We start from the raw sequence: 72,089 nt of genomic DNA on the forward strand, positions 1-72,089 counted from the left end.
GCTGTGCTGTCAGTGACATATACAGAGAATGACAGCCGGTATACAGGGTTACAGAAGCTGTGCTGTGCAGCTGTCGGTGACATATACTGAGAATGACAGCCGGTATACAGGGTTACAGAAGCGATGCTGTGCAGCTGTCGGTGACATATACTGAGAATGACAGCCGGTATACAGGGTTACAGAAGCGGTGCTGTGCAGCTGTCGGTGACATATACTGAGAATGACAGCCGGTATACAGGGTTACAGAAGCGGTGCTGTGCAGCTGTCAGTGACCTATACTGAGAATGACAGCCGGTATACAGAGATACAGAAGCGGTGCTGTGCAGCTGTCAGTGACATATACAGAGAATGACAGCCGGTATACAGAGTTACAGAAGCAGAGCTGTGCAGCTGTCGGTGACATATACTGAGAATGACAGCCGGTATACAGGGTTACAGAAGTGGTGCTGTTCAGCTGTCGGTGACATATACTGAGAATGACAGCCGGTATACAGGGTTACAGAAGCTGTGCTGCGCAGCTGTCGGTGACATATACTGAGAATGACAGCCGGTATACAGGGTTACAGAAGCGATGCTGTGCTGTCAGTGACATATACAGAGAATGACAGCCGGTATACAGGGTTACAGAAGCTGTGCTGTGCAGCTGTCGGTGACATATACTGAGAATGACAGCCGGTATACAGGGTTACAGAAGCGATGCTGTGCAGCTGTCGGTGACATATACTGAGAATGACAGCCGGTATACAGGGTTACAGAAGCGGTGCTGTGCAGCTGTCGGTGACATATACTGAGAATGACAGCCGGTATACAGGGTTACAGAAGCGGTGCTGTGCAGCTGTCGGTGACATATACTGAGAATGACAGCCGGTATACAGGGTTACAGAAGCGGTGCTGTGCAGCTGTCAGTGACCTATACTGAGAATGACAGCCGGTATACAGAGTTACAGAAGCGGTGCTGTGCAGCTGTCAGTGACATATACAGAGAATGACAGCCGGTATACAGAGTTACAGAAGCAGAGCTGTGCAGCTGTCGGTGACATATACTGAGAATGACAGCCGGTATACAGGGTTACAGAAGTGGTGCTGTTCAGCTGTCGGTGACATATACTGAGAATGACAGCCGGTATACAGGGTTACAGAAGCTGTGCTGCGCAGCTGTCGGTGACATATACTGAGAATGACAGCCGGTATACAGGGTTACAGAAGCGATGCTGTGCTGTCAGTGACATATACTGAGAATGACAGCCGGTATACAGGGTTACAGAAGCGGTGCTGTTCAGCTGTCGGTGACATATACTGAGAATGACAGCCGGTATACAGGGTTACAGAAGCGGTGCTGTGCAGCTGTCAGTGACATATACTGAGAATGACAGCCGGTATACAGGGTTACAGAAGCGGTGCTGTGCAGCTGTCAGTGACATATACTGAGAATGACAGCCGGTATACAGGGTTACAGAAGCGGTGCTGTGCAGCTGTCAGTGACATATACTGAGAATGACAGCCGGTATACAGGGTTACAGAAGCGGTGCTGTGCAGCTGTCAGTGACATATACAGAGAATGACAGCCGGTATACAGGGTTACAGAAGCGGTGCTGTGCAGCTGTCAGTGACCTATACTGAGAATGACAGCCGGTATACAGGGTTACAGAAGCGATGCTGTGCAGCTGTCGGTGACATATACTGAGAATGACAGCCGGTATATAGGGTTACAGAAGCGGTGCTGTGCAGCTGTCAGTGACATATACTGAGAATGACAGCCGGTATACAGGGTTACAGAAGCGGTGCTGTGCAGCTGTCGGTGACATATACTGAGAATGACAGCCGGTATACAGGGTTACAGAAGCGGTGCTGTGCAGCTGTCGGTGACATATACTGAGAATGACAGCCGGTATACAGGGTTACAGAAGCGGTGCTGTGCAGCTGTCAGTGACATATACTGAGAATGACAGCCGGTATACAGGGTTACAGAAGCGGTGCTGTGCAGCTGTCGGTGACATATACTGAGAATGACAGCCGGTATACAGGGTTACAGAAGCGGTGCTGTGCAGCTGTCAGTGACATATACTGAGAATGACAGCCGGTATACAGGGTTACAGAAGCGGTGCTGTTCAGCTGTCAGTGACATATACTGAGAATGACAGCCGGTATACAGGGTTACAGAAGCGGTGCTGTTCAGCTGTCAGTGACATATACTGAGAATGACAGCCGGTATACAGGGTTACAGAAGCGGTGCTGTGCAGCTGTCGGTGACATATACTGAGAATGACAGCCGGTATACAGGGTTACAGAAGCGATGCTGTGCAGCTGTCAGTGACATATACTGAGAATGACAGCCGGTATACAGGGTTACAGAAGCGATGCTGTGCTGTCAGTGACATATACTGAGAATGACAGCCGGTATACAGGGTTACAGAAGCGGTGCTGTGCAGCTGTCAGTGACATATACTGAGAATGACAGCCGGTATACAGGGTTACAGAAGCGGTGCTGCGCAGCTGTCGGTGACATATGCTGAGAATGACAGCCGGTATACAGAGTTACAGAAGCGGTGCTGTGCAGCTGTCAGTGACATATACTGAGAATGACAGCCGGTATACACGGTTACAGAAGCGATGCTGTGCTGTCAGTGACATATACTGAGAATGACAGCCGGTATACAGGGTTACAGAAGCGGTGCTGTGCAGCTGTCAGTGACATATACTGAGAATGACAGCCGGTATACAGGGTTACAGAAGTGGTGCTGTGCAGCTGTCAGTGATATATACTGAGAATGACAGCCGGTATACAGGGTTACAGAAGCGGTGCTGTGCAGCTGTCAGTGACATATACTGAGAATGACAGCCGGTATACAGGGTTACAGAAGCGGTGCTGTGCAGCTGTCAGTGACATATACTGAGAATGACAGCCGGTATACAGGGTTACAGAAGTGGTGCTGTGCAGCTGTCAGTGACATATACTGAGAATGACAGCCGGTATACAGGGTTACAGAAGCGGTGCTGTGCAGCTGTCAGTGACATATACTGAGAATGACAGCCGGTATACAGGGTTACAGAAGCGGTGCTGCGCAGCTGTCAGTGACATATACTGAGAATGACAGCCGGTATACAGGGTTACAGAAGCGGTGCTGCGCAGCTGTCGGTGACATATGCTGAGAATGACAGCCGGTATACAGAGTTACAGAAGCGGTGCTGTGCAGCTGTCAGTGACATATACTGAGAATGACAGCCGGTATACAGGGTTACAGAAGCGATGCTGTGCTGTCAGTGACATATACTGAGAATGACAGCCGGTATACAGGGTTACAGAAGCGGTGCTGTGCAGCTGTCAGTGACATATACTGAGAATGACAGCCGGTATACAGGGTTACAGAAGTGGTGCTGTGCAGCTGTCAGTGACATATACTGAGAATGACAGCCGGTATACAGGGTTACAGAAGCGGTGCTGTGCAGCTGTCAGTGACATATACTGAGAATGACAGCCGGTATACAGGGTTACAGAAGCGGTGCTGTGCAGCTGTCAGTGACATATACTGAGAATGACAGCCGGTATACAGGGTTACAGAAGCGGTGCTGTGCAGCTGTCAGTGACATATACTGAGAATGACAGCCAGTATACAGGGTTACAGAAGCGGTGCTGTGCAGCTGTCAGTGACATATACTGAGAATGACAGCCGGTATACAGGGTTACAGAAGCGGTGCTGTGCAGCTGTCAGTGACATATACTGAGAATGACAGCCGGTATACAGGGTTACAGAAGCGGTGCTGTGCAGCTGTCAGTGACATATACTGAGAATGACAGCCGGTATACAGGGTTACAGAAGCGGTGCTGTGCAGCTGTCAGTGACATATACTGAGAATGACAGCCGGTATACAGGGTTACAGAAGCGATGCTGTGCAGCTGTCAGTGACATATACTGAGAATGACAGCCGGTATACAGGGTTACAGAAGCGGTGCTGTGCAGCTGTCAGTGACATATACTGAGAATGACAGCCGGTATACAGGGTTACAGAAGCGGTGCTGTGCAGCTGTCAGTGACATATACTGAGAATGACAGCCGGTATACAGGGTTACAGAAGTGGTGCTGTGCAGCTGTCAGTGACATATACTGAGAATGACAGCCGGTATACAGGGTTACAGAAGCGATGCTGTGCAGCTGTCAGTGACATATACTGAGAATGACAGCCGGTATACAGGGTTACAGAAGCGGTGCTGTGCAGCTGTCAGTGACATATACTGAGAATGACAGCCGGTATACAGGGTTACAGAAGCGGTGCTGTGCAGCTGTCAGTGACCTATACTGAGAATGACAGCCGGTATACAGAGTTACAGAAGCAGAGCTGTGCAGCTGTCGGTGACATATACTGAGAATGACAGCCGGTATACAGGGTTACAGAAGCGATGCTGTGCTGTCAGTGACATATACTGAGAATGACAGCCGGTATACAGGGTTACAGAAGCGATGCTGTGCAGCTGTCGGTGACATATACTGAGAATGACAGCCAGTATACAGGATTACAGAAGCGGTGCTGTTCAGCTGTCGGTGACATATACTGAGAATGACAGCCGGTATACAGGGTTACAGAACCGGTGCTGTGCAGCTGTCAGTGACATATACTGAGAATGACAGCCGGTATACAGGGTTACAGAAGCGGTGCTGTGCAGCTGTCAGTGACATATACTGAGAATGACAGCCGGTATACAGGGTTACAGAAGCGGTGCTGTGCAGCTGTCAGTGACCTATACTGAGAATGACAGCCGGTATACAGGGTTACAGAAGCGGTGCTGTGCAGCTGTCAGTGACATATACAGAGAATGACAGCCGGTATACAGAGTTACAGAAGCAGAGCTGTGCAGCTGTCGGTGACATATACTGAGAATGACAGCCGGTATACAGGGTTACAGAAGCGATGCTGTGCAGCTGTCGGTGACATATACTGAGAATGACAGCCGGTATACAGGGTTACAGAAGCGGTGCTGTGCAGCTGTCAGTGACATATACTGAGAATGACAGCCGGTATACAGGGTTACAGAAGCGGTGCTGTGCAGCTGTCAGTGACCTATTCTGAGAATGACAGCCGGTATACAGGGTTACAGAAGCGGTGCTGTGCAGCTGTCAGTGACATATACAGAGAATGACAGCCGGTATACAGAGTTACAGAAGCAGAGCTGTGCAGCTGTCGGTGACATATACTGAGAATGACAGCCGGTATACAGGGTTACAGAAGCGATGCTGTGCAGCTGTCGGTGACATATACTGAGAATGACAGCCAGTATACAGGATTACAGAAGCGGTGCTGTTCAGCTGTCGGTGACATATACTGAGAATGACAGCCGGTATACAGGGTTACAGAAGCGGTGCTGTTCAGCTGTCGGTGACATATACTGAGAATGACAGCCAGTATACAGGGTTACAGAAGCGGTGCTGTGCAGCTGTCAGTGACATATACTGAGAATGACAGCCGGTATACAGGGTTACAGAAGCGGTGCTGTGCAGCTGTCAGTGACATATACTGAGAATGACAGCCGGTATACAGGGTTACAGAAGTGGTGCTGTGCAGCTGTCAGTGACATATACTGAGAATGACAGCCGGTATACAGGGTTACAGAAGCGGTGCTGTGCAGCTGTCAGTGACATATACTGAGAATGACAGCCGGTATACAGGGTTACAGAAGCGGTGCTGTGCAGCTGTCAGTGACATATACTGAGAATGACAGCCGGTATACAGTGTTACAGAAGCGATGCTGTGCTGTCAGTGACATATACTGAGAATGACAGCCGGTATACAGGGTTACAGAAGCGATGCTGCGCAGCTGTCAGTGACATATACAGAGAATGACAGCCGGTATACAGGGTTAAAGAAGCAGAGCTGTGCAGCTGTCAGTGACCTATACTGAGAATGACAGCCGGTATACAGGGTTACAGAAGCGGTGCTGCGCAGCTGTCGGTGACATATGCTGAGAATGACAGCCGGTATACAGGGTTAAAGAAGCAGAGCTGTGCAGCTGTCAGTGACCTATACTGAGAATGACAGCCGGTATACAGGGTTACAGAAGCGGTGCTGCGCAGCTGTCGGTGACATATGCTGAGAATGACAGCCGGTATACAGGGTTAAAGAAGCGGTGCTGCGCAGCTGTCGGTGACATATGCTGAGAATGACAGCCGGTATACAGGGTTACAGAAGCGGTGCTGCGCAGCTGTCGGTGACATATTCTGAGAATGACAGCCGGTATACAGGGTTACAGAAGCGGTGCTGTGCAGCTGTCGGTGACATATACTGAGAATGACAGCCGGTATACAGGGTTACAGAAGCGATGCTGTGCAGCTGTCAGTGACATATACTGAGAATGACAGCCGGTATACAGGGTTACAGAAGCGGTGCTGTGCAGCTGTCAGTGACATATACTGAGAATGACAGCCGGTATACAGGGTTACAGAAGCGGTGCTGTGCAGCTGTCAGTGACCTATACTGAGAATGACAGCCGGTATACAGAGTTACAGAAGCAGAGCTGTGCAGCTGTCGGTGACATATACTGAGAATGACAGCCGGTATACAGGGTTACAGAAGCGATGCTGTGCTGTCAGTGACATATACTGAGAATGACAGCCGGTATACAGGGTTACAGAAGCGATGCTGTGCAGCTGTCGGTGACATATACTGAGAATGACAGCCAGTATACAGGATTACAGAAGCGGTGCTGTTCAGCTGTCGGTGACATATACTGAGAATGACAGCCGGTATACAGGGTTACAGAACCGGTGCTGTGCAGCTGTCAGTGACATATACTGAGAATGACAGCCGGTATACAGGGTTACAGAAGCGGTGCTGTGCAGCTGTCAGTGACATATACTGAGAATGACAGCCGGTATACAGGGTTACAGAAGCGGTGCTGTGCAGCTGTCAGTGACCTATACTGAGAATGACAGCCGGTATACAGGGTTACAGAAGCGGTGCTGTGCAGCTGTCAGTGACATATACAGAGAATGACAGCCGGTATACAGAGTTACAGAAGCAGAGCTGTGCAGCTGTCGGTGACATATACTGAGAATGACAGCCGGTATACAGGGTTACAGAAGCGATGCTGTGCAGCTGTCGGTGACATATACTGAGAATGACAGCCGGTATACAGGGTTACAGAAGCGGTGCTGTGCAGCTGTCAGTGACATATACTGAGAATGACAGCCGGTATACAGGGTTACAGAAGCGGTGCTGTGCAGCTGTCAGTGACCTATTCTGAGAATGACAGCCGGTATACAGGGTTACAGAAGCGGTGCTGTGCAGCTGTCAGTGACATATACAGAGAATGACAGCCGGTATACAGAGTTACAGAAGCAGAGCTGTGCAGCTGTCGGTGACATATACTGAGAATGACAGCCGGTATACAGGGTTACAGAAGCGATGCTGTGCAGCTGTCGGTGACATATACTGAGAATGACAGCCAGTATACAGGATTACAGAAGCGGTGCTGTTCAGCTGTCGGTGACATATACTGAGAATGACAGCCGGTATACAGGGTTACAGAAGCGGTGCTGTTCAGCAGTCGGTGACATATACTGAGAATGACAGCCAGTATACAGGGTTACAGAAGCGGTGCTGTGCAGCTGTCAGTGACATATACTGAGAATGACAGCCGGTATACAGGGTTACAGAAGCGGTGCTGTGCAGCTGTCAGTGACATATACTGAGAATGACAGCCGGTATACAGGGTTACAGAAGTGGTGCTGTGCAGCTGTCAGTGACATATACTGAGAATGACAGCCGGTATACAGGGTTACAGAAGCGGTGCTGTGCAGCTGTCAGTGACATATACTGAGAATGACAGCCGGTATACAGGGTTACAGAAGCGGTGCTGTGCAGCTGTCAGTGACATATACTGAGAATGACAGCCGGTATACAGTGTTACAGAAGCGATGCTGTGCTGTCAGTGACATATACTGAGAATGACAGCCGGTATACAGGGTTACAGAAGCGATGCTGCGCAGCTGTCAGTGACATATACAGAGAATGACAGCCGGTATACAGGGTTAAAGAAGCAGAGCTGTGCAGCTGTCAGTGACCTATACTGAGAATGACAGCCGGTATACAGGGTTACAGAAGCGGTGCTGCGCAGCTGTCGGTGACATATGCTGAGAATGACAGCCGGTATACAGGGTTAAAGAAGCAGAGCTGTGCAGCTGTCAGTGACCTATACTGAGAATGACAGCCGGTATACAGGGTTACAGAAGCGGTGCTGCGCAGCTGTCGGTGACATATGCTGAGAATGACAGCCGGTATACAGGGTTAAAGAAGCGGTGCTGCGCAGCTGTCGGTGACATATGCTGAGAATGACAGCCGGTATACAGGGTTACAGAAGCGGTGCTGCGCAGCTGTCGGTGACATATGCTGAGAATGACAGCCGGTATACAGGGTTACAGAAGCGGTGCTGTGCAGCTGTCGGTGACATATACTGAGAATGACAGCCGGTATACAGGGTTGCAGCTGTCGGTGACATATACTGAGAATGACAGCCGGTATACAGGGTTACAGAAGCGGTGCTGTGCAGCTGTCAGTGACACATACTGAGAATGACAGCCGCTATACAGGGTTACAGAAGTGGTGCTGTGCAGCTGTCGGTGACATATACAGAGAATGACAGCCGGTATACAGGGTTACAGAAGCGGTGCTGCGCAGCTGTCGGTGACATATACTGGGAATGACAGCCGGTATACAGGGTTACAGAAGCGGTGCTGCGCAGCTGTCGGTGACATATGCTGAGAATGACAGCCGGTATACAGGGTTAAAGAAGCAGAGCTGTGCAGCTGTCAGTGACCTATACTGAGAATGACAGCCGGTATACAGGGTTACAGAAGCGGTGCTGCGCAGCTGTCAGTGACATATGCTGAGAATGACAGCCGGTATACAGGGTTAAAGAAGCGGTGCTGCGCAGCTGTCAGTGACCTATACAGAGAATGACAGCCGGTATACAGGGTTACAGAAACGGTGCTGTGCAGCTGTCAGTGACCTATACAGAGAATGACAGCCGGTATACAGGGTTACAGAAGCGGTGCTGCGCAGCTGTCAGTGACATATACTGAGAATGACAGCTGGTATACAGGGTTACAGAAGCGGTGCTGCGCGGCTGTCAGTGTCATATACTGAGAATGACAGCCGTATACAGGGTTACAGAAGCGGTGCTGCGCGGCTGTCAGTGACATATACTGAGAATGACAGCCGGTATACAGGGTTACAGAAGCGGTGCTGCGCGGCTGTCGGTGACATATACTGGGAATGACAGCCGGTATACAGGGTTACAGAAGCGGTGCTGCGCAGCTGTCGGTGACATATGCTGAGAATGACAGCCGGTATACAGGGTTACAGAAGCGGTGCTGCGCAGCTGTCGGTGACATATGCTGAGAATGACAGCCGGTATACAGGGTTACAGAAGCGGTGCTGTGCAGCTGTCGGTGACATATACTGAGAATGACAGCCGGTATACAGGGTTACAGAAGCGGTGCTGTGCAGCTGTCAGTGACCTATACTGAGAATGACAGCCGGTATACAGAGTTACAGAAGCAGAGCTGTGCAGCTGTCGGTGACATATACTGAGAATGACAGCCGGTATACAGGGTTACAGAAGCGATGCTGTGCTGTCAGTGACATATACTGAGAATGACAGCCGGTATACAGGGTTACAGAAGCGATGCTGTGCAGCTGTCGGTGACATATACTGAGAATGACAGCCAGTATACAGGATTACAGAAGCGGTGCTGTTCAGCTGTCGGTGACATATACTGAGAATGACAGCCGGTATACAGGGTTACAGAAGCGGTGCTGTGCAGCTGTCAGTGACATATACTGAGAATGACAGCCGGTATACAGGGTTACAGAAGCGCTGCTGTGCAGCTGTCAGTGACATATACTGAGAATGACAGCCGGTATACAGGGTTACAGAAGCGGTGCTGTGCAGCTGTCAGTGACCTATACTGAGAATGACAGCCGGTATACAGGGTTAAAGAAGCGGTGCTGTGCAGCTGTCAGTGACATATACAGAGAATGACAGCCGGTATACAGAGTTACAGAAGCAGAGCTGTGCAGCTGTCGGTGACATATACTGAGAATGACAGCCGGTATACAGGGTTACAGAAGCGGTGCTGTGCAGCTGTCAGTGACATATACAGAGAATGACAGCCGGTATACAGAGTTACAGAAGCAGAGCTGTGCAGCTGTCGGTGACATATACTGAGAATGACAGCCGGTATACAGGGTTACAGAAGCGATGCTGTGCAGCTGTCGGTGACATATACTGAGAATGACAGCCAGTATACAGGATTACAGAAGCGGTGCTGTTCAGCTGTCGGTGACATATACTGAGAATGACAGCCGGTATACAGGGTTACAGAAGCGGTGCTGTTCAGCTGTCGGTGACATATACTGAGAATGACAGCCAGTATACAGGGTTACAGAAGCGGTGCTGTGCAGCTGTCAGTGACATATACTGAGAATGACAGCCGGTATACAGGGTTACAGAAGCGGTGCTGTTCAGCTGTCGGTGACATATACTGAGAATGACAGCCGGTATACAGGGTTACAGAAGCGGTGCTGTGCAGCTGTCGGTGACATATACTGAGAATGACAGCCGGTATACAGGGTTACAGAAGCGGTGCTGTGCAGCTGTCGGTGACATATACTGAGAATGACAGCCGGTATACAGGGTTACAGAAGCGGTGCTGTGCAGCTGTCGGTGACATATACTGAGAATGACAGCCGGTATACAGGGTTACAGAAGCGGTTCTGAGCAGCTGTCAGTGACATATACTGAGAATGACAGCCGGTATACAGGGTTACAGAAACGGTGCTGCACAGCTGTCAGTGTCATATACTGAGAATGACAGCCGGTATACAGGGTTACAGAAGCTGTGCTGTGCAGCTGTCGGTGACATATACTGAGAATGGCAGCCAGTATACAGGGTTACAGAAGCTGTGCTGCGCAGCTGTCGGTGACATATACTGAGAATGACAGCCGGTATACAGGGTTACAGAAGCGATGCTGTGCTGTCAGTGACATATACTGAGAATGACAGCCGGTATACAGGGTTACAGAAGCGATGCTGCGCAGCTGTCAGTGACATATACAGAGAATGACAGCCGGTATACAGGGTTAAAGAAGCAGAGCTGTGCAGCTGTCAGTGACCTATACTGAGAATGACAGCCGGTATACAGTGTTACAGAAGCGGTGCTGCGCAGCTGTCGGTGACATATGCTGAGAATGACAGCCGGTATACAGGGTTAAAGAAGCAGAGCTGTGCAGCTGTCAGTGACCTATACTGAGAATGACAGCCGGTATACAGGGTTACAGAAGCGGTGCTGCGCAGCTGTCGGTGACATATGCTGAGAATGACAGCCGGTATACAGGGTTAAAGAAGCGGTGCTGCGCAGCTGTCGGTGACATATGCTGAGAATGACAGCCGGTATACAGGGTTACAGAAGCGGTGCTGTGCAGCTGTCGGTGACATATACTGAGAATGACAGCCGGTATACAGGGTTGCAGCTGTCGGTGACATATACTGAGAATGACAGCCGGTATACAGGGTTACAGAAGCGGTGCTGTGCAGCTGTCAGTGACACATACTGAGAATGACAGCCGCTATACAGGGTTACAGAAGTGGTGCTGTGCAGCTGTCGGTGACATATACAGAGAATGACAGCCGGTATACAGGGTTACAGAAGCGGTGCTGCGCAGCTGTCGGTGACATATACTGGGAATGACAGCCGGTATACAGGGTTACAGAAGCGGTGCTGCGCAGCTGTCGGTGACATATGCTGAGAATGACAGCCGGTATACAGGGTTAAAGAAGCAGAGCTGTGCAGCTGTCAGTGACCTATACTGAGAATGACAGCCGGTATACAGGGTTACAGAAGCGGTGCTGCGCAGCTGTCAGTGACATATGCTGAGAATGACAGCCGGTATACAGGGTTAAAGAAGCGGTGCTGCGCAGCTGTCAGTGACATATACAGAGAATGACAGCCGGTATACAGGGTTACAGAAACGGTGCTGTGCAGCTGTCAGTGACCTATACAGAGAATGACAGCCGGTATACAGGGTTACAGAAGCGGTGCTGCGCAGCTGTCAGTGACATATACTGAGAATGACAGCTGGTATACAGGGTTACAGAAGCGGTGCTGCGCGGCTGTCAGTGTCATATACTGAGAATGACAGCCGTATACAGGGTTACAGAAGTGGTGCTGCGCGGCTGTCAGTGACATATACTGAGAATGACAGCCGGTATACAGGGTTACAGAAGCGGTGCTGCGCGGCTGTCGGTGACATATACTGGGAATGACAGCCGGTATACAGGGTTACAGAAGCGGTGCTGCGCAGCTGTCGGTGACATATGCTGAGAATGACAGCCGGTATACAGGGTTACAGAAGCGGTGCTGCGCAGCTGTCAGTGACATATGCTGAGAATGACAGCCGGTATACAGGGTTACAGAAGCGGTGCTGTGCAGCTGTCGGTGACATATACTGAGAATGACAGCCGGTATACAGGGTTGCAGCTGTCGGTGACATATACTGAGAATGACAGCCGGTATACAGGGTTACAGAAGCGGTGCTGTGCAGCTGTCAGTGACACATACTGAGAATGACAGCCGCTATACAGGGTTACAGAAGTGGTGCTGTGCAGCTGTCGGTGACATATACAGAGAATGACAGCCGGTATACAGGGTTACAGAAGCGGTGCTGCGCAGCTGTCGGTGACATATACTGGGAATGACAGCCGGTATACAGGGTTACAGAAGCGGTGCTGCGCAGCTGTCGGTGACATATGCTGAGAATGACAGCCGGTATAAAGGGTTACAGAAGCGGTGCTGTGCAGCTGTCGGTGACATATACTGAGAATGACAGCCGGTATACAGGGTTACAGAAGCGGTGCTGTGCAGCTGTCAGTGACATATACTGAGAATGACAGCCGCTATACAGGGTTACAGAAGTGGTGCTGTGCAGCTGTCGGTGACATATACTGAGAATGACAGCCGGTATACAGGGTTACAGAAGCGGCTGTCAGTGACATATACTGAGAATGACAGCCGGTATACAGGGTTACAGAAGCGGTGCTGTGCGGCTATCAGTGACATATACTGAGAATGACAGCCGGTATACAGGGTTACAGAAGCGGTGCTGCGCGGCTGTCAGTGACATATACTGAGAATGACAGCTGGTATACAGGGTTACAGAAGCGGTGCTGTGCAGCTGTTCGTGACATATACTGAGAATGACAGCCGGTATACAGGGTTACAGAAGCGGCGCTGTGCAGCTATCAGTGACATATACTTAGAATGACAGCCGGTATACAGAGTTACAGAAGCGGTGCTGTGCAGCTGTCAGTGACATATACTGAGAATGACAGCCGGTATACAGGGTCACAGAAGCAGAGCTGTGCAGCTGTCAGTGACATATACAGAGAATGACAGCCGGTATACAGGTTTACATCCATATCAATCTATAGCAAGGGACTATGGGCTCGAGTCAGACCCGCTCGCTAGATGCGTACACTCACTCCCAGCGTATGCAAATTCGGCTAAGTGACGGCATGGCAGGCGATCGCACGGCAAAGCATAAGCATGCCCACTATGTCTTGGCGTGTGATCGCTGTGTGTATGCAGACATCCACCAATCTGTCTTAAGAACCCCACTTGCACACGTCATCTCTAGGAAGTGTATGCATGTACCCAGGTCCGGTGCAAGGTTTCCGGGCACCCGAGGCAACATTTCACCAACCGCCCCTGCTCCCTACAATTCATAATATGCCACGCATCAGTCTCCCCAGTTCAATAACATGCCACACAGCAGTGTCCCAAATTCATCATATACTATATAGAATATTACACACAGCAGAGCGCCAAAATCATAATGTACCTCATAATACTGCTGCAAATTCATTATATGCTACTCTGCCATGAATTGAGACATCCTTTTTTTTTTTTTTGTGGACTCAGCGGCACCCTCCAGTGACCGGCGCCCTTAGGCGGTTGTCTAATGGTAGCACCAGCCCTGATGCAACAATTGGTACATCGGGTACCATCAGAAGCGAATGCAGCGCTTGTGGTTGACTATACTTTGTCGCGAGCACTTCAGTGTAAAATTCAGCCAGGTGACGTGTACTATGACGCTGCCTAATTATGCGCACCTCTGAAATGGCGGTAAGATGCTCAGGCACGCCTGCGTCCGCACCTCCACTCCCCCGTTTATAATGGCCAGCCCCTGTCACCACCCACAAACGGCTTCTCCTGTCTCTCACTCTGCTGGGCTGTCTATGCGCAGTGAGCGTACGCTTCCCGATCTCTCGCACTGTGTGCGCGATGCATACGCCATACATGTCTACTCTCCAGGGAATCGTGGGAGGATTTTTTGGGTAACCCCCCGCAACCCGGAAGAGTAGGCATATCTCCCGCATCCCACCCATTTCCTAGTGAAGTGGGCAGGATGGGGAGATTTTACCTAGGGAAGGGGCGGGGCTAAATGGTGCAAATCGCATCATTTAGCCCCTCCCCCTCCTCACGGACTCGTGATTCGCGGGTGTTTTCTGTAAAGGGGTGGGGCCTAATGACATCTATCGTCTGCCCCCCCTGAAGATTTCCCCTCCTGTTGCTCCGGGAAAGCTGCCCAGGAATGTCGGTAAGTATGGCGTACGCATGCACGGAATACGAAAATCGGCCAGCTATGAGCGAACGCTTCCTAGTGAGCGCGTCTGAATCCAGCCCGAAGCGCAGTGTATGTCCTTTCTGCTTTTACAATCCATTGTTGTTGAAGTTTTGCACTTAGCTTTGTACATTAGCTGCTCGTTCTCTCTGCTATTAATTACCTACATGAGCGCCAGGAGTTTCTGATAGACATTCTGCCACCTGTGGTGTTATTACAGTATAATGAGCTCAGTATACAATAATGTGTATACAGTATACAACAGTGAGTATATCGTATAATAGTGTGTATACAGTATACAATGTAGAGTATACAGTATACAATAGTGAGTATATAGTATAATAGTGAGTATACAGTATATAATGGAGAGAATACAGTATACAATAGTGAGTATATAGTATAATAGTGTGTATACAGTATACAATGTAGAGTATACAGTATACAATAGTGAGTATATAGTATAATAGTGAGTATACAGTATATAATGGAGAGAATACAGTATATAATAGTGAGAATACAGTATACAATAGTGAGTATATAGTATAATAGTGAGTATACAGTATATAATGAAGAGTATACAGTATATAATGGAGAGAATACAGTATATAATAGTGAGTATATAGTATAATAGTGAGTATACAGTATATAATAGTGTATGTATAGTGAGTATATAGTATAATAGTGAGTATACAGTATATAATAGTGAGTATATAGTATCATAGTGAGTATACAGTATATAATGGAGAGAATACAGTATACAATAGTGAGTATATAGTATAATAGTGTGTATACAGTATACAATGTAGAGTATACAGTATACAATAGTGAGTATATAGTATAATAGTGAGTATACAGTATATAATGGAGAGAATACAGTATATAATAGTGAGAATACAGTATACAATAGTGAGTATATAGTATAATAGTGAGTATACAGTATATAATGAAGAGTATACAGTATATAATGGAGAGAATACAGTATATAATAGTGAGTATATAGTATAATAGTGAGTATACAGTATATAATAGTGTATGTATAGTGAGTATATAGTATAATAGTGAGTATACAGTATATAATAGTGTATGTATAGTGAGTATATAGTATAATAGTGAGTATACAGTATATAATAGTGTATGTATAGTGAGTATATAGTATATACAATATGTCATGGTACAGTATTAATGTGTGCGCTGTGTGGATGTAGTAGCGCTGTGTAGCGGGCAGGTGGCGCTGCTGTGAGTCACACTCCCGGCTGTGCTGTGATTGGCTGCCTGTGAGGGGGCGTGTCGGCAGAGGGAGCAGGGCGGCCGCCGTGTGTCTCCCGGTCAGTGCTCCCGGTGTTTCCCGTCATGCTGTGCGGGTGCTCCCGGGCCGTGAAGGCCGCAGCTCTTATCGCCGTGGCCGCAGTTCTGGTGCAGGTGCTCCGGGCATGGCTCAGCTCCAAGTCCTACGTCTTCAACCGGGAGGAGATCGCCGGCCTGGCCAAGGGCCACTCCGGTAACCGTGCCTGGGAGAGGGAGGAGGGGGCAGGATAGTAGGAGGGGAGCACCAGGTGGGACACATTTACCTGGGGGAGCTGCACATGGGGAGTGACTGGTCAGCCAGGGGATGGGGGTGATGACACTGACATTGCTGTATGGGAGGGGGTGACACCTGGGGAGAGGGGGGGAGGCCTGTGGGGTCATTGTAGGGGGGTGGGTGGGGTCAGTGTAGTAAGGGGGGAGGGTGAGGCCTATGGGGTCATTGTGGGAGGGGTGAGGCCTGTGGGGTCATTGTAGGGGGGTGGGTGGGGTCAGTGTAGTAAGGGGGGAGGGTGAGGCCTATGGGGTCATTGTGGGAGGGGTGAGGCCTGTGGGGTCATTGTAGTGGGGGGGGTGAGGCTTGTGGGGTCAGTAGTGGGGGGGTGAGGCCTATGGGGTCAGTGAAGTGGGGGAGATGAGGTCTGCAGGGTCAGCGGAGTGGGGGGATCCCGCCATCTCTCTGCGTTACATGTCCCGCCATCTCTCTGCGTTACATGTCCCGCCATCTCTCTGCGTTACATGTCCCGCCATCTCTCTGCGTTACATGTCCCGCCATCTCTCTGCGTTACATGTCCCGCCATCTCTCTGCGTTACATGTCCCGCCATCTCTCTGCGTTACATGTCCCGCCATCTCTCTGCGTTACATGTCCCGCCATCTCTCTGCGTTACATGTCCCGCCATCTCTCTGCGTTACATGTCCCGCCATCTCTCTGCGTTACATGTCCCGCCATCTCTCTGCGTTACATGTCCCGCCATCTCTCTGCGTTACATGTCCCGCCATCTCTCTGCGTTACATGTCCCGCCATCTCTCTGCGTTACATGTCCCGCCATCTCTCTGCGTTACATGTCCCGCCATCTCTCTGCGTTACATGTCCCGCCATCTCTCTGCGTTACATGTCCCGCCATCTCTCTGCGTTACATGTCCCGCCATCTCTCTGCGTTACATGTCCCGCCATCTCTCTGCGTTACATGTCCCGCCATCTCTCTGCGTTACATGTCCCGCCATCTCTCTGCGTTACATGTCCCGCCATCTCTCTGCGTTACATGTCCCGCCATCTCTCTGCGTTACATGTCCCGCCATCTCTCTGCGTTACATGTCCCGCCATCTCTCTGCGTTACATGTCCCGCCATCTCTCTGCGTTACATGTCCCGCCATCTCTCTGCGTTACATGTCCCGCCATCTCTCTGCGTTACATGTCCCGCCATCTCTCTGCGTTACATGTCCCGCCATCTCTCTGCGTTACATGTCCCGCCATCTCTCTGCGTTACATGTCCCGCCATCTCTCTGCGTTACATGTCCCGCCATCTCTCTGCGTTACATGTCCCGCCATCTCTCTGCGTTACATGTCCCGCCATCTCTCTGCGTTACATGTCCCGCCATCTCTCTGCGTTACATGTCCCGCCATCTCTCTGCGTTACATGTCCCGCCATCTCTCTGCGTTACATGTCCCGCCATCTCTCTGCGTTACATGTCCCGCCATCTCTCTGCGTTACATGTCCCGCCATCTCTCTGCGTTACATGTCCCGCCATCTCTCTGCGTTACATGTCCCGCCATCTCTCTGCGTTACATGTCCCGCCATCTCTCTGCGTTACATGTCCCGCCATCTCTCTGCGTTACATGTCCCGCCATCTCTCTGCGTTACATGTCCCGCCATCTCTCTGCGTTACATGTCCCGCCATCTCTCTGCGTTACATGTCCCGCCATCTCTCTGCGTTACATGTCCCGCCATCTCTCTGCGTTACATGTCCCGCCATCTCTCTGCGTTACATGTCCCGCCATCTCTCTGCGTTACATGTCCCGCCATCTCTCTGCGTTACATGTCCCGCCATCTCTCTGCGTTACATGTCCCGCCATCTCTCTGCGTTACATGTCCCGCCATCTCTCTGCGTTACATGTCCCGCCATCTCTCTGCGTTACATGTCCCGCCATCTCTCTGCGTTACATGTCCCGCCATCTCTCTGCGTTACATGTCCCGCCATCTCTCTGCGTTACATGTCCCGCCATCTCTCCGCGTTACATGTCCCGCCATCTCTCCGCGTTACATGTCCCGCCATCTCTTCTCAGGTGGAGATTATGAGGTCGCTTTCACCAAAATAATCCTGGAGCTCCGAAAGAAGCATCCGGGACACATCTTGCCGGATGAGGACCTGCAGTGGGTGTTTGTTAATGCGGGGGGCTGGATGGGGTCCATGTGTCTCTTACATGCCTCGCTCACTGAGTACATTCTCTTTTTTGGGACAGCGGTGGACACCAGCGGACATTCAGGTGAGGCGGTGACCACATTCATATATGGCCGACTTTCTAACCGCTGAAAAGTAGGGATATGTGTTTCTGTGAGCGTCGGGGTTCTCAGTCCTGTGATGTTGGTGTCGCTAGGCTACAGATCGTGTTTGCAGGCCTGGGCACCCTGTGGCTCGCCAGCTGTTGTGGAGCTACAAGTCCCAGCATGCTTTACCAGCTGATTTGTGGGAGGGTATGCTCGGACTTTGCATGAGGCCAGGATATGGGGTGTTGCACGTGACCACACTGTGGGTCCTGTAATGGGGGTGTCACACATAGCTGGGATGGGGGTGTCACACATAGCTGGGTTGTCTGGGGATGGGGGTGTTGCACTGTGGGTCATGTAATGGGGGTGTCGCATATAACTGGGCTGTGTGGGGATGGGGGTGTCGCACATAGCTGGGTTTTTGCATGTGGCTTGGTTGAGGTTCCTGTGATGGGGAGGTCGCACTCGGGCAGGATTTGGGGGTGACGGAGAGTTGTCTATGATGATAGCAGTGCTGGGCTATGTAGTGACTCCTCCATATGTTACTAGTGATGGTATAGGGACCTTGCCCCTGTGTGTGCACTTTGAGTTAATAGCCGGGTCCCTGTATCTGATGAAGATAACAGGTCAGGCCCCGCGCAGGGAACACATCACACGGAGCTTTCATGGTGGCTGATAAGAAATTGACTTTATTCCTCGGGAGTGATCAGCGATCGCTTTATTCCGATGATTTATACCCCGGATCTTTAATCTCTTGTAGACGTGAGCAGAACATGGCGGAAAACACGCCGGCACTATATGTAACACTTTTCTATGGAATAAAGTTCAGCTTGGTCTGACAGTGGTGTCGCTCTGTAGTTTGTTACACAGATGGTGATTCCATGCGACAGGACCGGTTACTGATCAGAATATTGCGGCACTATACAGCGATCGCGCTGAGCAAAAAAAAAAAAAATGGGTCCCTGGGACCCCTCACTTTATAAAATGGGGGTCCTACTCCACTGTTTATGGGTCCCTTCACATATTCTGGGGGGATAAGGGCAGGCAGCAGCTGGGACAGTGATGGGGGCAGATAGCAGTTGGGGTACAGGGGAGTAAGGGCAGGCAGTGCTGGGGTAGGGAGGGGGTAAGTGCAGACAGCAGCTGGGACAGTGCTGGGGGCAGTCAGTGTTGGGGTAGGGAGGGGTTAAGGGTAGATAGCAGCTGGCACAGTGTTGGGAAGTAAGGAGGGGATTAGGGGCAGGTAGTGCTGGGGGTAGGGAGGGGATAAGGGTAGATAGCAGCTGAGGCAATACTAGGGGCAAGGAGGTGGGGCAGGCAGTACTGGGTGTAAGGAGGGGGGAAGGGATGATAGAAGCTGGGGCAGTACTGGGGGCAAGGAGGAAGTTAGGGTCAGTAGGGAGGATGTAAGGGTAGATAGCTGGGGCAAGGAGAAGATTAGGGATAGGCAGTGCTGGGGGTCAGGGTAGGTAGTAGGAGTAGGAAACGCTATCCCGGTTTGCACTGACGTGCTGCACGACCCTGGAACTTGCGGGGAGCCGGGTGCATGATTTTGTTGCAGTTCAATCAGCCAGCCAGGTCCCCCTGACACCCTCTATGGGCGTCCCGAGTCAGACTCAATGGTCACGTCCAGCCGCGGGCTCCCCAAGCACCGCACCTGGGACCGGGCACACGTGCAGAATAAATTGCACCGGAACCAGATTACTGCTGACCGTCCAGCAGGGGGACCTCTCCCCCAGTACCCGTCCCGGCCATGCCTATGCCGCGAGGTGTTGGAGGGAGGGCGTCTGTAACTGTAGATGCCCCTTCTGCCCCCAACTCTCTCCCATGCTCCTGGCTGCAGCACAGTAAGTCCCTGCTCGCAGGACTTCAACCGGCGCTGGGGTCATCAGCTGCGACACCCCCCCCTTACCAGGCTGAAGCTCCACAGCGTGTGACGGAACCAAGGGGGCTGTCCTGCTGATTGGGAGCCGGCCAAAAGAGAGCGGTTTCTCTCTGTCACTGCCGCACATAGAGAGAGATGTATTATAGCGGCAATTACCGTGTATGAACATCTCATTAGCCGGAGAGGGGGAGCGATAACTCCCCCCTCCGGCGCTCCCTGCCTAGTGCTGATGCGCTGTGTCTCAGTCCCAGCCGGCTCCACTGAGCATGCGCGGGATCTCGCAAGTATCGCGAGTTCCCGTGTGCACTCCTGGAGCCGGCAGCCCCAGCAGTAAGGACAGCGCTGCCCCTGCTGTGGGGAGAGGGCAGCGATAGGCTGTAGCTATCGATAGTGCATACATTGCCCAGGCTTGTAGATAGCGCCGATAATGACGGGCGCAGAGCGCCCCTGTCATTTACCGCCAAATCCCCCGATCATACATCGGGGAGAAGCAGTATCAGCGCACATAACATGCGCTGATGCATATTCGACGCTTCATACATCTCCCCTGTAGCGGTCTGCGGCCGCATCACCGGTTCATTACAGGGGGATCCAGCCCAGGAAGCGTAGTCTCCTCCTGGCCCAGCCCGTCGCTGTCATACACGTAATTGGTTGCCAAGGATTGGCTGCAGCAGAGCGTGTCCCCCGGGGACCCGGCCATTTTTTGAAAAGTGAGTCCCCGGTCCTCAAAAGTGGGTAAAATATGCGCTATGATGTGTATTTGCGATTACTGGCTAAAACTACGCCCGATCGCCTGTTATTTCGCTAAGGGAACTAGGAATTATTCTATTTATTTTATGTTTGCCCAAAGATGAGAACAGTGTGAGAATGAAGTGATATAAAAGCAGGTTTCATCGCCGGAGAGTTCTGTGAGTATTTAGTATAAATTTGCAATGAAATGCGTCAGCCACACGACGCGCGTTTTACCATTGAGCCGTCCTTATTCCCTGGATGAGCTTTTCTGTTGTTGGTTTTTCCTAAATAGAAATTGTTGCTGCAAATATGGAGAAAGCCGCAAGTAAACCACGCCCACTTTGGTGTAGTTCAATGCGACGTGCATCCATCCACATGGCGCCCCATAGGCGTGCGCAGGAGCCGTAACTGACTGATATGTGCACAGCCGGGCATCGCAAGTACTCATATTCTCCCCTTGAATCCCTAGTGCTGTAGCTGTACTGTCTTGTTCTGTATCCGATAAGCCGATCGTCCTCTCTGTGACGTTGGTGATAACATTATCTGTACCCCGGCCGCTGTGCGCCGTGAAGGTCAGAGTGTTAGGTTATAACGCTGCATCATTTGGAGGTGATCTAATCTGTGACTGGTTTATAAATGCACAGCTAGGACTAGTATTGTACAGTATTGTTATTGTGTTGGGCGGTTCATGAAGTTACAATATATACCTTATCTGTGACTTATCTCTGTGCCTCTCAGGAAGGCGTTTATATGATCATTGCATGGCTATTTCCTGGGCTCTATAGAGCGGCTCCACCGGGCAACAGAGCAGAATGACTATGGTGTCTGACATACAGAGTAAGCACAAGGCAAGGTGCTTTGTGGATGCTGTGGGGTGGGGGGGGGGTATGCGTGCAAGCAAGTAAAGTTGTATGAAGGTATAAAGTCTCTTAAGCACCCAACAGGTAAATAAATCTTATTCTGTTTTTGGTTATGTTAAAGCTTTAGACTGTGTTACCCCTTTTGTCTTTGGTTATGTTAAAGCTTTAGACTGTGTTACCCCTTTTGTCTTTGGTTATGTTAAAGCTTTAGACTGTGTTACCCCTTTTGTCTTTGGTTATGTTAAAGCTTTAGACTGTGTTACCCCTTTTGTCTTTGGTTATGTTAAAGCTTTAGACTGTGTTACCCCTTTTGTCTTTGGTTATGTTAAAACTTTAGACTGTGTTACCCCTTTTGTCTTTGGTTATGTTAAAGCTTTAGACTGTGTTACCCCTTTTGTGTTGCAGGTCGGTACTGGGCGGAAATCTCAGACACGATACTTTCAGGAAATTTTCGACAGTGGAAAGAAGGGACGACTAAGAGTGAGATGTTTTATCCCGGTAAGAGCGCCCCCTAGTGTCAGGGTAGAGCTAGAGAGTGTCGGCAGTTGTATTATAACAAATAAATAAAGGCGTCTGCAGCAAAGTACACCCACAGACGTCGCTGCGTCCCACTCAGAATCGTGCCCTCTGTGTCTCATATTATCCTCGCCCTATGCACACGCGGGTAATGCTCCCCCCAATGTGACCTCCAGCAAGTCACCTGGGCAGTGTGTGTCCCTCAGTAACTGTGACCACAGCTGTAATAGTGTGGCCACTAGATGGAGCTGATGTACCGGAACGTTGGCAAGCCAAATTGTTTTTATTTTATTATGCTGTGACTACAGGTGCGGCTCCACGAAAAAGCCTATTATAAGGGAAACCCCCCTAGTAGTTGTCCACATTCTTGCTGTTTGTTGTCTTCATTTGAGTGAGCTGAACCAATACAGTAAATTCACACACAAAACAGAAATAGGGAGGGTGTACCAGATCGGAGCGGTACTAAATCTGCTTAGCGTCAGCTAATACTCCATGTTTATTTCAGTTCCAAAACTTCAGTCCTAAGTGTAAGGAAGAGAGACTTAGGGCCGTATCCAGTTAGACGCGATAATTCGAGAACTTGACGTTTGTGAAGTTTTTGTGCATTTCGGAGATTTTTGGTGCAATCGTTTTGCGTCTTTTTTTCCTATGCGCGCTCCCGGTTTTCGCACTATCCTATTACAAAAGATGCGATGCGGCATTCGCCCGAAAACTATCCGTGGTGTAACCTGCAAAAAGTACAGCAGAAATTGGGGGAATCTGTCTGTACCTCATATAAAGGCAAACTGACAGGAAAACCATATAGAGGTGTATCACTGGCCCTAATAAAAGTATTTGAGGTTCTTAAATTGTGTCAAACGGCTGCTATGTGACTTCTATGCATTTTGCTATAAGTGTAAAAATGATATAAAGCAAGTTTTTGTTTTTTTTTGGCCAAAATAAATGATGCATTTAAATTGTGGGTACATTAAAACGGGTGCTGGTATATTTTTGTCATTTTAGGGCACTTTTAAAAAGTGTTAAAAATACACCTGGTGCAGCCTCCTGCAATGTTTAAAACCCCTGTCCCCATCCATACAGCCCCCCAATATACCCCAATACATTAAACCCATTTTCCAACACTTTTCAAATTTTCACCCCAAAACTGACGTCCTTATTGGCCAAATTTAGCTCATTAAAATAATCTTTGCCTATTTTTGTCCAAGGGGCTCTGAACCAAGTCCCGACATCTGTAGCCACAAATGGGGGTTTTGCACAATGTTTCTCCTGCTCTGAGATGGTGAATTCGTTTTTGCCTGTTTCTGTCTATGGAGAATTCGCACCTGCGCAAACCGCGGATTATGGCAGCTAATTGTGTGCGGCCCTTAGTCTGGCTCTTTTGATGAGAGAGAAGATCCTAATACCTTTTGGAGTGTTAATGTTAGAAGGTATTACAATATGGTCAATCAATCTTTCTAATACATAGCGATGTGTCACAGTAATAATATAATAAGCTGGATTCAATTTTTTTTCATTAAAACATTAATGCAAAAAAGAAACAAAAAAAAAAAATTTTTTTTCCAACCCTGATAATATGTAAGAAAATGCTGCATATAATGTTATTTATATCAGAACGGTGACTCTTTGGGGTCTCTCCCTACTGTGAGCCTGTAGAAAGGACTGAGGGCCTGATTCAGAGCCGGACGCTCTGAAAGAGCACTCGTTCTGAATCAGGGCCTTTTTTGGGTTATTTTTGGAGCGGCCTCCAGGCCGCTCGCATAGCTGTGGGTGGTCACCCACAGCTATAGTGAGCGGCCAGGGTTTATAGTCGCGAAGGTCGTCACAAACGGCAGCTGTTCGCTTGGGAACGCCTCTGTTTGTGAAGCCACCCCGGCCACTCCTACCAAGCAGGGCGAGCTGTCGCTAGCTGGCTCTGTCGTGCGCGTGCGCGTGCCCAGTGGGCAAACATCGACCCGGTTGCGAGCGCTCAGCGCTTGCAACCGGGTCTGAATCAGGCCCTGAGAGCCCATCTACTCTGGGGGAGTAATACAGATCTCCTGTCCTAAAGGAACATGCTGCTATGAATCCTCCCTTCCCTTATTGGCAGAGCCCCTTCAGTGTATTCCCCAGAATGCCGATTGGTCCAACCAAGGCAGGATGTGGCTTATCCAATCCGCTTGGAGCTGGACTTTGGAGGCCGTCCAGGCGCAGCCCCCTATAAAACGCGGAGCGGAGGTAGTCCTTACTGTCTGTACTCACCATCCCTGTTCTCTCTCTGTACAGGAGATACCATTGTGCACGAAATGGGGGAGGCCACGTCTGTGCAGTGGAGCGCTGGGACGTGGATGGTGGAGTATGGCCGCGGTTTCATCCCCTCCACCTTGGGCTTCGCTCTGGCTGACACCATCTTTAGCACCCAGGACTTTCTCACCATCTACTACACTGTGAGAGTGTACACCAAGGGACTCCTGCTAGAGACCAGCACGTACCTGTCCGAGCTGGGGGTCTTCTAACAGCTCACCCAGCGCCCCCCTGTTTCCCACATACCGCCTTTGGCTATGAGCTGGTAATCCCCCGGTATTCTGTCATCATGTGTTGCCAAATCTTTATTCGGTTCCCCAGTGGCTCACGTACTGTAATCCGGCTGCACCTCTTATGGGCACAGGAATGGGGGGTACGATTCATGTAGGTGGTAACCTCGCCTCCTACATGTGTGTCCTGTGCCTGTATCTGTGAGTAACACGGGGTCCTGGATAATCACAGATTTTACCAATGATATTTTAGCCTGTACTCGGTATGAGGTGGGAGCTTGTCCGGGTCACTCCGCGCTGCCCCGAAGTCCGTTCCCTTTGCGTCTATAAATAAGTATACGGTAAAGCATCCGGCACTGGCTGTGGGGGGGGGGGAGCATTTTCTATATGTAACTATGTAACTGCAATAATTAGTTTTCCTGCTAGGCTGCTTCAATGGGTTGCCGCCCCTGCCCGATTTGAAATGGCTGTAATGCGTCCTGCCCTTACGGCGGCGCCCACGTGAAACAACGTCCCCACCCGTGTCCTGGGGGGGGGGGGGGGGGTGAAGTTCCAGTGAAACAATCACCAGCGAGTGCATATATGTCATGCACAATGCGGGGAGAGCTTGGGGCAGGCCAGCATCTCCGTGAGTGCTGCGTACGCCTCCTACAGTGATGAAAAGGGGCCGCGTCTCAAGGACATGCCCCCTTTTCCTGTAACCACACCCCTTTTTCGGGTTCACGCGCTTTTAAGGGCACCCTTCAGTGACAGCCACCTTGGCCTCCCTAGAAGGAACACAAATATATAGTATACAGATGGGTCCTCATACATGTAGCCTCCTAGCCCGTTACACAGCCCCTCTAGTTGCGCCATGTGGTGGAGCGACTCTGTAGGACCGAGCATCTTTTCATGCAACTTTTTGCCTTTAAAATATGTCTTATTAGCACAGCGCTGCGAATAGGGTGCACAGGCAGCTTCTGCTGAGCAAAATGCTGTGCGGCGTGTCTTTATTCTGTGAGCGGCTGTGTCTGTATGCGAAACGCTACGTTACAGAGTCACTGGCTGATGCTGCGGCTGTGTCAGTATGCGAAGCGCTACGTTACAGAGTCACCGGCAGAGGCTGCGAGTGTCTGCATGCGAAGCGCTACGTTACAGAGTCACCGGCTGAGACTGCGGCTGTGTCTGTATGCGAAGCGCTACGTTACAGAGTCACCGGCTGAGGCTGCGAGTGTGTCAGTATACGAAACGCTACGTTACAGAGTCACCGGCTGAGACTGCGGCTGTGTCTGTATGCTAAGCGCTACGTTACAGAGTCACCGGCTGAGGTTGCGAGTGTGTCAGTATACGAAACGCTACGTTACAGAGTCACCGGCTGAGACTGCGGCTGTGTCTGTATGCTAAGCGCTACGTTACAGAGTCACCGGCTGAGGCTGCGAGTGTCTGCATGCGAAGCGCTACGTTACAGAGTCACCAGCTGAGGCTGCGAGTGTGTCAGTATGCGAAGCGCTACGTTAGTGTCACCGGCTGAGGCTGCGAGTGTGTCAGTATGCGAAGCGCTACGTTACAGAGTCACCGGCAGAGGCTGCGAGTGTCTGCATGCGAAGCGCTACGTTACAGAGTCACCGGCTGAGACTGCGGCTGTGTCTGTATGCGAAGCGCTACGTTACAGAGTCACCGGCTGAGACTGCGGCTGTGTCTGTATGCGAAGCGCTACATTACAGAGTCACCGGCTGAGGCTGCGAGTGTGTCAGTATGCGAAGCGCTACGTTACAGAGTCTCCGGCTGAGGCTGCGAGTGTCTGCATGCGAAGCGCTACGTTACAGAGTCACCGGCTGAGGCTGCGAGTGTGTCAGTATGCGAAGCGCTACGTTACAGAGTCACCGGCTGAGGCTGCGAGTGTGTCAGTATGCGAAGCGCTACGTTACAGAGTCACCGGCTGAGGCTGCGAGTGTGTCAGTATGCGAAGCGCTACGTTGGTGTCACCGGCTGAGGCTGCGAGTGTGTCAGTATACGAGACGCTACGTTACAGAGTCACTGGCTGAGACTGCGGCTGTGTCTGTATGCGAAGTGCTACGTTACAGAGTCACCGGCTGAGGCTGCGAGTGTGTCAGCACGCAAAGCGCTACGTTACAGTGTCACCGGCTGTGTCTGCACGCAAAGCGCTACGTTACAGTGTCACCGGCTGTGTCTGCATGCAAAGCGCTACGTTAGTCACCGGCTGAGACTGCGGCTGTGTCTGCATGTGAAGCGCTACGTTACAGAGTCACCGGCTGAGACTGCGGCTGAGTCTGCATGTGAAGCGCTACGTTACAGTGTCACCGGCTGAGACTGCGGCTGAGTCTGCATGTGAAGCGCTACGTTAGTCAGCGCCTGTGACACTGTAGCGTAGCATTTAGCCTGCAGTCGCACACAGAACATTGGCACGCCGCACAGCATTTTAATCAGCAGAAGCGGCTTGTGCGCGTCTTATTTGCATTGCTTTGCGAATAAAATGCACTTTAAGGGAAAAAGTCTTAGCGAAAATCCTCGTCTCTCCCGTATAGCGGCTAGATGTATGTGGACACATCTGTGCATATCATTAATGTCAGTAATTAGAGACACGGCTGGCGTCATACACTCTTCTCTGTTCAGTAACTTTGCAATTACTGTTTTGTAACTATCTGGGCTTCTAATTTAGATATGTGACGTATAATCCATGCAATGCTATAAACTGTCAGAGAATAGGAGTATGGGGCAAGGACGTGTGGGGTCTCCATCACCCTCTGGGCGGTATGACGGCAAAGAGTCTGCGGACGGCCGCTGCGCGACCGATGTCCCTATGGGGGCGATTCAATTCAGCTAATGATGTTTCTCCCACCCTCCTGAGCGTGCGAGGAGAAATCCGGCTAAAGTGCCGGCCGGTAGGCTGTTCTCCAGCTTAGCGCGGCACTGACAGCCTCATGGTTGGCACTTTATTCGGCGAATGCCGGTTCTCACCACTGGGTGTTTAGTAGCGAAAACTGTCGATCTCCGACTTAACTTCTAACCGTCGGACTAAACAGCGCACTGAATTGAATTCCCCCCTATATGGCTGACATGGAAGCAGCGTTTCCCCTCTTCTGGTGACTGATACCGGGATTGATCGTGTCCCATGTGCTCCCGTTATTCTGTATAGCTCGCACAGGGCCAGAAGGTGCGTCACGAATTTACCGTATAATTGATGAGCGATTCCGCAGATTCTTTATTACCAGCGTGTGTTGTAATTGGGAAATCCTGACATTATCCAGGGCGGTACTCTGTGACTATGCCACGGATTTGGGTGCAGCCTGATTGACGGTGATGTCTGCGGGGAATCTTCTCTGTACCTAAGGTTCTGCCACCTCACAGCCAAATCCATGAATTACTGCCGTCTGTCTTCTCGTGCTGCTGTCGGTGTGCGGGGATTGTGTCGTCCATACTGTGCCGGCTGCCTGTATAGGAGCCGCGCTGAACTATGCAATATGTCCGTGTAATATTGATGTTATCTCCTGTCCGGTTGCTATGTCAGATGCTGGCTGTGTGTGTGTGCGCTGAGAGAGCTTAGATGCTTAGTGGTGGTTTTCTCTGTTCCAGTAGAAATGATCTGATGAATCCAGGGCAGGATTGGGTACCCTCTGGCTTTCCATCGATGTGGAACTACAAACCCCAGCTTACTGTCCGTTTCTAAAGCTGTGGATTGCGGTGCGGCTGCTGGAGAGCCAGAGGGGGGTGTGTGTGTGTGTGTCCCCCCCCCCCCCCCCCCGGGTGGTGCAGGGTTCTGCTGCTTGCACGGTGCAGATGGAGGCACTTACTGACTCTGCACTGCTGCATTGGTCTGTGTGAGAATCTTCTGCTGCTCTATAATGGTGCAGACTGTGTAGTGACTCTACTGTTGGTTATGGCAAAAGCTGCTGTGTGTTCTGTTTCTTCAGCTTTTACTGTGTGCTCCAGGCTGGTGTCACCCTGATCACACGCGTGTCCTGTCCATGTGTCTGTAATCCAATGTTACTGGTATAGGCAATAACCCTCATCTCATGTTCCTCCTGTGCGATGTCTATGCTGTGCAACTAATCACTAGGACACTTGGTCTATGCTGCCTGATTGTCACTGTAGGGACTGAGCGATGGACGGAGCTGCTGTGCAAAACACGCCAACGCCTGCAGGAGGCGCCTGAGGGGTAAAGGGGTCTCCTGCTAGCATCTCAGATCCCATGCCTGTGTCCAGATCAGCACTTAGCGCCCCATCGGTTTGCAGCATCGACCACCTGAGTAAGACTGAGCCACCTCCTGCCCGCTTGCGAGGCCAGTCAATCTGTGTCGACCTATTGGCTGGAAACGCAGGCAGTGCTGCCCCCCCACTCGCCCTCCAACGGCCACAGCATGTTAATCGTGCTGCGGCATGGGGGTACTGGGCGTGATCTCGCAGGAGTCGTTCTGGACATGCGCAGTCCTCCCCGCCATGGTTTCCGTACATCTCTGATTCTGTCCGACACACAGAAATAGTCTTCACTGTAGCATCCTGCACCTGTCCCAACCTGTGCAGTTCCGCTTTCCTGCCTGGGGTGTCGCCCTCTGCTCTGGTGCTTCTAGCACACTCTGGTCTGTATCTCCACAGTCAGCGGAGTGTGCTAGAAGCGCCAGAGCAGAGCGACACCACAGTTCAGGAAAGAGGACCTGCAGGGGCTGTGACAGGTGCAGGGTGCTAGAATGAACACTATATGAAATGCTACACCTCATCCTACGTACAGCTTGGGGTGTAGGGTTAATTCTCTGACAGATAAATCCCACAGACAGGCCATAAAACTCCCGGGGAGATACAGCGCTCTATGTGCACTACGTGGGGCGCCTCATATAGACAATAGCTTTAGCCTGTGCAGACTGCACATTGTATAAGAAGAGATTGAGCTGCCAGTTCTACAGTGACACCTGCTGTCAGAAAGCAGGTACTGCACAACATTACATTGGAAGTACAGAATAACGCATACAGGTACACGTGTGTTGAAATTAAATAAATTGCAAAGCTAAATTATATTTAATTTTATAACCTATATTTAAAAAGAAAATAAAAATCATATGAAATTACCTTTTACGTCATATATTAAAATGTCTATCGTGAAAATAATAGGCACGTGTGCATAAATGGAGTCCCATCATTTAGGACAGGTGTTGGTCATGGTTTGTCATGCTTCACCATATTTGGAGGTGGGACAGGGGCTACCCCAATTCAGGTAACAGCAGAGATAGATGATCTTTTCTGTTCTCACTTAGTATGGACCGTGCCCCTGTGTTGCTGTATACACTAGTGTGAGAAGCTGTCAGCTGCTATGACCCCAGGAAAGCTCCCCCCACTCACAGATACAGATCTCCCCCCCCCGCCCACTTCCACAATAAGCCAGTGCTCCTTGCTGGCCAGTGGAGATTCCTTGGTGGCTGCGTAACGGCAGCACTAGACCGGGGAGACTGCGTACAACAATCCATACAGTGCAAAGTTCTCACTTCCAGTGCAGCTGGGCAAGTGCCCCCATAAATGGTATAATCTGAATGGGTATGCGGTTACAATACAATGTGATGCTGGGATTGTTCCTCCCATAGGAGCCAGGGCTGTACGCTATACCATCTATCTAAGAGTGCTGTTTAGGCTAATGTCACTGAATGGGTTAAAGTAGTCCTGTCCCATCAGCCTTCAACCTCGTGTAGCTAACGTGTCCCATAGCAGATCCCAGTGCTGGTGGTCCATCCCATCCTCCCCCATAGAGTGATGGACGGTAATGGGGGTTCCTGCACTATTTGCTACACAGGGTGGGGTTAGGTCGTATTAGAGGTGTTGTCTACAAGGGAACAAACCTCAGTCTAAATGGAATTTTCCCCAATTGCAGGTGACAGTCTCTTTATTTTCCTGCCGTCTCCGTTCAGCCTCCTGTGTCGCCGATCTGTCGTCCAATCTGTTCTTCCTCGTGTTTCTATGTTTTAAGTTTTCCAATTGAATAATTCATGTGTATTGTAACACTAATTATATTTTTAAAGAACCAAAATAAAATGATTATGAATAAGTCTTTGTGGTGTCAGATTTCTTTTTTTTTTTTTTTTTTTTTTTTATATTATTTCACTTTTTTTTTTTTTTTCCTTCCTTCCTCAAGATTTACATACATACAACACCAAATAGTGATCCAATAATAATCCTAACCTGCTCCATTATTGATCTCTTATGGGGGATGTCTGCTCTCTAGTACAGTTTGTTTCTTCCACATACATTGCAGCACCCTCCGAACGGCTCTCTTGTGGAGTTATTTATACACTTCCATCTGCCCCCATAGTCACACCCCCACCACTAGCCTCCATACTGTTATCCCTCAACCACCAACCCCATACCATTAAGCTTCCACCACCAGCCCCCATACCTTTATGCCTCCATACTGTTACACCTCCACTGTCAGACCTCCACCACCAGCCCTTGTACCGTCAGACCTCCATAACGTGACATCACCACCAGCTTCCATAATGAAACACTTACACCAACAGCCACATAATAAACTTTCTGCACCAGCTCCTCTAGATCTACACCTCCATACCATCATGCCACTACAACCTGCCCAATACTGTTACTCCTCCATATACTGGTCCCATGCCATTACCGCCACCATTTGCCACCTACTTTTCTACTTCAGGGTCCATAGGGGGTCCACAGGGTTGACCTTGGGGTATAGCTGGATCTGGATCCACGGGCACCACGCAGTTAAAGCTTTGCTGCTCCCAGGATGCACTTGGGTCCGTCCTCCTCTATACCCCGCCCCCGAGCCACAGGCACCTCAGTTTTAGTTGGTGCCCGGCCGGAGTCGGGTCACCCTGCGCAGTGGGGCTGCATAAGCAGCCCCTAAGCTTTATTTTTAAAAGAAGATTTTATTTCTTTATTTTTACTATCTTCAGAGCGGCCGCATCAGACTGTCCATCTGGACGTCTATGCTGCCGCTCCAACAGCCCCGCTGGCACTGCGACGCCAGTACTGATCTAGGGATCGCAGCGGGACCCCGGAGTCAGTACTAGCGTGGCTCCGGGAGCTCCCACTGACTGCTGCCGGATTCCACGGGGCCAGGTAAGCCGCGGGGAACAAATGCAGTCTTTTAGCCGCCGGTCTCTGGACCGACCGGCGGCGGGCTCCCCCACTCTGGTATACCCCGCGTGTCTGCTGGCCTCCAGGGTGTAAGTACTGGCGGGGAACCAGCTTCCCTGGGGGTTTAATACTAGCAGGGGAGGCAGCCTTCCCTGCTTTAGTGCTCCTCAGCCCAGCGCGCCTTCTCTCATGTGTGCTGGCGTCGCTGGGCTGTTATCTCCTGGCCACTCCTCCTCAGTGCTCTCCGTCGGCCATCTTCCAGGCAGCATCGCAGAGCTCCCGCGCGGATACAGTGGACCAGTCCCCCTGCGTACCTCTTCCCCTGCAAAGGACAGTGTTCGCAGCGCTATAGCCCTCCCAGACACTGAATCTGGGAGGTTGATTGTAGCTGAAGATGCAGTGAGTATAACTTCTATGCATGGTATGTGACTATTGCTAGTGCTGCTGTCTGTGCTTTTTCTACTTACTGTCAGCTTTTTACCTATCCCTTTCCTTCTACGGCCCGCAGGTGCGTGGGGGAGGGGTGTTCTTTCTGTGTACCTCACTTATATAGATCTACGTATTTGTGAGGTCTGTCACATACTGCGGTGTGCTACTCAGTACCAGATTGATGGCTGTTTGTGTTGCATACTTGGGAGTGCGCAGGTGTTATACGCCTTACCTCTTTTCAGTGATACATTTTTTATTGCAAAAGTTTTGTCATGTCTGATGAGGAGAATGAGCGATCCGTGGCTCCTGTGTTGTTTTCCTGTCGACACAGTTCGGCAGGGGTTGATGTGGCGGATTTGTCTCAGGACGGTCTGTGCGGGCGGTGCCAGCTGGTACCTGGTCCCTCTAAACCCCCAGTGGCGCAGGATCGTCCGTGGGCGATGTTTACACAAGTGCTGGTGTCGATCGCGGACCGGCTGGTAGTCCCGACTGCGGTCCCTTCTAGGGCGTTGCCCCAGCCTACCATCCCCCATTCCCCGGGCGTGACGCGTCTGGTGCAGTCTCCCAGGTCTCAGACTGTGGGTCCTTATGCGGGTTTGCCTGTATACGTGCAATCTCCCACGGTACCGCAGCAGTCGATGGTACCGTTTCAGGGGTATCCTCAAACGGTACCCCCTCCCTGGGTGGATGTCCTCTCCAGCTCTGTTCAGAGCCTGGCGGCTTCGTCATCGGCCTTTCAAACTATGTTGCACAGTGATTTGCCGCCAAGGGCGTCCAAGCGACCTGTTCCGGCTTCATTGGCGGCACAGTTTACGGACACGGACGTGTCTTCGGATGATGGGGAGATCCATGAAGACTCTGACTCGGATGCTGGGGCTCAGGAGGTGGAGGCTAAGTCCTCCATTAATGTACCGGCATTGGTTAGGGCGGTGCGGGCCAGCCTTCATATTGAGGAAGATGCGCCGGCTCCCAGGTCGAAGTACCCTAATTTTAAGAAGGCCAAAATAGCTTCGACGGTTTTTCCCCTGTCCGACCAGTTAACGGATCATATGGCAGGGGCCTGGCAGTTGCCCAGCAAGAGGTTCCAACCGCAGAAACGGTTGGCTTCAAACTATCCTTTTCCTGAGGCTCATTGCAGGAAGTGGGAAACTCCGCCTGCAGTGGATTCCCACATTACCCGCTTAATTAAAAGCGCTACGCTGCCTTTGCCGTCAATCTCGTCCCTGAAAGATCCCACGGACAGGAAAGTGGAGACTTGTTTAAAGTCTATCTACTCTCTCTCGGGGGCGGTTGCCCATCCGTCCATGGCCATCTCTTGGGTGGCTAAGGCCATCGAGAGCTGGGCCAACGCTTTGGAGGATACCTTTCCGGAAGATGCTCCGGAGATCCAGAGAGCATTGATAGGACAAATGAGGGATGCGGCTTCCTACATTGGGGAAGCATCGTTAGATGCAAGCCTGCTGACCTCTCGGGTGTCGGCTGCAGCTGTGTCGGCGCGTCGGTCCTTGTGGCTAAGGTCTTGGAGAGCTGACGCAGACTCCAAAAAGGGACTGGAGGCTTTACCTTTTAATGGGGAGTTGCTTTTTGGTCCGGACTTGGACAAAATTGTGGATACTCTGGCTAAGTCTAAATCAGCCTTCCTCCCTTCGGCTTCTGCACCTACCAAGGTACGGAGCTCTGCCTTTCGGTCCTTTCGGGTTCAGGGCAAGGCCAAAGGTCAGTCCTTCCCGAGGCAGTCGGCGACCAAGGCCGCTTCTAAGCCCAAGAAGCAGGCCTGGAGTGCCAGGCGCCCTTCTTCCAAGCAGGAGGATAAACCCTCTGCCTGATGGGACGGGCCTCCCTCTGGGGGACCCCAGAGTGGGAGGCCGACTTCTTCTATTTGCCCAGTGCTGGCACAATACCACCACGGATGCCTGGGTTCGAGAAGTGGTCTCCCAGGGGTACGCCCTGTCTTTTCGGCACAGACCGCCCCACCAGTTTTTTGCACGAGTCCTTCTCAGGATACGACCAAGACTTTACAGATTCAGGAAGCTGTAGAGTCCTTGCTGAAAGCAGGGGTCATTGTTCCCGTTCCGCAATATCAACGAGGGACGGGGTACTATTCTTCTCTGTTTCTGGTGCAGAAACCCCAATGGTTCTCATCGCCCTATCCTCAACTTGAAGTCTCTGAACAAATTCCTCAGAGTTCCCAAGTTCAGGATGGAAACGTTACGTTCCATCATTCTGGCGATGGAACCGGGGGATTACATGGTGTCCCTGGATATCCAGGACGCCTACCTCCATGTTCCGATAGCACCTTCGCACCAGCGGTATCTGAGGTCCGCTATCCTTCAACATCATTTTCAGTTCCGGGCGCTACCCTTTGGCCTCTCCACGGCACCGAGGGTGTTCACGAAGATTATGGCGGTCATGGGCGCACATCTTCGGAACCAGAATGTACGGCTGCTGCCGTATCTGGACGACCTCCTGTTGCTGGCGAGCTCCCCGGATGTACTGCTTCAACATCTCCAACTGACGATCGCTTGCCTGCAAGCGCACGGGTGGCTGATAAATTGGAAAAAGTCCTCCCTGATTCCATCACAGCGGATGATTCACTTGGGAGCCCTGCTAGATTCTCGTCAGCAACGGATTTTCCTGACTCCGGAGAAGGTCTCCTCCCTGCAGCTGCGGATACACAGTTGCCTGAGCAGTTGCCACCTGTCGGTCCATTCGGCTATGAGAGTTCTGGGGTCCATGGTGTCGACATTCGACATGGTGGAATTTGCCCAGTTCCATTCCCGGCCCCTGCAGGGGCTGATTCTATCGGAATGGATGGGTTACCTCACCGGATCCGCTCTCAGATGCTGGTGTTGTCCCCGGAGGTTCGTCAGTCTTTGGCTTGGTGGCTTCAGACAGCGCATCTGGTCGAGGGGCGCCCCTTTTGGATCCCGGACTGGGTCCTGCTCACGACGGATGCCAGTCTCCGGGGTTGGGGGGCAGTGACCGGCTCATTATCGCTTCAGGGTCGTTGGTCCGCGGAAGAAGCACTTCTCCCCATCAACATTCTGGAACTGCGGGCAGTATACAGGGCCCTGCAGTCGTCCGGCCCCGCTCTTCACGGAAGGGCGGTTCAGGTGCAGTCCGACAACGCCACCACGGTGGCGTACATCAACCACCAAGGAGGAACTCGCAGTCTGGCAGCGATGTCGGAGGTGTCTCGCATTCTTGCTTGGGCGGAGTGTCACATTCCAGTGATCTCGGCAGTCTTCATTCCCGGAGTCCTCAATTGGGAGGCGGACTTCCTCAGCCGTCACGACGTGCATCCCGGGGAATGGTCGCTTCACCCAGAGGTGTTTCAGCTACTCGTGGACAGGTGGGGGCTGCCGGAGCTGGACTTGATGGCCTCCCGTCACAATCACAAGTTGCCCGCTTATGGGTCAAGGACAAGAGACGCAGGCGCCTGTCTGGTAGACGCACTGTCGGTGAAATGGACGTTTCACGTGGCGTATCTGTTTCCTCCGATATCCCTGCTTCCTCGGGTTCTGCGGAAATTCAAGCAGGACGGCGGCACGCTCGTGCTGGTAGCTCCGGCGTGGCCCAGACGTCCTTGGTACTCCTATCTGAGGTGCCTCTCCATCGACGCTCCGTACCTTCTCCCTCAGCGTCGGGACCTGTTGTCTCAAGGGCCCTGTCTTTACCCAGATCTGGGTCGGCTGTCTTTGACGGCGTGGCTCTTGAGACAGCCGTCTTGAGGTCTAGGGGTTTCTCCAGTTCGATCATTGGTACCCTCCTTTTCTGATTTTTCACCAGGACAGAGCGGTGCTCCGCACTCGTCCTGAGTTTTTGCCCAAGGTGGTCTCAAAGTTCCACATTAATCAGGAACTTGTTGTGCCAGCTTTTCAGTCCCCTGATCTTTCAGCTGGTGAGGCTTATGTGGTCCGGGCACTTAGAATCTACGTGGACCGGACTGCTTCGGTTAGAAAGTCGGATTCATTGTTTGTCCTCTTCGGTTTTCACAAGAGGGGTTGGCCTGCCAACAAGCAAACGTTAGCCCGTTGGATTCGTTCAGTTATTTGTGAGGCTTATGCACAGGAGAGTTTACCTGTGCCAGCCTCTGTTAAGGCTCATTCCACTCGTTCTGTGGGTCCCTCTTGGGCTGCTAGACGTGGCGCCTCTGCTGTTCAGCTGTGTAAGGCGGCCACTTGGTCTTCAATTAAAACGTTTTTGAGGTTCTATGCGTTTGACACCTTCGCCTCAGGATGCATCCTTCGGGCGCCGGGTGCTCCTTTCAGCACAGGAGCGTCCCCGCCCTTAGTTGAACTGCTTTGGGACATCCCCAAGTTCAACCCTGTGGACCCCCTATGGACCCTGAAGTAGAAAACAAGAGATATGGTAAGAACTTACCTTTGTTATCTCTGTTTCTACGAAGTCCATAGGGTCCACAGGGCGCCCGCCCTGACGCACCTGGCTTCTAATGGGCTGTGTGGTTGGTCACCGGTTTTCCGTCTCCCATTTCTGTGAGTATGGTTTCTTGTGTGTTCCAGTCTTCCTTCTCTCTGTTTAGTCTCCTCCTCTGGCCTTGGCTGCTTACCAACTGAGGTGCTTGTGGCTCGGGGGCGGGGTATAGAGGAGGACGGACCCAAGTGCATCCTGGGAGCAGCAAAGCTTTAACTGCGTGGTGCCCGTGGATCCAGATCCAGCTATACCCCAAGGTCAACCCTGTGGACCCTATGGACTTCGTAGAAACAGAGATAACAAAGGTAAGTTCTTACCATATCTCTTGTTTTACACTTCCACCACCAGCTCCCATACCATTTGAAGTTTAAAAAGGGGCAAGCTCCAGTGGCACAGCTTCACTTCCTGGGAGAGGGGAGTAGTGGACGCCAGTGAGAGTCATGACTTTTTGTTCTGGAATAAGGAGCTTCTCTCTTTTATACTGTACCATGGCCAGGGGTTGTATAAGCTTTTTGGGTTTCTATACTGATTCTAAAGCTGGCCACACACTAGACCAACTTACAACCAACCAGCCAACTTGTTGATTGGTTGGAATGAAAATCTGGTAACGTATGGGAGTAAATGATGATCAGCAAGTTGCTCCTAAATGCCAGAAAAGAGATGAAAATGGTCGTCAGTCAAGTTTGTTTTTTAATGTTTGATCTAAACTATTTGTTCAAACAACAGTTTTTGTCCATTTTCCAGCATTTGGGAGCAAATTGCTGATTGTATTCCTTACCAGATTTTCATTCCAACCAATCAACTAGTTGGCTGGTTGGACAGATAATCTTTAGATGTGTGGCCAGCTTTAGTCTACATCCTAATTTTACAGTGCAGATCTAGAGTATACACTTAGATTCTGTTCTATAACGTCTGATCTCAGTCTGGAGGGGTGGGGGGGGGGGGTGTAGTAACCAGTTTTTTTCCTGCCAGGCCAATTTACCTAGTGATTAGTAGGAACTAGCTGAGGACAGTGGAGGGGAATGTGTTTGGTTTAGTCTCTGGCCAAAACAATCACTCTGATTATGAGAGAGGAGACTGCAATTATTAAAGTTCCTTTGCAGAAAGAGGCTCCGGCAGTTATTAAGCAAACTGAGGTTCCACCTTGGGTTATGGAACGAACAACAGAAGCATTAGGAAGTACTTTGGCTTCTTCAAGGAAAATAAATTCTTGATCTGCAGCACCTAGGTACAGGAAGTATCATGGGGAACAGGATAATTTAGCTGATTTTTTCCGAATCTTCTCAAGAATTCGGAATGATTTTTGTTTCAGATGAGGATTAGAATAGTTCCATTTGCGCAGACTCAGGTTCTAACCATAATGTGGTGGACCCGATGTCTGCAGTTTGGAAGGTTCTGTACTTAACTGACATGGAAGACCCTCATCCAGTCTCAATATATTTAATTGGGAAGTAAAGAGTACAGGTGGTTCTTTTCCATCTTCTCAGCTTGTGGAAATAGGAGGGGAACCTTGGCAAAAGCCAGATAAGAAGTTCCAGGTACTAAGTAGATTTCCAGTTCTTTATCCTGTTTCAGCTACAGATTTGGCAAATATGGGGAATGCCCCACAGGTCAATATTCCAGTAGCTCGTTTATCAAAGAGCACTGCTCTTCTGATTCCTGGTAATGAGTCTTTGAAGGACAATACTGATAAGAGATGTGATAATATTCTGAAATCTATTTTTGTCTCTTTGTGGACAGCTCTAAGACTTATTTTGCCAACAACCTTGATAGCTAAGGCCATAATAAAAAACAAATAATGCAATATCCAAAGCAGTTTGGTAGTACAAAAATAAATGTCACATGTTGCCTATGCGTTCAGTCCATGAAAAAATAAAGCGATTTCTAGAGGCTTTGCCCTTTGAGAAGGCTCTTTATTCATTGGGGCCACAATGGAAGTAGATTTCTCCCGATAAATGGCTTAGTAGTCAGAGGTCCGCAAGTGTGTCCCTTCCTGGAAAGAGAGAGAGTTTATGCTTTGTCAAACAGGCTTAAGGTTAGGTTGGTAGGTTTGGCCATAATCAGTTCTTTAAATCGAGGATAGGTAGACAGACCGGAACATCCAGGAAAGAGGACCCAGAACCTAAAATAAACAGGATGCACTACAGTCAGACCACCCAGGTTGTTCCACCTGAGGTGAGCGCTCTTCTAATGTATTTTTGAAACAGATGGAGAGCGTCCTCTTTATAAAGTTGGGTGACCAAGATCATAGAGATGGGTTATGCCTTAGATATAAGAGAAGCTGCACCCAGAATGTTCTTTTCTACAATATTTCCTACATACAGAGTAAGGAGCTTGGCTCCCTCTATAACATCCTCAGAAATTTCCCAGGCGTTGAAAAGAAACGGAGACTTTACCCCAATCTATTTCTGGTACAGTAGACAGACATGACTTAATGACCTAGATTGAACATAAAAATTTTGAACTGAGGATTTACTGTAGGTTGCCTGGTTTAAGATGTAATTTTTAAGGTCTGTAATCAGTGGTATGGAGTGCGGAGGGTTTCTTTTCTCTCTAGACATAAAGGATGCTTTCCTACATATTCCAGTATGGTACCAGTAAAAACAGTATCTCCAGGTTTAGTGTCACACCATCTTCAGAGAATGGCTGCAGTCTTGAAGTTCTGTGGTTGGACAATAAATTACAATAAGTCCAACATTGTTTCTAGCGCATAGAATGGCCGTTCTGGTGGTGATACAGAATACTGAATTACAAAGGGTGTTTTTGCTGGAAGATAGCAATCGGGGGTCTGCAGGAGTTAGTGGTCAGGGTTCTGAACTTGAGCAGACACTCAGTCTGGATGCGCATGAAGCTTCTGGGGAAGATTATTTTTGCCTTTGAGATGGTGCAATATGGAAGACTTCATCCTGGAAATTCCAAATAAATATTTTGGGGAAGTGGTCAGGATCCAGTCGTCATCTCAACCTACAGATAATCAATTTATCTTCAGCCACAAAGCAGGCTGTGTGATTGGTGGTTAAAGAGAGAAAGTTTGACCCAGGGGAGATATTTGACCAGACTGAGTTCAACAAAAACAGATGCGAGTCTCATGGGCTGGGGAGCAGTAGTCCTGAATCTTCAGATACAGGGTCTTTGGTTCATGGCAGAGTTAAGATTGCACATCAATATTTTGGAATTAAGAGCAGTTATGTTATCACTAAGAAGAGCTCAGACAGTTTTAAGAAGAAAACTTTCCACCGCAGTGGCATATATCAGTCATCGGGGGGGTGCAAAGAGTACTCTAGCTATTGGGGAGACCTTCTGTATTCTGCTCTGGGCTCAGATGTTTGTGCAGGAAATTTCGGCAAAATTAATTTACAATTAGAAAACTAGCAAGCGGATTATATAATTTGCCACACTATCCTCCGTGGAGAGTGGTCCCTCCATCCAGAGATTTTAAATTTTTTAGTAAAAAGTAGATGAGTGGGTTCAGATCTCAGAGATCCGAACCTAGGGACTACAAGTCAGACCAGAGTTGGCTCAGGTTTTCCCGCCTGACTCTGATCTGAAAACGAGGCAAAACGTCATCATCCTGCTGTCGGATTCTCGCAGGTTTTGGATTCTATAAGGTCCCGCGATTGCCGCCATTTTTCATTCCGGCTGTGGAGAGTAAAGAGGGAGGGAGCTGTGCTGTGCTGCTGTTGCTTTTAATGTACATATAGGGGCTGGCTGGCGGTTGTAACTGAGTCACTGAGGTTGTCCTGTCCATCCATAGGGGCTGGCTCTTGTCCACTCCATAGGGGCTGGCTGTTCTGCTGTGTTGTCCAGGGGGTGCTCTGTCCATAAGGGGTGCTCTTCACCCCCAGTGTGAAAAAAAAAAAAAAAATTTTGGTGTGTGCGTGTTGGCCTGCCACACCACCAGTGAATAAAAAAATAAAAACAACTTTTTCTGTGTGTGTGCGCGCGCCTGTTAGCAACACTTATCAGCAATGTAGGTGAGCAGGGGTGCTGTCTGTGTTGTTTATCAAGAGGCTGCTGCCCCGTTTGGGTGCTCTCCATCCCAAGTGCCCCAAAAAAATGTATTCAATTAATGTGTTTTTTTTCTTTTCTTCTGTGTGTGTGTGCATGCACGCTAGCCATGGCATCAGAAACTCCTCTACTGAGATTTGCATAAACATTCTCAAAGGTGAAAAAAATAGAGGATATGGTTTCAAAAAAAAAATGGAATAAATCAGCTAAAACTGTGTTTTAGCTGATTTATAAAAAAAAAAATTAAACCATATCCTCTACTCCCCTACCCATGGCCCCTCTACCTGAATTTCAGTGAGTCAGAGGGGCAACTCCATGCAACCGTATTCCAGAGTGCAGCTGTTCCTCCTGTAGCCCAGGTCAGAAGATGTGTAGGGGGTGTGGTGATGATATGGACTAAAATGGAGCTCACATCCACTAAAGTGGACAATGAATCCTCAATCTAACATGGAGCGCAGCTGTAATTTATACACAGCACAGGATGGGATGACGATATAGGTTTGGGTGATGGTATAATCTGGGGTGATGTCTATATAATCATCTTCATACAATATTAATTTGTCCCAGCTGGAATCCACCATTACAGGTGCCTAATTTTTGCACGTAATTGACGGTAAAGTTCTTTCTCGTTGAATTTGTAGTTCATTTTGATGGACATCATCTTTTCCACATTTTGGGGAAGTAGTCTCAGGCTGATCACTGACAAGATTCCCGGCTGTGCTGAAAACTCTTTCTGAGTACACACTGGAGGGAGGGGAGCTCAAGTAAAGCAAAGGCAGTTTTGTGTAAGGGCCTCCAAGGGGTATATTTATTTAATAAAGTTCTAAATATGAAAAGTGTTTATGTTGCCCATAGCAACCATTCACATCCTGTCTATCATTTTCTACAATGCAATAGAGAAATAACTACAATCTGATTGGTTGCTATGGGCAACATGAACACTTTTCATTTTTAGAAACTTTAGTAACTATACCCCCAAATTGCCTCTTTTTCCTGCCAGTAGTTATTACATGTATCTCTTTCTCTTCAGATCTGTGTCCGTTGGGAAGAAAAAACAATGTCTTCATCCCCTCTGGGATGAAAATCCACTCCCAGCAAGCAGGCATGGCGCTCAAGAATTCCCAAGAAAGAGACAACGTAAAACTGAAACCTTAAACTGAAATGTTGCATTTAATGCTCTGTTCCGCTTGTTCACATATCTAAGTAACATGGTTAAGTGGACAGTGGGAACAATGGCAGTTTGAAGTATACTAACGAACTCTGTTTTTTTTTTTAATGTCCCTTTACAGGTTGGAAAATGCCTTTACAGAAGGTTTGCAAAGGGTTATTAAAGTCAATTATTTGAGGAAGCACTCTTCCTGGTCTCCTTCTGGGATGAAAGTCCACTCCTAGCCGCAGAAGCAGGTGCAGGATTCTCAAGAAAGACTCAACGTAAGGCCTAAGTCAGGGGTAGCCAACCTCTGTCCTCGAGGGCTACTAACAGTTCATATTTTCCAGACCACCTAGCAGGTGCACAGGTGTATTCATTACTCACCAACACATTTGGAAAGATCCACAGGTGGAGTTAATTATTACAGTTGTTGACCTGGAAAACATGCACTGTTGTTAGCTCTTGAGGACAAGGGTTGGCTAACACTGTCTTATATCATAGATCTTACGCTTGAGGCCACTAACTAACTATGTTTTATTTAATGTCCCTGTACAGGTTTGGAAATGCTTTTTCAAGTGGAAAGCACTACTAAACTGGATGAAAACAATATAGTGAGCTGTGAGGTGGTCAAAATTGACTGGAAACGAGTGGAAATAAATGTTATTGAGGTTAATAATACTGTAGGTGCAAAAACAGGCCCGTTGTATGTTATTTTATTTGTTTTTATGATTTTTTAAGAAAAAAATCCAGATTCAAAACTGAAAAACAAAACACGGAGGTGAGGTTTTGGCAAAACCAATCCAGATCCATAACCAGGGGAGATCCAAAACACGAGGGTTAGCGCACATCTCTAGTAAAAAGGTGGACTATCGGATGTGGGCCTGATAGTGACCCGCTTTTGTTCCAGGTAACTGGACCCATTGGCAGCTACAATAAATGCTGTGTCAGTCCCGTGGGTTTTTCAACTAGGATATATTTTAGTTTCCTGCAATTCCAATGCCCCCTCGGGTAATGAAAAAGACAGAGGAGATCCTAGTTATTCTGGTCGCTCTGGGTTGGCTAAGAAGGACCTGGTACTCTTTATCTGAATTTCAGAGAAGCGACCTAGGATGAAAGATTTGCTGGCTCAGGGCCCGTTTCTACAATGGGACCTTCATTGTCTTGCTTTGATGGCATGGTTATTGAGACCAGGATGCTAGAGAATAAGGGATTTCTACTATAAAAAAACAATAGTTTCATCACTATTACCACTGCACCCAAAGGCTATGGGTGCGGGGAAGAGCACTGGGCTTCAGCTTAAGCCTGGGGTGCTCAGGAGAGGGGGAACCCCTTTATTGAGGGGAGCTTGGGGTGATAATGCTTTGGCTGGGGTGACCCGGTGAAAGGTTCCCCTGGCTGTGGCATTACACCCTGGCCGGATTTGAACCCAGTGCTGGTTTTAAAATTAGGGAGAACCCTATGCAATTTTTTTCCCCCTATTTTCAAAACCAGGACTGGCTCAGCAGCCCAGTGCTTGTTCCTTAAATACAGGGGAACCCTACTCATTTTTTTTTCCCGGTAATTTAGGAACCAGGACAGACTGAGGCGCCTGGGGCTGGTTATGCTTTTTGAGGGAAGGGGGGGAGCCTACATTCTTTAAAAAAAAAATGAACACTTCCATCCAGAAACATACACAAATCACACCTAATCTGTGCATGTTTCTGCCAAACTCGCAGCTCAAGAGGTGGTCTCTTTGAAACTTTTAATTAGGTCCCAGTTTGCTACAATTACACCCGTGATTGTAATCATGATTCTTGGTAAATTCCTGAGTTGTATCTTTTTCATTGAAATTACTTTCGAGTTTGCATTCTCACCAGTTGGTGAAAATGGCAAAACTCACGTGAGATTGCAATCTCAACTAAACACAAATCTTAGAAATGTACCCCTAGGTCTTAGGGGTCAATTCTATTAGCGACGATGATCTCGTCGGTGCAAGTCATCGCTGCAATGGCCGCAGTTTTCAGCAGCCCGGATTTGCTGAAGTTTGGGGACGCAAAGGGTGTGAGTTGCCGGCGTTTTAACAACATTGCAACGGTAACTTGCATACTTCGCACATAATAGGATTGACCCCTTAGTGTGCCGGGTGAGGATGACTCTGTATTGCCGAACCCCATGAGCTCCGCACCTTCTGTAACAATCTCTGTGTTGTAACTTTTCTGTATACTCACCACTAGGGAACCTAACACTTACGTCCTGTTGCTTATTTGGGTGTTATGATCTCCAATGCAGCAATGTATATAAACCTTGCCCTGAATTGTATTGTATTGTGAGTCACTGGTTTCATGTTCACTTATTTGTTTATGTACTATGTAAAGCGCTGCGGAACACTTGTGGCACCATATAAATAAAGGATTATAATAATCCAAGGCCAGCCAACAGCGGGATGTAGTTATATGCGGCCACCGGTCTCAATCCCGACAGCAAAATCCCGTCTAGGGATTTATGATAGGCGTCGAAATACCGACGCCTATGTTAATCCCGACGCCGGACCGCGATGACGCCAGCCCTAGCGAAGGGAACTATGGGGCGCCCTTAGCGTTAGCAGCATGGGAGTCTAGGGGAGGTTAGGTTTTGGGGGTAAGATTAGGATTAGGCACCCCCAGGGAGAGATTAAGGTGAGGAACCCTCCCTGGGAGGATCAGGTGTAGGGGGCAGTAAGAGGGGGTTAGGGGTAGGCACCACTAATGGTGCGTACACACTGGGCGATAAAGTGGACGACTGAACGATATCGTTATTGTTCAGTCGTCCACTTTATCGTCCATTTTTAACCCCAAAAAGATGAACGATAATGACGACGCGCGTTGCCTCGGGTCGTTCGTCATTATTGTTCATCGGGCAGACATGCAGGCCAACCTGACTGCATGTCAGGGAATGGGGGAGAGAGCCCGGCGCTGAACGATATCGTTAATGATATCGTTCAGCGGCTGTGCTCAATGTCATGAACGACATTGAGCACAGCCTGCCGGGGACAACACTACACGATATCGCTCAGGGAGCATATCGTGTAGTGTGTACCCACCCTAAGGGAGGGTTAGGAGGGGGACAGGGAGGTTAGGGTACTTACTGTACCTGCCCCAGTCAGGATCTTCACCCTGTTGGGTGTCCGTTGGTTTCCTTGGTATAAACAGTTACTCTGTTATTTGCAGCTCGGCCACAAGATGGCACTAATAACACGTGTTCAGTGATAGTAACAAGTTTCAACCAAACTTCATCATTCGTATGGGTTTACCAAAGTCTATTCTTCTTTCTGTTCTGTTCTGGTAAATTAGGATAGCAATCTGTTATCTTGTGAAAAGAAGGCAAAATTAGGGTACAATGCTGATTTTTTTTTTACCTTTGGTGCTAACCCATTAATTTCCTTAATAGATACCGTAATCGGGATGCAATCGGGAAACTGGCTGACGTGATACTGACAGCCGGCTTCCCGATTGCTTTATCCCGGCGTGGGTTAAATGACAAGCGTCTATATCTAGACGCCTGTCATTTTCCCGACGCCGGGAGACAGGCGCCCAGCATCCCAATCGAAGGGATGCTGCGAGCGGACAGCCACAGGGGGGGAGGGTTCGGTTTATGGCTCCCGGGGGGACTTGGGGTTAGGCACCCTCCTGGGAGTGTTAGGGGTAGGCTAGGGGGAGGGAGGGTTAGGCACCCCGGGGGGGCTTAGGGTTAGGCACCCCCCCCCCCCCCTGGGGACTTAGGTTTAGGCAGCAGTGAAGGGGGGATTAGGGTTAGGCACTTAGAGGGGGGATTAGGTTTAGGCACTTGGGGGGGTGGTTAGGGTTAGGCACCCCTGGGGGGGACTTAGGGTTAGACAGCGGGGAAGGGGGCTGCCGCTGCCGGGATGTGAACTGCCGGACAGAGGGCCGGCAGTATTTCGTACTGATCCCCAGTAATCATCTCCAGGGTATAATGTAAATATAATATGAATATATTCATAATTTATCTTGTTACTTTGCTCATTTTAATTAGATATTTTTTTTCTCGTGTGGACACGGATTGGTTTGCGGTCTCTGCCCGTTGCCGGTACACTTAGCGCCCAGGCCCCTGGCTGTGGCTGACTCGCCTGTATGTCTGCCACTTCACTGTGATAGTCCTGCAGCTAGCTCTCATAATCCTGCAGCCCTACCTGACAGACTGGCAGCAATTGGACCCCTACCACACAAATAACACAATGACATCATCTGGTTACCCAGTATCCCCCCCTCCCCACCTTAGATCTACCTAGGCTACGCCTGCTCTCATTATATTGGCAGTAATAGGTTATATATAAATGCCGCGTTACAGTTACAGAACCAGCCGCCCACAGTATACTGTTGTTTTTTTATTTTTGCTGACACTTGTGAGACAATGACCGCTTCACACATTAACATACATTCATTATTCATCATAGTATTCATGAAAATTAATGTTTTGGGCGGTTGCGACACTGATAGCAACAACCGTTCTGTTACTGAAGGCCCCGTCCACCCATTAGTGGGTGCACTATGAGCGCAGATTGTCAGCTTTGCTGTCTAGGAGGTGCTGACGGTATGCAGTCAGGAAGCCGAGGGTCGAAATACCGGCCGCCGGCTTCCCAACTGTCTAATCCCGACAGGGGACTAATGACAGGCGTCTCAATACTGAACGAAGGTAAGGCAGGCGTGCACAGCCGCAGGGGGGGTTAGGTTTCAGGGCTCCCGGGTGGACTTAGAATTAGGTTAGGGGAAGGGGAGGTTGGGGATAGGCACCCCCCCCCCAGGAGGGTTAGGTTTCGGCTGTGGGGAAGGTGGGGTTAGGTTAGGCACTTACAGGGGGGGTTAGGGTTAGGCACCCCTAAGGGAGGGTTAGGTTAGTTAGTATCCTTACCAATCGGCATTTTCACTCCTCCCGGTCTTCTGGTGTCGGGATTTGAACCGCCGGGCATAGGTCCGGCGGTCATTCGTACCGATCCGGTGCTGACTAAGTGAATATTATGGGGCTTATTCAGAATTGGGAGCAAAGCAAAATATAAGACGGTGTAACTTTGCACCTTGTTAGCAAAGTTACACCAACAATTAGCTCCTTTACATTTACCCCACCTGGGGCAGATGTAAAGGGGCTAATTGTGAGTCAGACCGATCTCTGCACAGATGCCATTGGCGAGTTTTTGCGCAGATGCAGATATACGCATTCATTTGTATCGTCCTATTCTAGGTTGGTCAGAACACGGCCGGACCTGTCTTCCCCGTGGCGTTTCGGGGTGGGACCTGGAGCGGCGTCAATGCGTGTGCCGGGCTTGATGTTGCAACTGGGCGAGCATTTAAATTTGCATATATATCGGCCATCTGTGCCGCACAACCAATGCGATATGTCTGTGTACGATGTTGATCACAGACATATAGGGTGTACACACCCAGTGATGTACTATAGGTATATTGGCCTTGCAATGGAACAGGTGTAATATCTATTAGTGTATACGCAGCTTAAGAATAAAGCTGTCCAGCATCTGTGGGCTACATGCAGCAGCAGCCAGTATTTACCCTGAGTGCAGACATAATACATGTATTTGCCCTCGGGCATTGCACCGAGGTTTGTTCCAGGTGTAAAGTTACAGCCTCTCTGCATTGCTCCAGACTCACCAGGGCTGTGAGATACATTATAGCCGCTCCTTCCTTTCCTATCCCAGGGGACAGAGCGAAGCCTTCTTGGATGAGAGTGCGTCTCCCCTGACATACTTATACATTAATGCATGGACCTGAAACTGATAGGAGATTTATAGCCCCTCGCCAGTGTTATTACTGACACCACCGCGGCCAATCTCTGCGCACAGTCCGGCTCTAGTCATTTACCACACGAGCTGGGGCGGAATCTGAGTAATTTGTGTCTACAGAAACACAGCTGATGTCAGCAGCGCACATCGATAGCACCACTTACAGCGAGACTCGGGTAATGAAAATCCAATGCAGAAACCACTGGAAGTAAATAAGTATTCCATTAAAATTAGAAAATCAAATCCCGGACAGCTTATTTTCTCTGCCTTATTGATTTCTTTTATTACGGAAATATTGCTGCTAAATAACATTACTGTGAGCAATCTTTACATGTTTCTCTGGGCAGAGCATCAATAGTTTAATGTCAGCGCAGCGGCGGATGGAGGGAGAGAAAACTCCCAGCGAATTAGCGGCACTCCATCACTGTCTCCGTATATGTGTATGTATGTATATATATATATATATATATATATATATATATATACATAGGGCCTGATTCAGTAGTGGCCGCAGGCAAGCAGCTCTACAATTCACTCGTGCATGACACCCCCTGTAGGACACCCCCCTGTATGGCACCACCCTGTATGACACCCCCCCTGTATGACACCCCCCCTGTATGACACCCCCCCTGTATGACACCCCCCCTGTATGACACCCCTCTGTATGACACCTCCTGTATGACACCGTACCCTGTATCACATCCCCCTGTATGTGTATGACACCCCTCTGTATGGCACCCCCCTGTGACACCCCCTGTATGTGTGACACCCCCTGTATGTATGACACCCCCCTGTATGACACCCCCCTGTATGGCACCTCCTGTGTGACACCACCCTGTATGACACCCCCTGTATGTGTATGACACCCCCCTGTATGACACCCCCCTGTACGGCACCCCCTTGTATGACACCTGACACTCCCCTGTATGACACCCCCCTGTATTACATTCTCCTGTATGACACCCCCATGTATGACACCACCCTGTATGACAGCCCCTGTATGACACCCCCAGTATGTGTGTGACGCCCCTGTGTGACGCCCCCCTGTGTGACGCCCCCCTGTGTGACGCCCCCCTGTGTGACACTTGACACCCCCCTATGTGACACCCCCCTGTGTGTGTATGACACCCCTCTGTATGGCACCCCCCTGTATGGCACCCTCCTGTATGACTCTCCACTGTATGGCACCCTCTGTGTGACACCTCCCTGTGTGACATCCCCCTGTGTGACATCCCTCTGTATGACACCTCCCTGTATGACACCTGACACCCCCCTGTGTGACACCCCCCTGTGTGTGTATGACACCCCCCCTGTATGACACTCTGTATGGCACCCCCCTGTATGACGTATGACTCCCCCCTGTATGGCACCCCCCTGTGTAACATCCCCCTGTGTGACACCACCCTGTATGACACCCCTCTGTATGGCACCCCCCTGTATGGCACCTCCTGTGTGACACCACCCTGTATGACACGCCCTGTATGTGTATGACACCCCCCTGTATGACACCCCTCTGAATGACACCCCCTGTATGTGTATGACACCCCCCTGTATGACACCTGACACTCCCCTGTATGAAACTCCCCTGTATGAAACTCCTCTGTGTGACACCCCCTGTATGTGTATGGCACCCCTCTGTATGACACCCCCCTGTATGACATTCTCCTGTATGACACCCCCCTGTATGACATTCTCCTGTATGACACCTCCCTGTATGACACCCCCCTTGTGTATGGCACCCCCCCTTCTGACACCCCCCCCTTCTGACACCCCCCGTTCTGACACCCCCTGTATGGCACCCCCTGTATGACACCCCCCTCTAGGGCACCCCTCTGTGTGACACCCCCCTGTATGTGTATGACACCCCCTGTATGATACCCCCCTGTATGATACTCCCCCCTGTCTGACACCCCCCGTTTGACACCTGACACTCCCCTGTATGACACCCCCCTGTATGACACCCCCCTGTATGACACCCCCCTGTATGACACCCCCCTGTATGACACCCCTCTGAATGACACCCCCTGTATGTGTATGACACCCCCCTGTATGACACCTGACACTCCCCTGTATGAAACTCCCCTGTATGAAACTCCTCTGTGTGACACCCCCTGTATGTGTATGGCACCCCTCTGTATGACACCCCCCTGTATGACATTCTCCTGTATGACACCCCCCTGTATGACATTCTCCTGTATGACACCTCCCTGTATGACACCCCCCTGTATGACACCCCCCTTGTGTATGGCACCCCCCCTTCTGACACCCCCCCCTTCTGACATCCCCCGTTCTGACACCCCCTGTATGGCACCCCCTGTATGACACCCCCCTCTAGGGCACCCCTCTGTGTGACACCCCCCTGTATGTGTATGACACCCCCTGTATGATACCCCCCTGTATGATACTCCCCCCTGTCTGACACCCCCCGTTTGACACCTGACACTCCCCTGTATGACACCCCCCTGTATGACACCCCCTGTATGTGTATGACACCCCCCTGTATGACACCCCCCTGTATGACACCCCCCTGTATGACACCCCCCTGTATGACACCCCCCTGTATGACACCCCCCTGTATGACACTCCCCTGTATGACACCCCCCTGTATGGGACCCCCTGTATGACACCCCCCTGTGTGAGACCACCTTGTATGAAACCCCCTGTATGTGTGACACCCCCCTGTATGACACCCCCCTGTGTGACACCCCCCTGTGTGACACCCCCCTGTGTGACACCCCCCTGTCTGACACCCCCCTGTCTGACACCCCCCTGTCTGACACCCCCCTGTCTGACACCCCCTGTGTGACACCTCCCTGTGTGACACCACCCTGTATTACAGCCCCTGTATGTGTATGACACCCGCTGTGTGACACCCCCCTGTGTGACACCCCCTGTATGTGTATGACACCCCCCTGTGTGTGTATGACACCCCCCTGTGTGACACCCCCTGTATGTGTATGACACCCCTCTGTATGACACCCCTCTGTATGACACCCCTCTGTATGGCACCCCCCTGTATGGCACCCCCCTGTATGGCACCCCCCTGTATGGCACCCCCCTGTATGACATTCTCCTGTATGACACCCCCCTGTGTAACATCCCCCTGTATGGCACCCCCCCTTCTGACACCCCCCCCCTTGTGTATGTGTATGACACCCCCGTATGTGTATGACACACCCCCCTGTGTGACACCCCCGTATGTGTATGACACCCCCCCTGTATGAAACCCCCTGTATGACACCCCCCTGTATGACACCCCCCTGTATGACACCCCCCTGTATGACACCCCTCTGTGACACCCTCTGTATGGCACCTCCTGTATGACACCCCCTGCTGCATTTGTGGTCCCGTCCCTGCGACCAAGGTCATGATGGTGGACAGCGCTGTGAGCCTCAGCTTACTCAGGCTGACCGGCTTGTGAGACCAGGAAACTGCTTCTGTGGACAGGCCTCATTTTTGGGAACCCCAGCCGCACCTGCACCGCCACTATTTAATCAATCAGACAGAAGCATAGCAGGGGCTGCGTGCGATCACACAGGACCCGTTCTGCACATCCGTAGAACAGTTCCTCTGCATGGACAGATTCCTGATAATCAGGATCTGCATTCAGCAATCAGCCCCATAGTTCCAGTGTCTGTACCCTAATTCACCAATGGGCTCTTTCATTAAAACACAGTCATCAAATTTGTCACTGTTACTGTGACATCACTACACACCCTGCTCCTGTTATACCACTACACACCCTGCATCTGTGACATCACTACACACCCTGCATCTGTGACATCACTACACACCCTGCTCCTGTGACATCACTACACACCCTGCATCTGTGACATCACTACACACCCTGCATCTGTGACATCACTACACACCCTGCATCTGTGACATCACTACACACCCTGCATCTGTGACATCACACACCCTGCATCTGATATATCACTACACACCCTGCATCTGTGACATCACTACACACCCTGCTCCTGTTATATCACTACACACCCTGCTCCTGTTATATCACTACACACCCTGCTCCTGTTATATCACTACACACCCTGCTCCTGTTATATCACTACACACCCTGCTCCTGTTATATCACTACACACCCTGCTCCTGTTATATCACTACACACCCTGCTCCTGTTATATCACTACACACCCTGCTCCTGTTATATCACTACACACCCTGCTCCTGTTATATCACTACACACCCTGCTCCTGTTATATCACTACACACCCTGCATCTGTGACATCACTACACACCCTGCATCTGTGACATCACACACCCTGCATCTGATATATCACTACACACCCTGCTCCTATTATATCAGTACACACCCTGTATCTGTGACATCACTACACACCCTGCATCTGTGACATCACTACACACCCTGCATCTGTGACATCACTACACACCCTGCATCTGTGACATCACTGCACACCCTGCTCCTGTTATATCACTACACACCCTGCTCCTGTTATATCACTTACCACCCTATATCTGTGACATCACTACACAGACTGCTCCTGTGACATCACTACACAGACTGCTCCTGTGACATCACACACCCTGCTCCTGTTATATCACTACACACCCTGCTCCTATTATATCGCTACACACCCTGCATCTGTGACATCACTACACAGACTGCTCCTGTGACATCACTATACAGACTGCTCCTGTGACATCACTACACACCCTACTCCTGACAGCGGCATCCCGATGGTTCAAATCCCGACGGGAACGGTGAGTAATGTGCCTCTCTCCTATTTTCCCCCTAACCCTCCTTTCCTGCACCCTCATACTAGCCTTCACTACCCCGCACCTTAACCCTAACCCTCCCAGTAAGTGCCTGAACCTAACCCTTCCCCCTTAGTGCCTAAACCTAACCCCCCCCCCCGTGTCTAGAGCCTATCCATAACTTCCCCCTTTAGTGCCTAACCCTAACCAACCCCTTTAGTGCCTAACCTCCCCCCAGTGGTGCTTGAACTTAACTTCTAGAGCCTAACCCTAAGTCCTCTGTTCTCTCGGCGATCAGGATTCCAGTACCAGGGTTCCGGCAGATGGCATCCCAGTTGTCGGGATCTTAACCACATCCCCTTGTACAGAGATGAATAAGTTTCCCTACGTTGTACAGAACACTGGTATCAGTCTGGGGGGCCACAATGTGGTGGCGGAGGGCACAGAGACTCACAGACGGCCTTAATGAAATGTACTTAGAGTTTGCATTAGAAACATTCTTAAAGATTAAGGGCCTGATTCAGACCCACTCGCAAGCGGCTGTCCGCTCGCAAGTGGGTCGATGTTGTGCACTGCGCATGCGCACGACGGCGGGAGCTCCGCCGTGCGCATGCGCCAGACGCGACGGGTGAAGGACTTTCCTTCGCTCGTTGTGTCTGATCAAAGGGGGCGTGCTGTCGATGTTGATTGACAGCACGCCCCCTTTGGTGGGCGTGCAGGGGGCGTGCCTCCCTGACGGGGGCGTTCCCAAGGGAACGCCTACCGTCAGAAGCCGGCCCACTGACATCACTAGTGATGTCAGTGGGAGTGATTTTGGCTCTGATAGAGCCAAAGAGCCAAAATCACTTCGGGCCTTGCGGTTGAAACACTCAACCGCAGGCTCCGGCTCGCAGTGGCGATGGTCGCGATGGTCAAGACAATCGCGGCCATCAAACTGCACGCTCGTATAGGCTGTGGGTGGTGACCCACAGCTATACGAGCATCCAGGAGGACGCTCCATAATTATGGAGGGCAGCCCTCATTCAGAGCGTGCGCTCTGCTCAGAGCGTGCGCTCTGCTCAGAGCGTGCGCTCTGCTCAGAGCGTGCGCTCTGCTCAGAGCGTACGGCTCTGAATGAGGGCCTAAATTTTAAGAAGAAATACAAAGTGTGTGTCAGAGGGGCTGATGTTGATTGAATGTGTGCCGGTTTGCGTATTTTGCACTGTGTAATGATCACACAGTTATACGCATATCAATCACATCTACACTCGCTACTGAAGATGCGGAACTGCGCGGTAACGTGTCGCTCTCACGTAGGCAAGGTTTAGTGAGAGCGTGTCAAGCAAACGCTGGCTACTATGTCATATTATACGGAGTTGGACGTAAGTATAAAATCGCCTATTGTCGGCCACATCATTTGCACCCAGTGTCGGTTCGGTGCGAGTGCGCTGATAATGACTGGAAGCAAAACAAGCATACACATGTGGGGATGGTGCATCAGAATATGCGCACAGTTCTGCATGCTGGCGAATATAGACATTTTTTCTGTGCATGCGCTTCAGGATAAACATGCGCCCGTGTTACTTCCAGCTGTGCTTCAGCCCCACAGTGTACAAAGATGGAGCCACAGGCATCGGAACAGTGCTTCTAAATGTCGCCGGATGCCGCGTTGGCACAGTAACTTCAGGGGGTAGACCCTTAGTTACCGCAGACCCTCCTTTGCCTAACATCGGGACTTATGAGAAAATATAGAACTGTACTGCAGAGATGTGAGCTATGCTGATGACCTTGGGGAGGGGTCCCTGCTGTCTAGAGGCCTGATGCAGAGATGTGAGCTATGCTGATGACCTTGAGGAGGGGTTCTTGCTGTCTGGGGGCCTAATGTAGAGATGTCAACTATGCTGATGACCTTGGGGAGGGGTCCTCGCTGTCTGGGTGCCTCATGTAGAGATGTGAGCTATGCCGATGAACTTGGGGAGGGGTCCTCGCTGTCTGGGGGTCTGATGTAGAGAGATGTGAGCTATGCCCATGACCTTCGAGAGGGGTTCTCACTGTCTGGGGGCCTGATGTAGAGATGTGAGCTATGCTGATAACCTTGGGGAGGGGTCCTCGCTGTCTGGGGGCCTGATGCAGAGATGTGAGCTATGCTGATGACCTTGGGGAGGGGTCTTCACTGTCTGGGGGCCTGATGCAGAGATGTGAGCTGTGCTGATCGGCAATCTGCGCATGCGTCAAGGTACATTACCGTAGTTTCATCGCAGTGACTGTGTATTCGCAGTGTAAATGACAGGGAGTGTTGGGGGAGGTTATGGGCAGTGGCAGGAAAGAATGGAGGCACGGCGCAAGGAATATGGGGCGTTATTCAGACCCGCTCGCACTATGCGTATGCAAATCCGGCTAACAGCAAGACAGGCGATCGCACGGCAAGGCATTAGCACGCCCACTATGTCTTGGCGTGCGATCGCTCTGTTTATGCAGATGCCCACCAGCCTGTCTGAAGACGCCCATTTGCGAACGTCATCTCCAGGAAGTGTATGCAGCCATTAGTACATCGAGTACCATTGGAAGTGAACACAGCGCTTGTGGTTGACTATACCCTGCCACAAGCACTGTGAGCACTTCAGTGTAAAATCTGCCATGTGATGTGTACTATGACGCTCCGTCTTAATTATGCACGCCTCTGAAACGACATTGAGACGCTCAGACACGCCTGCGTTCGCACCTCCACTCGCCCGTTTTCATACCAACCCGTCACCACCCACAAACGGCTTCACTCACTCGGCTGAGCAATCCATGCGCAGTGAGTGTACGCATCCCGATCACTCGGACTGGTTCGCGCACGAGCACTGCGATGCATGCGAACAATGCAAACATCGGCAGTCTGCGTGCGAACGCTTCTTAGCGAGCGTGTCTGAATCGCGCCCATGGTGCCGGCGCCCACAGTAATTCTGCGGGTCTCACTCAGGACTGCAACAATCAAATGATTTGCGACCAATGCACGTGCAACATTTTACGCAGATTAATGGATTTGCGAAGTCGCAGGTGGGCATCTCGATACATCTCCCAGCGGCTGCAGCATTTGCATATTTCCACATAAGCAGCAGCAGCGACATTAGCGAACAACTCAGGCCCCTGTATTATTAATTAGGTGCCCTGGGTTGAATTGAAAGAACTGTTTCAGTGAGTGATGAGTGATGTCAGTGATTAGTGATGTCAGTGGCTGATTAGTGATGTCGGTGAGTGGTGAATGATGTCAGTGGCTGACTAGTGATGTCAGTGACTAGTGATGTCAGTGATTAGTGATGTCAGTGGCTGTTTAGTGATGTCAGTGAGTGTCTGTGGCTGATTAGTGATGTCAGTGAGTGATGTCTGTGGCTGATTAGTGATGTCAGTGGCTGATTCATGATGTCAGTGAGTGGTAATTGATGTCAGTTGCTGAATAGTGATGTCAGTGAGTGGTGAGTGATGTCAGTGTCTGAATAGTGATATTAGTGATGTCAGTGGCTGATTAGTGATGTCAGTGGCTGATTAGTGATGTCAGTGGCTGATTAGTGATGTCAGTGGCTGATTAGTGATGTCAGTGATTAGTGATGTCTGTGGCTGATTAGTGATGTCTGTGGCTGATTAGTGATGTCTGTGGCTGATTAGTGATGTCAGTGATTAGTGATGTCTGTGGCTGATTAGTGATGTCAGTGATTAGTGATGTCTGTGGCTGATTAGTGATGTCAGTGATTAGTGATGTCTGTGGCTGATTAGTGTTGTCAGTGATTAGTGATGTCTGTGGCTGATTAGTGATGTCAGTGATTAGTGATGTCTGTGGCTGATTAGTGATGTCAGTGATTAGTGATGTCTGTGGCTGATTAGTGATGTCAGTGATTAGTGATGTCTGTGGCTGATTAGTGATGTCAGTGATTAGTGATGTCTGTGGCTGATTAGTGATGTCAGTGATTAGTGATGTCTGTGGCTGATTAGTGATGTCAGTGATTAGTGATGTCTGTGGCTGATTAGTGATGTCAGTGATTAGTGATGTCTGTGGCTGATTAGTGATGTCAGTGATTAGTGATGTCAGTGGCTGATTAGTGATGTCAGTGGCTGATTCATTATGTAAGTGAGTAGTAATTGATGTCAGTTGCTGAATAGTGATGTCTGGCTGATTAGTGATGTCAGTGATTAGTGATGTCTGTGGCTGATTAGTGATGTCAGTGATTAGTGATATCAGTGTCTGATTCGTGATGTCAGTGAATGGTAATTGATTTCAGTTGCTGAATAGTGATGTCAGTGAGTGGTGAGTGATGTCAGTGTCTGAATAGTGATGTCAGTTGCTGAATAGTGATGTCAGTGAGTGATGTCAGTGTCTGAATAGTGATGTCTGTGGCTGATTAGTGATGTCTGTGGCTGATTAGTGATGTCTGTGGCTGATTAGTGATGTCTGTGGCTGATTAGTGATGTCTGTGGCTGATTAGTGATGTCAGTGATTAGTGATGTCAGTGGCTGAATAGTGATGTCAGTGATTAGTGATGTCAGTGGCTGATTAGTGATGTCAGTGGCTGAATAGTGATGTCAGTGATTAGTGATGTCAGTGGCTGATTAGTGATGTCAGTGGCTGATTAGTGATGTCAGTGTCTGATTCATGATGTCAGTGAATGGTAATTGATTTCAGTTGCTGAATAGTGATGTCAGTGAGTGGTGAGTGATGTCAGTGTCTGAATAGTGATATTAGTGATGTCAGTGACTGGTGAGTGATGTCATTGGCTGATTAGTGTTGTCAGTGGCTGACTAGTGATGTCAGTGAGTGATGTCAGTGAATAGTGATGTCAGTGGCTGGTGAGTGATGTCAGTGGCTGGTGAGTAATGTCAGTGGCTGATTAGTGATGTCAGTGGGTGATGTCAGAGGCTGATTAGTGGTGTCAGTGGTTAGCGATGTCAGTGGCTGATTAGTGTCTCAGTGATTAGTGATGCCAGTAATTAGTGATGTCAGTGAGTGGTGAGTGATGTCAGTAGCTGATTAGTGATGTCAGTGAGTGATGTCAGTGGCTAAATAGTGATGTCAGTGGCTGATTAGTGATGTCAGTGGCTGATTAGTGATGTCAGTTGGTGATTTGTTTTGTCAGTGGTGATTAGTGATGTCATTTAGTGATTAGTGATGTCAGTGGCTGATTAGTGATGTCAGTGAGCGATGTGTGTCATTGGGTGATGAGGGATGTCAGTGGCTGATGATTGATGTTAGTGAGCGATGTCAGTGGACGATGAGGGATGCCAGTGGACGATGAGGGATGCCAGTGGGCGATGAGGGATGCCAGTGGGCGATGAGGGATGCCAGTGGCTGATGATTGATGTCAGTGAGTGATTAGTGCTGCCAGTGGGCGATCAGTGATCTCAGCAGGTGAGCAGTAATCTCAATGGCTGATAAGTGATCTCATTGGCTGATGTGATCTTCCAACTGACTATAATTAGTAGTTTTACTTATCTTCCGTCATCAGACTTTGCTAGTGTTCACCATTTGCGCAGCTTATCCCACAACTCGTTTACACTGGAAAAGACTGCTAAGGGTTAACTCGGAGCAGGGTATGGGATGGCCAGCTCCTAATGTCATTATTTCTCTCTTCCATGTGATAATATGCCCATAGTCTGCCACCACAGGTAAACTTATATCTTATCTGTTTGCCTAAGTGATTCCGAACCATGTGTCCCCAGCCAGCACATTAGGCTGCCTACTGGTGGACATGCATTGCTGAGTAGCAAAGCGCTAGACATAAGCCCAGTATCCTCACATTTGGGCACAGCAGTGGGACCACTTAGTCCTGGGCACTCAACCAGGTGCAGCTGTAGAGGTCCTGTATTCAATAGATGATCCAGAGCTCCGCAAACATCCGGCACATGGAAACCATGCACCATATTTAGCCAAATGAGTTCCCAGTCGGGAGACAAATATGCAGCACAAATTAGGCTCTGAGGTTACTGCTGAGATGGAGCAGTCTTGTCAACGGACCCAGAAGCATCACTTGCAAGAGCTGTGCCAGTTACAGGGAGTAAGCTTTGCCCCCAATAGACACCCGGAAGGCCTTAAGTGCCCAGATGACTGAATATAGATCAGGAGCATCACAGTGACACTTGGTATGGCAGCTCTGAAGATGGGGAAGACGTGCCAGGACCTAGTACCGGAGTATCCAAGCTGGGATCTACAAGATATGGGAGTTCCAGCAACTCAGCATCCTCCCTGCTGACTACTTGAGGTCTCTAGTCCTGATTCAGAGGCACTCGCTATTTGTGAACGCTCGCTCTGTATCAGGGCATTTTTTTCTTTTTAAGTTTCGGCCTCCAGGCCGCTCGCAAAGGTGTGGGTGACCATCCTACAGCTAGTGCGAGTGGCCTGGCAATGGTCGTGATTATCGCGACCATCAGGCTTGCGTCGAGACCCTGCGGGAGGATCTCGGCTCCCACAAGCCCAAGTGAACTTCCTGCTCTAATAGAGCAGGAAGTCCACTACTGACATCACGAGTGATGTCAGTAGGGCCGCCCACAAACGGCAGGCGTTCCTAAGGGAACGCCTGCGTTTGTGCAGCCATCCCCCCTCCCCGCCTACAAAATGGGGCGAGCTATCACTCAACATCGACAGCCGCCCCGTCTTGTAGTGAGCCCCGGAGCTACTGTCGCTCGCGGGGGCTCCTGCATGCGTAAGCGGGAGGCGGCGCAGGGGCGCTATGCGCTCGCGAGCCGGTCTGAATCAGGCCCTCTGTACCATGTAGTATGAGAGGACATGTGCAATAGTTGCTTACCTAAATGTGCCAGTGTGACAACTACAGGTTCTGTAAGCAAAAGCTACTACAGGGAATAAACTGGACCCCGGCTGGTCTACAGCGATGTGCCCATGTTCAGTTAGGTTGTGACAGACAAGCAGTGAAAGCCTATCTTGAACAAGTTCAGCTTGATGCAGAGATTAGGAGCAGATACGGATGTTCTACTGGCTAAAGTTTCCCCAAAGATTTACCATACTGAGTTTCAGATGCTAACCAAGACAGCGACCTTTCACATATTTAATATGCCAGCCGACTAATGACTGCTTGTTGACTGAGAGGCAAAAAAGCAGCCACCCTACAGAACTTGTTGAATTTGGTGCAGTGGTTGCTGCTTCTAGTTCCAGAGTGGATGTTGGCCCACAACTCGAACACCCAGGAAGAAGCTATCGGCTTATGAGCAAACCCAGGTGTCAAACATTGGCCTGACATGACAGTGGGTCAACCCAGCACTTCATCCAAGTTCCCTAGATGCCACCCTCAATACACATCTCCTGCAGATTCACTCCACGCACCCCAGTGGCACTCTCAGCTCTCAGACCCATGATAGTGCTTCCACTGCAACCATCCCGGACATCTACTGTGTATGCTGAGTAACTATTCCTGGAACAGAGGCCCATTCCAGGATAGCTGGACTGACCCCTCTATGGGATCTTACAGCCCTTCATGAAGGACTATACCTATAAGCACCATAGATGAAAGGAGAGGCTTCCAGAGGTAGCGGCAGGGAGCACATCCATCTCGTGGTTTGAATTTTGATGGCTGAGAGACAATTCAAATACATCCTCATGTTCACAATGCACCTAGTTTGTAGACATGATCATGATGTCGTCCTGGAAACAACATAGGGTAAGAGTGCCAGAAGTTCACCCGGGCCAATTTGTACAATCCTGCCATCTTTAGTGGTATGTTGGAGGAAAATTTGGGCCACATTTACAAGGTCCTCTAGTGCACTAGTAAGGCAGGGCTGACCATAAGTCCAGGCGAGTATCAGATGGGTATGATAGAGATCCCATATCTGGGACACCATGTTGGAGAATACAAGATTCGTCCCAATCCATCTAATCATCTAACATGAATCTGCTATCAGTGGAGGACGTAGATACTTCCCATGATCTACACCGACCACTGGCATCAGACTTTGTGGGACTTGCGCCATTAGTGATTGGACATTTTGTACCAATTAGCTCATAGTGGGTCTGGAGGCATAGTGTCCTGGTTCCTGGTGTGAGCATAGCACACTCTGGCAGCGCTGCAGCGCGACATGGGCGCCGCCATCTTTGATTTGGTCAGGTGACTCTTCTTGACCAATCCAGGCAGAGCATTCCGGGAGTCCTAGCAACCAATCCTGCACTTCCTCCAGGTATTTAAGGGCTGAATTGCAGTCCTTTCATTGCCAGTGCAACATTATTTAGGAAATGGGCCTCAGGCTGCACACCTTGAACATATATATATATAATTGGAGGTGCTACCTGTGGAGACAATTGAAATATGCACAAAAAAAAAAGTAAAGGTGCTCAACTCTAAATTAACTGATTTGTATATAAATAAATACATTTTTGCAATGATGTATTTATTTATATACAATCAGTTAAATTGGAGTTGAGCACCTGTACTTCTTTTTTTGTGCATAGGGGTCATTCAGATCCACTCACAAGCGGCAGTACACTCGCAAATGGGTCGATGTTCCCCACTGCGCATGCGCACGACGGAGGGAGCTCCGTTGTGCGCATGCGCGAGACCCGGACTGCGACAGCCAAGCTGTCGCTCCGGGTCTCGCACCAATGGGGGCGTGCTGTCGATGTTGATTGACAGCACGCCCCCTTTGGTGGGCGTGCCGGGGGCGTGCCTTCAGACGGAAGCCGTCTGAAGCCGGCCCCACTGACATCACTAGTGATGTCAGTGGGAGTGATTTTGGCTCTGATAGAGGACCTCATTCAGAGCCGCTCGCTATTTGCGGTCGTTCGTTCAAAAACAAGGGGTGGCTATTCAAATGAACCGTTCGCTCATTGCGGTCTGTTCACACCTCTAAGTCTGAACGAGCGAACAAAACTTGCGGAAGAAATTTTGAAAAATACGACCCCTGGCCGCTCGCACCATACGTCATGTCCGCTATTTATTAGATTAATCGAGTACATCGAACAGCGTATGAACTGCTCGCTATTCTTGTGGCTGGTTTTTCCTACCGCTATATTGCGAGCAGTTCTGACTATAAAACAACCAATTGACGTGGTCAATGACGCTGCTCTTTTAATTATGCACACCCATAAAACGCCCGTTTTGACCTTTAAGCACGCCTGCGTTCGGATCTCCACTCCCCGTTTTCAAGCACCTTCCCCTGTTACCACCCACATACGCCTCATTCTGTCACTCAAAGTAGCAGGCATTCGCTATATAGCGAACAAACGATTTTTCGGCCGCACTGACTGGTTCGCGCATGCGTATTACAAACCGTACGCATGCGCAGTTGTGCGAGCATCGCTCAGTGCGAACGAGCGGTCGCTTACGAGCGGCTCTGAATCAGGCCCAGAGCCAAAATCACTCCAGGGCTTGTGGCAGGGAGACCCTACCGCAGAGTCTCCGTCGCAAGTCCGATGGTCGCGATGGTCTAGACCATCGCGACCATCTTTTTGGACGCTCGTATATGCTGTGGGTGGTGACCCACAGCTATACGAGCGTCCAGGAGGACGCTCCATTTTAATGGAGGAGGGCCCTGATTCAGAGCGAGCGCTCTGGTCAGAGCGTCCGGCTCTGAATCAGGCCCATAGTGCAACATTATTCCCAGCCTAGCTGGGTGCTAGTTCTCTGAACTCCTTGCAAGTATCCTGTCTCTGCTGTGTTTCATATATTTACCGTTCCAGATTCCACCCTCACAAGGGACCTATCCATTAGCAGATCTGTCTGAAAGACAAAAGATTTATCTATTGAAAATTCCTGGGGCTGCGGTGACAGATATCGGTCTTGTACAGGACAGTTTTTTGCAAACGGCGAACGATATTGCATGACATAATTCTGGGAGTGGATTTTTTTTAATGTTTCTATTCATTTTCATTAAAAAAAATCGTTCGTCGTTTACCGCAACAGATATTTCTAATATCTGTCAGCGATAAACGATAATTGACCAACATGTTGGAGAGACAAAAGACCAAATTTGTCGGCTGAGGGAGTGCGCATTTTTATTGTTCAGAGCCTATCCACTAGCAGATAAATTGAACGACTGAACGATAAAGCGTTCATCGTTCAAATTTATCTGCTAATGGATAGGCCCCTTTAGTCACCCTGTGGACCAGCAGTGCTACTCCCTGCTACCACCCCTAGAGGGAGCCTTGCTCCTACATTCAGACAGATGGTGACCCTCTCACACTACCCAGTTACCTGTTGTGTGTGTCCACGCTCCATTCTGAGTACACACCTCCGCCAGTATCACTCCTCCGCTAGTGGGTCATCCATGAGCAACACTCCTCTCAGACCAGGGTCCTTTCAGTACCAAACGTCTGCCCTCATAACCTCTCCTGGTTAATTTCCGCAAGTACCCGATCCACTTGTGACATGCTTATCCTGTGTGTTTTCAAACCAAGTATCTCTTCCAGCTTTGCCAAAGTGATTCTGGACCCATAGAGGTACAGGGCAATAGCGCCAATATTAACCTGGCATGCTGTCACTCGTCTAGATAAATTCAGCTGTGCCATATTCTGCCAACTTCCTAGTGATGGACGTGACAGTGCTCTGGGAGACTGTAAATGGTGCTAGGAACTAAATCTAAAGTCACAACTCAATAGAGAATACACTACATCAAATAACACATTCATTTATTCTCGTCACGCTGGGGGCTTGGCTGTTCCCCAACCTCCCCCCCGCCCACGGGACACTGTGCTCCACAGGTGGGAGGACAGCGAGACAGCACCTGAAAAGCGGGACTGTCCTGCCGAAATCGGGATGGTTGAGAGGCATGTAATTATTGGTCAGTGTTTTGCATGCGATTGGAGGAATTTTGCCCCATTCTTCCTTAGGGAATTGCCGCTACTCATGGATGTTGTGGGACGTTTTGCTTCACCTTCTGCCACAACATTTATCCAGGATCAGGGCCTGGATTTTGACTCCGCCTTTACAAAACGTGAAACTCCCTCTGCTTGCGCCATGTTTTGTAGATATACATTGAGGGTGCTGACTTGTGGCATGATCCACCTGTTGAGTTTCCATTTATGGGCAATTCTCCTGCAGAATCTGCTGATACAATACAGAATTCATAGTCCCATCAGTGATGTCCAGCTGCCCGGTTCCTGTGGCAGCATAAACTTATTCTGCCACCTTTGTGTTCCCACATTGGCATCAGGTTCTCAAGTTGGAATGTAGAGTTCGCTATTCTGCAAACATAATATTTCTCATTTTAGCCAAAGTATAATATTAGTGAGCACCGCACATTATTAGTGAGCACCGCACATTATTAGTGAACACCGCACATTATTAGTGAGCACCGCTCATATTAGTGAGCACCGCACATTATTAGTGAACACTGAGCATATTAGTGAGCACCGCACATTATTTGTGAACACCGCACATTATTAGTGAGCACCACACATTATTAGTGAGCACCGCTCATATTAGTGAACACTGAGCATATTAGTGAGCACCACACATTATTAGTGAGCACCGCACATTATTTGTGAACACTGAGCATATTAGTGAGCACCGCACATTATTAGTGAACACTGAGCATATTAGTGAGCACCGCACATTATTTGTGAACACCGCACATTATTAGTGAGCACCACACATTATTAGTGAGCACCGCTCATATTAGTGAGCACCGCACATTATTAGTGAACACTGAGCATATTAGTGAGCACCACACATTATTAGTGAGCACCGCTCATATTAGTGAGCACCGCACATTATTTGTGAACACTGAGCATATTAGTGAGCACCACACATTATTAGTGAACACTGAGCATATTAGTGAGCACCACACATTATTAGTGAACACTGAGCATATTAGTGAGCACCACACATTATTAGTGAACACTGAGCATATTAGTGAGCACCACACATTATTAGTGAACATTGAGCATATTAGTGAGCACCACACATTATTTGTGAACACTGAGCATATTAGTGAGCACCACACATTATTAGTGAACACTGAGCATATTAGTGAGCACCACACATTATTAGTGAACACTGAGCATATTAGTGAGCACCACACATTATTAGTGAACATTGAGCATATTAGTGAGCACCACACATATTAGTGAGCACCGCACAGATTAGTGAGTAGCCTAGCCTTGATCAAAGGAGATATCTGAGGATCTGAGTGCTCATCAGGTTGGTAATAGATATAACACAAATTATTTACCAATACTCAGTAAGGCAGATAGTGTACACATGGAGAGAGCTCAGCACCACTGCTGCTCTCCCAGGGTTGGTCTTCTAACCATAATCCCTGAAAGAGTAACAATAATAATAAGCACCGTACATTATTAGTGAGCACCACACATTATTAGTGAGCACCACACATTATTAGTGAGCACTGCACATTATTAGTGAGCACTGCACATTTTTAGTGAGCACCACACATTATTAGTGAACACTGAGCATATTAGTGAGCATCACACATTATTAGTGAACACTGAGCATATTAGTGAGCATCACACATTATTAGTGAACACTGAGCATATTAGTGAGCATCACACATTATTAGTGAACACTGAGCATATTAGTGAGCACCGTACATTATTATTGAGCACTGCACATTATTAGTGAATACCACGCATATTAGTGAGCACTGCACATATTAGTGAACACCGCACATTATTAGTGAGCACTGCGCATATTAGTGAGCACCGCACATATTCGTTTTCTAAACTTTACGGTGTTCTGCCGGGAGAAGACAGTGCCAGAGAAGCCACCGGAGGGACCAGAGCAGCGGTGCCACCTGAGTGTGGCGGATAGTAACACCATCAAATTCCAAAAATACATAATTTTCGGAATTTGATGAATAGCCTAATTTCCACATCCCCATACTAATGTATAATATCCCCATACTAATGTACTAATATTCCCATACTAATGTATGGGGAGTGTGGAAATTAACGCAGGGGGACTTAACCAGGAGAGATCAGTGATATCTCCTGTGTTAAGTGTCTTCATGAATACTAAAATAACGGTAATTAAAGAAAATATCCTTAACACCATTATTTTAATGTTGATGAATAGGCCCCTGTATGTATTCTGAAGGCTAATTCTCCAGCCTGGTATTCACCACCTCGGTCAGCCAACTTCTGCCTCCACGGTATGTCTCTTTCCAAGATGGTTTTTGTAAACATAGAGCTGAGGAGCTACATCCATATCCTCATCGCAAGTGGCACTGTGCTACTGAGCTTCTTCCTGGGAGGTCTTCTCTTCGTGGGTGGGGACACTCTTCCTGCCACAGAACAAGGCAACAACTGATAACTTGAAGGACGATTCATCCAAAAGTATTTCTCTCCAGCTGGGGACAGGCTTCTTCTTTGTTACAAAGAAAGATGGAGGCCTGCACCCTTGTATAGACTATAATGGGCTCAACACCCTCACGGTGAAGAAACGCTCTCTTCTACTTCTATTATTTGTACGCATCTAAGGAGCTGCTACCTGCACGAAGCTGGATCTCGGTGGTGCTTATAACTTGATCCGCATCGGGAAAGGGGGCAAATGGAAAACTACAGCTATTACTCAGGAAATTTACTATTTTCCAGATTTCATTTCATAAAAAGCTCTCAGCCTGGCAGGAAAGATCATAAGGTGGATGTTTTCATCTGCTCAGTGATGCCACTACTGAGAACCACCTTATACTGGATCCCAATAGTGTTCTAGCTACAATGGTGGCCGCTCACATTACCTTCCTTCATTCCATCCAATCTATACCCATACCTCCCTTTTAATTTGTCAAGCAGGAGTCAGCAAGGGCGTAGTAGGTATTACCGCAGGATGCATGGCCGGCGGTTCAAATCCGACAGCGGCAGCCCGGCAAGGGTGAAAATCCTGATCGTCCCTAAGGTATCGCTAAACGAATTACCCCCCCCTAACCCTAACCCTCAGGGGTGCCTAACCCTAACCTCCCCCCCAAGTGCCTATCCCTAATCCCCTCTCTTAAGTGCCTAAACCTAACCACCGCTTTCCCGCTGCCTAAACCTAAGTCCCCCGGGGGGGTGCCTAACCGACAGCATTGGCAGAGGACAGGGTAATACAGACGCACGCGAGTTACGCCGGCGCACACATGACTTGCAGTGCAGCAGCCGCTAGTAGATATTATTGTCGGTGCTAAAAGAGGCTTAGTGGGATTATTGGTGCCGTAATCGGCCAGGAAGCCACGGAAGGAGCAGCCTGTCATAAAAGCACTGATTACAGCAATATGCGAGGATCGGACAGCAGTAACTAACTGATACTGCAGGTGTAGCCCTAACCTGCCACTAACTAACTGATACTGCAGGTGTAGCCCTAACCTGCCACTAACTAACTGATACTGCAGATGTAGCCCTAACCTGCCACTAACTAACTGATACTGCAGGTGTAGCCCTAACCTGCCACTAACTAACTGATACTGCAGATGTAGCCCTAACCTGCCACTAACTAACTGATACTGCAGATGTAGCCCTAACCTGCCACTAACTAACTGATACTGCAGATGTAGCCCTAACCTGCCACTAACTAACTGATACTGCAGGTGTAGCCCTAACCTGCCACTAACTAACTGATACTGCAGGTGTAGCCCTAACCTGCCACTAACTAACTGATACTGCAGGTGTAGCCCTAACCTGCCACTAACTAACTGATACTGCAGATGTAGCCCTAACCTGCCACTAACTAACTGATACTGCAGATGTAGCCCTAACCTGCCACTAACTAACTGATACTGCAGATGTAGCCCTAACCTGCCACTAACTAACTGATACTGCAGATGTAGCCCTAACCTGCCACTAACTAACTGATACTGCAGGTGTAGCCCTAACCTGCCACTAACTAACTGATACTGCAGGTGTAGCCCTAACCTGCCACTAACTAACTGATACTGCAGGTGAAGCCCTAACCTGCCACTAACTAACTGATACTGCAGATGTAGCCCTAACCTGCCACTAACTAACTGATACTGCAGATGTAGCCCTAACCTGCCACTAACTAACTGATACTGCAGGTGTAGCCCTAACCTGCCACTAACTAACTGATACTGCAGGTGTAGCCCTAACCTGCCACTAACTAACTGATACTGCAGGTGTAGCCCTAACCTGCCACTAACTAACTGATACTGCAGATGTAGCCCTAACCTGCCACTAACTAACTGATACTGCAGATGTAGCCCTAACCTGCCACTAACTAACTGATACTGCAGATGTAGCCCTAACCTGCCACTAACTAACTGATACTGCAGGTGTAGCCCTAACCTGCCACTAACTAACTGATACTGCAGGTGTAGCCCTAACCTGCCACTAACTAACTGATACTGCAGATGTAGCCCTAACCTGCCACTAACTAACTGATACTGCAGATGTAGCCCTAACCTGCCACTAACTAACTGATACTGCAGGTGTAGCCCTAACCTGCCACTAACTAACTGATACTGCAGGTGTAGCCCTAACCTGCCACTAACTAACTGATACTGCAGGTGTAGCCCTAACCTGCCACTAACTAACTGATACTGCAGGTGTAGCCCTAACCTGCCACTAACTAACTGATACTGCAGGTGTAGCCCTAACCTGCCACTAACTAACTGATACTGCAGGTGTAGCCCTAACCTGCCACAAAGTAATTGGTGATTAATGTGAGAACAGATATTAAGAATATTTATTAATTCATACTGAGTTGTACCTGTGTGGGATATTATATGAAGTATATAGGAAAGGTTTCTGGACTGCCCACCCTGAATATATATAATGGGAGGTGCTACCTGATGAGACTAATTTCAGGCATATTAACAGACAAATCTCAGGTGCACAACACCAAATTACTTATAATATAAATAACTGCAATAAATAGAGGTTTTTGGCATAATCATGGCCAAGGTTATGGGCCTACCCACCATATCCAGGTAACCTCTTTAAGGTAGGTCCCTAACATACTAGGGTTCAAATCCAGAGCGCAGGACCCCCCTAAATCAGCGCAGCCAAGCTGCCCCAGGGCACCGCCATAGTGAGAGAAGTGAAGTTAAAAAAAGTGAGAGCAGCTGCAGAGAGAGGTGAGAATACAAATATAATGAAATTAACAAAGTATTACAATTGTGCAGAAAATAAACAATGTGTTATAATGTGATGTCCTGGAGCAGATCAACCACAGCAATCCAGGGGACCCACGCCCCACTATGGCGGTGCCCTGGGGCGGCTGAGCTGATTTAGGGGTGACCTGCGCTCTGGATTTGAACCCTAGTATGTTAGGGACCTACCCGAAAGAGGTTACCTGGATATGGTGGGTAGACCCATAACCTTGGCCATGATTATGCTAAAAACCTCTATTTATTGCAAAATTTTATTGCATATGTATTATCAGTAATTTTAAGTTGTGCACCTGAGATTTGTCTGTTTCTGTGCCTACAATTATATGATTGCTCCTTAGCAGGACATAAATACATTTGAGTAGCACAGTAACAATCGTTGTGGTTAATACAGAATATTATACGAATGCTTAAATGACGAATGTCATAGTGCCCAGTTATGTAGTTACCTTATATTATACATTTAATCAGGAGATATAAGTGACACACATAGCACAACTGCTGCCCGTTGGACTATAATACTGCATTAGCAAAGAGAGGCTACATATAAAATAATAGCGGAACCATAATGATTAGCCCATTACTGATGTGAGTTGTGAATGTGTAATAATGATGTGAAATAGAGAATCTTCTACAGCAGCGACTGGTTAATGTGATAAATGGCTAAAGGTGCATACACACAAAGGCCCTCATTCAGAGCCGTACGCTCTGAGCAGAGCGCACGCTCTGAATGAGGGCCGCCCTCCATAATTATGGAGCGTCCTCCTGGACGCTCGTATAGCTGTGGGTCACCACCCACAGCCTATACGAGCGTGCAGTTTGATGGCCGCGATGGTCTTGACCATCGCGACCATCGCCACTGCGAGCCGGAGCCTGCGGTTGAGTTTTTCAACCGCAAGGCCCGGAGTGATTTTGGCTCTATCAGAGCCAAAATCACTCCCACTGACATCACTAGTGATGTCAGTGGGCCGGCTTCTGACGGTAGGCGTTCCCTTGGGAACGCCCCCGTCAGGGAGGCACGCCCCCGGCACGCCCACCAAAGGGGGCGTGCTGTCAATCAACATCGACAGCACGCCCCCTTTGATCAGACACAACGAGCGAAGGAAAGTCCTTCGCTCGTCGCGTCTCGCGCATGCGCATGACGGAGCTCCCTCCGTCGTGCGCATGCTCAGTGCACACCATCGACCCACTTGCGAGTGGACAGCCGCTCGCGAGTGGGTCTGAATCAGGCCCTAAATCTTTAAAAAATCGTGTTGTATAATTGAATACATTCCAAACCATTCCTAATACAATCTAACTGGGAGTGTTACAGACTGTACCTATAGCATCCATGTGCCCCCATGTGCCCCCCATGCCTGCCTCCTGGACGCTCCTGTCCCACCCACAGTCACAGGGGCTTCTGGGGTAAGTGTGATCTCCCCTTGTTGCTGGGCATGAATAAAAGGCTTACTGTATGTTGGTGCCATGAAAATGAAGGATAAAGGTGCATACACACAAAGGCCCTCATTCAGAGCCGTACGCTCTGAGCAGAGCGCACGCTCTGAATGAGGGCCGCCCTCCATAATTATGGAGCGTCCTGGACGCTCGTATAGCTGTGGGTCACCACCCACAGCCTATACGAGCGTGCAGTTTGATGGCCGCGATGGTCTTGACCATCGCGACCATCGCCACTGCGAGCCGGAGCCTGCGGTTGAGTTTTTCAACCGCAAGGCACGGAGTGATTTTGGCTCTATCAGAGCCAAAATCACTCCCACTGACATCACTAGTGATGTCAGTGGGCCGGCTTCTGACGGGAGGCATTCCTGTGGGAACGCCCCCGTCAGGGAGGCACGCCCCCGGCACGCCCACCAAAGGGGGCGTGCTGTCAATCAACATCGACAGCACGCCCCCTTTGATCAGACACAACGAGCGAAGGAAAGTCCTTCGCTCGTCGCGTCTGGCGCATGCGCACGACGGAGCTCCCGCCGTCGTGCGCATGTGCAGTGCACAACATCGACCCACTTGCAAGCGGACAGCCGCTTGCGAGTGGGTCTGAATCAGGACCAATGATTTTTTGAACGATTATCGTTAAACAATATCGTTTAAAAGAATCGTTCACTTTCTGAGTCAAACGATGAACGATTATTGTTCATGCGCGTTCACGTTTGTAGTTTGTAGTTCAGTCAGACTTGTCAAACCAACAATTTTCATTAAGTTAATATGCAAAAATCGTTTGTAGTTCATAAAAATCGTTCATTACATTTAAATGAACATAGGCCCTCATTCAGAGCCGTACGCTCTGAGCAGAGCGCACGCTCTGAATGAGGGCCGGGCTCCATTTTCATGGAGCGTCCTCCTGGACGCTCGTATAGCTGTGGGTCACCACCCACAGGCTATACGAGCGTGCTTTGTGATGGCCGCGATGGTCGAGACCATCGCGACCATCGAAATTGCGAGCCGGAGCCTGCGGTTGAGGTTTTCAACCGCAAGCTCCGGAGTGATTTTGGCTCTATCAGAGCCAAAATCACTCCCACTGACATCACTAGTGATGTCAGTGGGCCGGCTTCTGACGGTAGGCGTTCCCATGGGAACGCCCCCGGCAGGGAGGCACGCCCCCGGCACGCCCACCAAAGGGGGCGTGCTGTCAATCAACATCGACAGCACGCCCCCTTTGATCAGACACAATGAGCGAAGGAAAGTCATTCGCTCGTTGCGTCTGGCGCATGCGCACGACGGAGCTCCCGCCGTCGTGCGCATGTGCAGTGCACAACATCGACCCACTTGCGAGCGGACAGCCGCTTGCGAGTGGGTCTGAATCAGGCCCAATGATTTTTTGAACGATTATCGTTAAACAATATCGTTTAACGATAATCGTTTGAAAGAATCGTTCACTTTCTGAGTCAAACGATGAACGATTATTGTTCATGCGCGTTCACGTTTGTAGTTTGTAGTTCAGTCAGACTTGTCAAACCAACAATTTTCATTAAGTTATGGAGCGTACACACGGTCAGATTTGTCAGACTTGTCAGATTTGTCAGATGAACGACTGAACGACTAAACGATTTGAACGATTTGACCAAAGTTTTTAACGATTTGAACGATTTGAACGATTGAACGATTTTTGACTGCATTAAAATGAATGGAATCGTCCAAGTCTGACTGCAAACCCATCAGATGTCAGATATCGTTATCTGACAAACGGGAACGCGCATCGTTGATCGTCCATCGTTCAGGCATGTCAGATATGAACGATTTTCCTTCAGATATGAACGACTGAACGATTTTTAAATCGTTATCGTCCATATCTGAAGAAAAAATCTGATCGTGTGTATGCACCATTAATATGCAAAAATCGTTTGTAGTTCATAAAAATCGTTCATTACATTTAAATGAACATAGTAAATGAACAACTTTAGTAAACGATTTTAGTTCATTTTTTGAAGGTAGAAAATCGTTAACTAAACTCGTTCATTAACTCAATCGTTGTGTGTGTATGCAGCTTTAGACATAACAGGGTGTGAT

The 72,089-nt window shown here is 49.5% G+C and overlaps 1 protein-coding gene across 1 annotated transcript; it reads left to right on the top strand.

Annotated features, from left to right (window-relative positions):
• Positions 1–15,939: 15,939 nt before the first annotated feature.
• On the top strand, positions 15,940–30,994 carry SIGMAR1 (sigma receptor chaperone 1). The gene is made up of 4 exons (XM_088458611.1): positions 15,940–16,172; positions 18,262–18,462; positions 22,346–22,438; positions 24,719–30,994. The coding sequence occupies exons 1-4, from the start codon at positions 16,025–16,027 to the stop codon at positions 24,946–24,948; spliced, it is 672 nt and encodes a 223-aa protein (XP_088314737.1). The 5' UTR covers positions 15,940–16,024; the 3' UTR covers positions 24,949–30,994.
• Positions 30,995–72,089: the final 41,095 nt, after the last annotated feature.

This window comes from Taudactylus pleione, unplaced genomic scaffold (genome assembly GCF_031769625.1).
Source record: "Taudactylus pleione unplaced genomic scaffold, aTauple2 ptg000843l, whole genome shotgun sequence".
NCBI lineage: Eukaryota > Metazoa > Chordata > Amphibia > Anura > Myobatrachidae > Taudactylus > Taudactylus pleione.

Bases quoted from the DNA above. Each gene is read 5' to 3' on its own strand.
- SIGMAR1 (XM_088458611.1), top strand. From the start codon at position 16,025: ATGCTGTGCGGGTGCTCCCGGGCCGTGAAGGCCGCAGCTCTTATCGCC. The intron at 16,173-18,261 runs GTAACCGTGCCT...ATCTCTTCTCAG, and splicing joins CCTGGCCAAGGGCCACTCCG to GTGGAGATTATGAGGTCGCT. The intron at 18,463-22,345 runs GTGAGGCGGTGA...TTTGTGTTGCAG, and splicing joins GGACACCAGCGGACATTCAG to GTCGGTACTGGGCGGAAATC.